The sequence below is a fragment of the Zingiber officinale genome, chromosome 5A (assembly GCF_018446385.1).
Source record: "Zingiber officinale cultivar Zhangliang chromosome 5A, Zo_v1.1, whole genome shotgun sequence".
Classification (NCBI taxonomy): Eukaryota; Viridiplantae; Streptophyta; class Magnoliopsida; order Zingiberales; family Zingiberaceae; genus Zingiber; species Zingiber officinale.
The window spans coordinates 47,974,689-48,046,777 of NC_055994.1; the positions used below are offsets into that span (position 1 = coordinate 47,974,689).

General features: G+C 39.8%; 2 long non-coding RNA genes across 4 annotated transcripts; both read right to left on the reverse strand.

The window, feature by feature from the left end:
* Positions 1-35,768: 35,768 nt before the first annotated feature.
* On the reverse strand, positions 35,769-37,964 carry LOC121982807. Of its 2 annotated transcripts, none has more exons than XR_006112262.1 (3): positions 37,792-37,964; positions 37,405-37,662; positions 35,769-35,806 (listed from the first exon to the last, which is right to left on the reverse strand). It is a non-coding gene; the product is annotated as an uncharacterized LOC121982807 (long non-coding RNA). The 2 variants fall into 2 exon arrangements; XR_006112261.1 differs by lacking the exon at positions 35,769-35,806 and adding an exon at positions 37,033-37,063.
* Positions 37,965-44,437: 6,473 nt separating this feature from the next.
* On the reverse strand, positions 44,438-46,834 carry LOC121982808. 2 transcript variants are annotated; one of them, XR_006112263.1, is made up of 3 exons: positions 46,458-46,834; positions 46,071-46,328; positions 44,438-44,475 (listed from the first exon to the last, which is right to left on the reverse strand). It is a non-coding gene; the product is annotated as an uncharacterized LOC121982808 (long non-coding RNA). The 2 variants fall into 2 exon arrangements; XR_006112264.1 differs by lacking the exon at positions 44,438-44,475 and adding an exon at positions 45,720-45,729.
* Positions 46,835-72,089: the final 25,255 nt, after the last annotated feature.

Genomic DNA, 72,089 nt, shown 5'->3' on the forward strand with positions numbered 1-72,089 from the left:
TGGTCCTAACATATATTTTCCTAGGAAACATCATGATTATTTAAACTTCAGTGAGTATGACATCCAGGTAGAACATCTTTTTTATTCTTATTCTTATTCTGAAATACAGGAAGTGATTTCCAACATCTTAAGATTTTGAGATATTCAACCATATATATCATTTGTTGATAAACACATTACTGTAAGATTAATTATGTGGATTAGCTCCATTTGTTTTGTGTATATAACAGTTTTGAGATGCTTGTGAGGTCACCATGTTTGCTTGGCTTGTGAAATCTGCTCTGTTCCTGACTTTCTACCTTGTAACCTGTGACTCTAACAATATTTAAATGAGAAGATGCTATTGTTAAATGAAATACAAATTATTATTTTGGATTATGGTTTCATCTGACATTCCATATCTGTCATTTTATTAGATTCCATGTTAGATGTAATTTTTGTAGGGTGTTTCTTCTTGTTTATGGAAATTTTATGAGGCCATATGATATTAGATATATTTTTTCCTTATTCTCTTTTAGATTTTACCTAATTATTAAATAGATTTTACCTAATTATATATATGTGTTTCAATTTCTATCTCTAGATCTAATTACTCGTATACTCCACACGCACTGTCATTAATTCTCTGATTAGACACAGATTTTTGGAATATATTACATCCATGGCAATTGTAGCGACTCAAACTTCGCCATTGTGTCCTGCTCCTACTCCGACGATGGCCAGAAGCCGAAGCACTCGTCGTCCAACAATGGCACATCGTTGCTATAGCTTTCGAAATGGTTCTTTGAAAGAACAACATCTCTTTTCACTACTTATAAACAAGAAAGATAAAATAAGAATTTATGGGTCCAAATTATCTGATTGACTTTTCTATATAGCTCATATCAGGAATTACCATATAACTACTAAGTTTTTACAACACAATGGTAAACACATATTTCAGAACAAGTTTTTTCATACATATAATAGTGTATTTCTTTTGATATCAATAGGTTGTTGATCTCCTGGAGCCTTATCAAAGGGGTGGAAAGATTGAACTTTTTGATGGAGCTGATGTGGGGAAGACTAGATTTATTATGAAACTGATGATCAATAATATTGAAAAAGGTTGGTATAAAAGAATCAACAAGTGAGAAAAAAGAGTTCAATGAAATCCTACAAGTTGAAGAGTGTGATGGGACTTGTTCATTAGTTGGCTATTGTTCATTAGTTATAAATGGAACTTATTTATTAATTTTTATTGAGATAAATTTTATTTAAACATGAGACATGTTTCTTCTTTTGTGATTGTAATTCTTGTATAAGTAACATTCTGAATGACATTGATGTGGAGAATATTTTTTCTTTTGTGATTATGATTCTTTATTATATATTTATATTGAAATATGATATATTGGTATTAAAAGATAATAATTTAAAAGACAACAGTTTAAAACCATTGTTGTTGTCTATCACCCTCAAAGACAACGGTTAAAAATCATTGTCATATCCCCAAAACGATTGTATCGGGCAATGTTATTAAACAAATACTCTATACAACAACAGTTTTGAACCGTTGTATTTTCATTCAAAGACAACGACTTAAAATCGTTGCAAAACTGTTGCCTTTTCATTCAAAGACAACGGTTTAAAATCGTTGTCGTAGCCCCCCACTTTTAACAACACTGCCAATTACAACGGTTTTAAAGGGCCTACGACAATGGTTTTTAACCGTCGTCTTTTAATGTTTTTGTTGTAGTGCATTTAGAAGATAAAATTTTGACTTTAAATCCAGAGTCATAAAATTTACATATACTAAGCAAATTATAATAAAAATGTTCAACAAGCAATACTATTTTAATTGATATATTTGATTATAATTGAATTTCACCTGTACCAATTACCTTTAGCTTGTCGTTATTCCCAAAGATAACCGATTCTAGGTTTTTAAACTCAATATTAGTGAATTTGTGTTGATCCCCAGTCATATGTCGAGAGCAGTCGCTGTCCAAAATCCATTTGTCCAGAGCTTTGGATTCCTACGCATAATGTAGGAGTTAAACCAATGTTTTGGTTAATAGAGTTTCAAATGTTTTGAGTTTAGTTATCAAGTTTTAGTTTAAAATTTAAGATTTAGTCTTATTTAAAGTTTATTAGTGATCCTGTCTGAGAAGCTTGACAAGACGGAGAGCCGGGAGAAAGAACCTACCGCCGGTAAAGAATAATACCTACAGAACACCGATTCGAGAAATCCAATGTGGATCGGGAAGAATAGAGTCACCAAATGCCCTCCTTATGAGAAGATCCGATGACGAGAGAGAGATCCAACCAAAGAGAACCCAGATCCTGCGCTTCCAAGGCTTCCTGCGCACAAGAGACCAACCAACACTATCGTCAATGACCTAAGACCGGGGTGGGAATCCCTACCCAGGCCCTCCGACGCTCAAGTTAGTGATCTCTCTTTGTGTGGAAGGAAGAAGAAGAAGAACAGTAATTGGAAGTTAGGGTTATAGGTGCAAGCAGTGATGTGAACTTACCTAGCCAACGGAGAGGATTCCCCCTTTTATACCACTTCATATATCCTCCGTAGTCATGGAGTAGACCCCGGTTTGTTAGAGTTTGTTATGAGATGACGTAAGCTGTGTACTTGTGGTAAATGACTTTTAAGTAATCTTTTTTGTACCCCAGATGTACCTTCTTTGTCGTCTAGTACCTATAAAATAGTCTAAAAACACATTTCCCGCAAAATATATAACACCTGTTATACAATCACATACTGCAAATATCTTCATAGGCTACTTTATTTGAAATATTTACTTCTATCCTGTTCCACAAACCCTTTCCAAGTGTTTTTATCGTTCCTACTTCTCTCTCCTATTTTAACTAGGTTTGACCAATTGTCATTACCTTTCATGAGACTCCTTGGGTAATGCTTGTACATGCCCTTCTGAATTTGTTATCCCAACTGACTCTGAGCTATATTTTATCAGATATGTAATCTTAATCAATATTGGTATATCTTTTCGAGGCACTATTCATCCCGGTCGATATTTGCCTTTCTCCTTGAAAGTATATCTCGATCAATACTAGCCTGCTTATTTGGAAGTATATCCCGGCCGATATTGGCCTACCTGCTTTGAGGTATATGTTGATCGATATTGCCCTTCCTCCTTTGAGGGATATCCTGGCCGATATGGGTCTTCCTCCCTGAAGGTATATCCTAACCGATATTGGCCTACCTATTTGGAAGTATATCCCGGTCGATATTGGCCTACTTCCTTTGAGGCATATCCCGACCGATATTAGCCTACCTCCTTTGAGGTATATCCCGGCCGATATTGACCTACCTATTTGGAAGTATATCCTGGCCGATATTGGCCTACCTCCTTTGAGGTATATGCTGATCGATATTGGCCTTCCTCCTTTGAGGTATATCCCGACCGATATGAGCCTTCCTCCCTGAAGGTATATCCCGACAGATATTGGCCTACCTATTTGGAAGTATATCCCAGCCAATATTGGCCTACTTCCTTTGAGGCATATCCCGGCCGATATTAGTCTATCTCCTTTGAGGTATATCCCGACCGATATTGATCTACCTATTTGGAAGTATATCTTGGCCGATATTGGCCTACCTCCTTTGAGGCATATCCCGGCCGATATTAGCCTACCTCCTTTGAGGTATATCCCGGCCGATATTGATCTTCCTCTCTGGAAATATGTCCTGCTCGATATTGGCCCACCTCTTTTGAGGTATATTCCGTCCAATATTGATCTATCTTTCCCACTTGGTTATCCCCTTTCCCCTCCTTATCGGGGATTCATGAAACCTAACTCATATCACTAGCCTTCTCTTCAAGTCTAGTCGAAGGAGGTGTAGATGACTGACTAGACACAAGTTTGGTTTTGTTTTTTCCCTACCTGTGACTTTGCCACAGGTACTGAAGTGACATTACAAATTTTGTGTACAGCTATCTTGTGGACAGTGATCCTGTGAACCTTAGTATAGTGATTCCTTGGGTCCCTTGGTTCTTTAAATTGGGCTACAACCCTCTCTTCGTTCATCACCCACCTCAGTTCTTTTCCTTCCTTGCTAACTTTCCCTGCTGAGAGTATGGTCTTGGATCCCCCTCATTGGGGGCGATTCTTGTTGGACAAGGCAAGATCTATGTATGAGTTTATTCAAGTTTTTACTTCGGCTAACACTAGGGTTCGAGAAACTCTCCCAAAAAACAACGTTTCTCGAGATTTAGCATCCCCAACCAAAGGCGCAACTGCTCTGGAGACTCAACGAGCTTTAGAGGAATTCTCCTTACTTACGGAGTACAAACAATATAGCCCATGGATGTCGCTATGAACGCGTAGCCCATGTTACCCTTGGGCTAGGATTGGTTGCTCTAGTTGCAGAACTCTAGGGTTAGAACAGGGGAGAGGCTCTTTCAGTCACCTTTGCACCATGGCTGGAATAGATTTGTCCCCTTCCCCTTGCCCTTGAGTCTCTCTCTCTACTTCATAGTTTCCTTCATCCCAGGCAAAATATTACCACTTCTATCGCCCAGGCAAGCTTCTTTCTTGCCAGGTAAAATATTCCCACTTCTGCTCCATGGTAAGTTTGACTCCGGCGAGATTGAGATTTGCTAAGCATCTCGAGAGCTTATGTCTATAATTCTTGTTGGCCTTCCTAGGTTTAATACTTTGGAGAGGAAATGTAATGTTATATATTTGATTAGATTCTAAATGTAAATTCAGACAATCTTTTGTATTGAATCGGGTAACTATATTGAATCTTTCTACTTCATAAAAACAGACGTGATGTTGTGCCCAATATCCACTCATATACCATAAACATTGTTATTTCGACAAATATTCCCTTATTTTATCACAGACAAAGTTATCCTAGTCGACGTTGTACTTATCTATTGTGGCTAAGCACTATACCGACTGATATTTGCTTGTTTATCACAAACAAGGTTATCTCGACCGATATTATACTTATCTGCCGTAGCTAAAGTTATGTCAGCCGATATAAGTAAAAATTATCTCGATCAATGCTAGCTTACACTTTATAATGACATTAACTTAAATAGCTCTCCTTAGTTTTTCTTGTCCTCATCCTGGATTTAGTCAAACTCAATCCCTCTTCCTTTATTATGCCTAGTAAACTACGTTTTCTTTCAAAATTTCCTTGCTTATGATTGGCTTTTCCCCTTGTAAGAAAATGTCGGAATCGTATAACGAGGTGTTACCAACCCCGGCGTGATCCGATCTATCGCGTCCAAAATAAATATTTCTTCATGATTATTTGTCCTTTTTCCTGTAATCCTCAAGTCTATTGAGATAAAAATATTTTGATCTAATGACGGCTATGTGTTTTTCAAAACCTAAACCCTTTGTTTTCTTTTCAAATTTGTCTCTTCCTTCTTTGCCTTAGCGTTCTTTTCTTGCTGCAGTCTTCGATCATACCTCGTGCTCATCGTTTTCCAGCGATCTCTTTTCTTGCTTCCAGTAAGTAACTTGTTGTTTTGCTATCCTTTACTTCTGTCTATGGATGAGGAAGCGATTGCTCCTTGGTATGTCCAAATGTCTTCCTCCTTTGATAAAAGTGCTAGGCTTACCATCCGCCGTCAATATGAAATTCCCAGGGAGTATAGCATCTTAATCCCGAAACCAGATGATCGTCCTCATCGTCCCCCCGATAATTGCGTGACTTTTTTCAAGGATCAGTTGATAGGAGATTTAAGGTTTCCCATTCCTCCTTTCCTAATCGAAATAAGCCAGTATTTTGATATTCCCTTGCAGCAGTTTGCACCTAACGCCTTTCATTATCTATGTGGTGCTTACATGCTATTTCGTCTGCTAGACATCCCTCCTACTCCTCAAAATTTCTTTATGTTTTCTTACCCCAAGTGTTCAGAACCTGGTGTTTTCCTGTTCCAGTCCCAGACTAAAATGATCCTTTTTGAGGATATACCCTAGTCTCTTAAAGCTTGGAAATCTCGTTTCTTCTTCATAATGTTTCCAGCACCCATTCCTAGGTTTCATTCCTGGAAATCCTCCTTACCCCCTTGCCTGACGTCAAGGAGTTTCATCTTCATTCTTCTTTTCCTATTTATTGTGAGAAGTTCTTAAGTCGTCGACTTTCTATCTCCAAGTGGCTGAGAGTCGATCTTCTATACTTATTTGGCCTAAGCCCTGTTAAGCCTACTACACAAGGCTCTTTAGGTAAAATCTTGCTTCCTTCTTGTCAATTTCAACTAACTAAAACATCTTTCTTTTCTATGCAGTGGAGAGTTTTTATTCTGCTTTAATCGATGAAGAACTACGCCTGGAGGAGAACGTAATTCGTGCAAAAGAAAAAGAGCTTCTGGCTGCTATTAATCCGCCGCCTCCAATCGAAGATCCGGCTCCTTTAGCTAAGGTACCCAGCTCTTCGGCGGTTCCTGAGGCTCCCGAAGGTCTTCCCTCAGAAGTCCCTGTTGTTTCTTTACCCGCTGTTGCTTCACCAGTGGCTGCTGCTACCTCATCAGCCGCCCCCCTTCCTATTATTGAACTCACGTCTCCTGGGATTTCTGGTAAATCGATAGCTGAAGTTGCTACCGGTAAACGCCCTGGGCACAAACTCACTAGGGCTCCCCCTCCCAAAAGGAGACTTATCCTTCCTACCGATGAGCCGATCTCAGAAGGTTTTGCTCCTGCCGACCTTCCTTCTTACGAATCTACTTTGGCTGATGTCTATCCTTCTCTAACCTTCACTGCCTCACCTTCTTCCAGCACCAGTGCCCCTGGTGATGCTTCTTTCACCTTCCCCTTGTCTATTCCACAATTCGGATCTTTACCTTCTTCACCCTCTTCTTATTTAGTCTTTGCTCTTCCTTCTATTCCTACTTCCTCTTTCTCCGTGGGTTCTTCTGTCATTCCCATCCTCCCTATATTGCTAGGAGGTTCCTTTGCTAACGCTTGGGATAAAGTTCATCCTATTTTTGAAGAACTTACCACTCCTGAAACAATTGATCATTTTTCCCATAATGAGAATCGAGTATGTTTATTAACATCTACTTTTTATTCATTAGTGATTATGTCATAACCCATTATTATATTTCTAGCGATGGATAGAAAATATAGGCTTGTCTCAGCTAATGAACAATTTATACAACGAGAACAAGAGTCTAAAATCCGAGAACGACAAGCTGAAACAGGAAGTTACCGAGTTATCCTCTGCCACATTTTCCGCTGCCTCCAAGAAACAACTTGAAGTCCAAATTGAAAGTCTCCAAATACAGTTCAAATCAACTACGGATCTTAATCAAGAATTAACTTCCAATCTGGAGAAACGGACAGCTAAGCTTGGCAAGTTAAAGGATGATTATGAATCGGCATTTGCTGAAAAACTTAAGGCCTTGCAGCTGAAGGATGACGAAATAACTTCCCTAAATTCAGCTAAAACCGAGGTCACCACCAAAGAAGCCGAACTGAAGACTTCCCAAGCGGCTTTGGTTGTCTACAAGGCTAACAAAGACACTCGATACAAGGAAAGGGCCATTATCATGATCAAATCTACTGAGTTCAACCGGCCGATCGTGAAGTCGATCCTGGCAGCCTTCATTGCGGGAGCTGAAGGGGCGGTTCAACAATTGCGAGAGGAGACGGGCTACTATCACACGATCCCCCTCCCAACTTCTTGAATCACCGCAAACTTATTGATAACAGACCTCCTGATCTATTTCCTCAGCTGACCCTAGAATGATTTTCTTCCTTGAATCCAAATACTTGTAAAGTGGGTTAGGATTTTGTGATGACAATCTAGTAAACTTATGTAAAGTTGATCCTCCCTTTTCATTGTTAAACCTATTCTTTCTCATGACGATTGTTTGTTTTGTTTAAATATATTGAATGCCACCTGGTTGGCCACCCTAAAACTTCGCTCAACATATTATAATGTTCTTTATTCTAACCGCTCTATCGTGACCGGCCGGTGTATATCAATGCAGACAAGTATCGTCCGATATTTTATAGCAAATTGTGTCCCGTTCGATTTAGTACAGTCCTATCGTAATATTCTCAATATTGGTCGATTTGTTACACTCGATTGATTTATACTTGTATTTATGCATATCACCTTATGTATTATACTTAACCATATTTCATATGGTTTTATCATGGTGGATGTCATCTGACTTACCATTATAAACCTCTGATCGAGATATTAGAATAGTATTTATCTCGGCTGGTCCACTATGCCCGACCGATTCATACTCATATTTACAAATCTCGTCCGGTATTTTCTAACCAAATCCTGTTTGCTGTGCTAATTTCGACATCAATTATTTTACTATACCTGGTTGACTAATGCCTCATACTCAACTTTCCTCCGGTCTATTATGCCCATTTGGGTTTGTTGTTCTATTGAACAAATAATCTGAACTTATAATACCTGACCGATTTTCCTCATATTTGTCGGACTTTCTTTAGAACTAAACTTATATCCAGGGAAACTCAGTCACATTTTTCGAGGAAGATTACTCAACTTAACATCTTTTCCTTGGGATTGCTCTTCTTTTTCAAATTCGATTTTATCCTTTAATGTCATTACCTATTTATAACGGTTGGAATTCCAAGTACTTTCCCTTTTTCTATTCCTCCTGCTGTCTTTATTTGGGGGGTTTGGCATAGGGTCGAGAGGTAAAACAAGGGTTTAATAAGTTCCCTTCCACTTCCAGACTTTCTTCTTGCCTTCCTCGATTCATCTTCCTTCTACTGTTCCACCATGGCTACTTCTTCTCCTGCATGGTTTCTTTCGTGTGCTTCTAACCTCATAGAAATAGAGGAGGTGGATTTAAAAGTGAGTTATGGTTTTCCTTTTTATATAGTTCACCCTTCTCCATTGGATAGTCCACATCTTTCTCCTTTAGGGTGTATATCTATCTTCCGGGATCAAGTTCTACAAGGTTTTCGATTTCCTCTTCCCCCCTTTTTTGCTGATGTTAGTATCTACTTTAGCATTCCCCTTAATCAGTTTATCCCTCAATCTTTCTCTATCCTCATGGGTTTCGTGGGAGTGTCGAAACTGCTAGATTTTCCTCTATCTCCTCGTCTTTTTCACCACTTCTTCATTCCTCGTCAAGTAGATATTGGTGTCTTCAAATTTTAATCTCGTCCTAAGGCCATTTTGTTTAACCGAATTCCTCCTCAAGGAGAATGGTATCACAAGTTTTTCTTTATGCGTCTCCCTTCTCCTCCTCCTTTTCCTATCCAATGGATATGCGATTTACCTCCAGTTCCTAGCACCAGCAATCTCCTCAATGACCCCTCTCTTGCTTTTGCCTTATCTAAACTAAAGGGGGCAAAATTTAGCTTACCGCACTTGATTGTGGAGGGTTTAATGTTCCCTTTTGGGATAAGTAACATTGACACTCCCTTGGATGACTCTTTCGATATGTATAAATATTTCGAGCTACATTTACTGATTGGTATGTCTCCCTTATAATGGTGTCTGATTCTTTGTGTTTCAGCTGATGCTCTTCTTCCGGCTTTTATGTACAAGAATACTACTATGACTAAGTCTTTTGTGAATAATCTTGGAGAAAAATGGCTATGAACTCGTCGAGCTAATCCTAATTCCTCTACCTTGGGTTTGCTGTCTAAAGAAGAGCAACAAGCAGAAGTTGTTGCAACCATGGAAGAAGAAGAGAACCCTTCCTTACCTTAATAAAAAAACCAAAACTTACAGAGGATGCTCCTTTTAGCGGCCTTTTTGGTACTTTTGTGCAAGCTCCTCTCGTCCCGGCGCCTATTTCTTTTGAGAGAGGTAAGGCACCAATGCCCCTACCCATATTATCTCTAATCCTACTCTTAGGATGATGAGACCTGGTCTACTCATCCCCTCTTCTTCTGCTATTGTTTCAGATTCTTCCACTTATGCTTCCGAGATGGCAGTTATCTCCTCTATGTCTCCTCCTCCTCTTGCACTGGCCTTGCTTCCTTTGGCCTCTGGGCCGCGAGCCAAACGAACCCCTTGCCGGAGATCTTCTCCCCGTGCAGGGCCCTCAGCAGTTCGTGTTTCAACGATTGAGTCAACACCCCTTGCATTACCACCTTCCATCCCATCTAGTTCTTCTTCCGCTGCTTTTGTTTCTACTACTTCTTTTCCTTCTATTGCATCTTCTTCCTCCTTACCTCCTTCTTCCTCCATTCCTCCGTCTTTATTCAAACAAGCTGTGGGTTTACTTTCTCAAATGGGATAGACCTCTGATCCGCCTTGTTATGGCTCCCAACAACTACAAGGCCTATTGGCTGAATCTTGGCTACATGGACAAGAACAACTAAGGGGCATTAGTCTTTCAAATCGGGCCGACCACCACAGTCATCAAGCAGTTGTTGTAAGTATTCTTAGTTACATGCTATTAACTTCTTTTCACTATCTCTAATTGTATCATTATTTTATTTAGTTCCTTGCCTCAAGTCTTCACATAGACCAGCTACTTATGGCTTGGGACCGGGAGAACAATAAGTTGAAAGCTCAACTAGAGACATTGAAAGCTAATCTACCTCCTTCTCATGATGACCTGACTCAGTTGCAAGAGAAAGTGGTTTTAACGCCCAAAAATTCTCACATAAATTTTAGAAATATTCTATTATTTTTCTGGAATTCTAAAATATTTTTATGGAATTTTTGAACTAGCAGAAGTAGCAAAATTAAATAAAAACGTAAAACAGCCTAAACGGGAATTGAACCTGCGACCTATGGACTCTATGTCTTATAGGGTGACTTAGTAACCAAGGGGCCCCAGCAGGGGTGTGCTGAAAGAAGAGGAGAGGAATTATATTTATGATTGGATTGGGGCACATAAATCACTTAATATAAATAAGGAATTTAAGTGGGGATTTATTCTTATCGACAACTTCTCTTATCCCTCAAACTCTCACCGTCGCCCCTCTCTCTTCCTCACCCTCTCGGCGTACAAACCCCAAGAGACCTGGGGTTCCTTCCCTAGGGTCGTAGGAGCACCTTCCGGCAACAACTCTGATACGAGGACGCTTCCCTCCGCGAGAAGAATGCGTAGACGTAAGAGGATCACCGAAGAGATCTTCTTCTCGGGAAACCTAGCGATCGGAATTGTAAGAAATCTAGTGCAGGAAGTAAGTAACCCCTCACCTACAGTATAAGTAATTAATCGCATGTTTTTACACCTTTAGTTCATCCATATGCAGATTCTTCGACACGTAGGGTGTATTTGACTCTCCTTGCAAGTTTAGGGTCTATGTGAGCACCTCTAGATGGGCCGGACCTATTTCCCCCTTAAGTTTTGGGATTTTGGGACATTGTCGGGTGCCTAGAGGTGGCCCCCTAATAGAGAGGAGAGTTAGAGAACACCAAATTCTCGATAAATGACCCTTACAGCTACAAGATACAGTAGACATTTTTACAGCTCAATAAATGTCATAGAAGCTTTTTAAATAGCATGCTTAATCTTGTTTCAGTTTATAAGGGACTACGATCCAATGGGTGGGCTCCCATAGTCGCCTCTAGGTTTAGATAACCAAGCTCTAGGTTCAGATAACCTAGTAAGAGCATGATAAGATAGATCAGTTTATGAACAGTATTTTACTTTTATCAGTGGCACTGTACTGGACTCTCAGTTGTCCTTGGGTTGGGCTCCCATAGTCGTCCCTAGGTTCAGATAACCTATTAAACCTATTAGATTCGGGACTAGCTACCTCGAGTCTAATTAGGGATGCACGCATAGCAAGTACAGATGCCGAGCCCATCAGCAACATGATTATTATTTTAATCTATTTATGAAAATAGTTTTCAAACTTCACAAACTAGAAATGTGAATACAGCTCAGCTTCAGTTTAGTTTTCTTATTGATATAACAATAGCTTTATGTTCAGTCTTTGATTGCCATGATTTGTCTGCCTATATGCCATGTGTTAGTATTTTTCAGCATGATCATCAGCATGTATTGCAATTAGCATTCTTTAAAAGCATGATTTCATCGATTGCATGTTTTGTGAGGTAGATGGTTATTACTAAGCTCCCAAGCTTATAGTTTCCTTTTTCCTTATACTGCAGATAAAGGTAAAGGGAAGATGGATTAGCGGAGGCTGGAGTTCAATGCATCCAGATGTGTGTGAGAAGGAACTTTGAATAAAGACCGTTGGGGATTATTCCATTGAAAGACTTAGTGTTTCTGCTTTGGTTACTTTTCTGCACTTTTAGGGTATTTTAGAATCATGAATTGTGAAGGTATACACGATGTCATGCTTAGACTTCTTGTTGTCTTGATATTAGATAGTAAACTGTATGTAATGTCATGCATAGTAGTATTTTTGTGCTTGTAGTTGATTCATGTGAGTTGTGAATGAGTTTCGGGTGGAATTTCTAGAAAATCAGAAACTCAGTCGATCAGCTGATCGATTGAGGAGTCCTCAATCGATCAGCTGATCGATTGGGAAGCACTCCCCCGCGTACAGAGAGTTGATGAATCGATCAGGTGATCAATTGGCCATGGATCGATCAGCCGATCAATCAGAAGGTGAGTTCTTACGAACAGAAGCCTGCTGGATCGACCATTGGATCAATCAGCCAGGCTGGATCGATCAGCCGATCGATCCAGAATTGACCTCCGTGCACAGTAGCACGTTGAATCGATCAGTGGATCGATCAAATAACTCCAATCGATCCGTCGATCGATTGGAAAGTCTGATTTCAGCTCTTGATCAGTATTGTGAACATGGAATTCCAGATTTTATAGCACATAGCAGATTTTTTTTTTTTAATTAGATCAGCTTTCCGCACTTTATAGTTCAGTTTATCACAAAGTAAGTAACCCCCGGCCTCACAGCCTAGTCAGTAGGAGGCGGGTCGTTACAGAGTGGTATCAGAGCAAGTTCCATACTTCCTCCACACACACATCAGCATTGAAGCTGCAGCTTCCAAGTAAGAATACCTCTCACTTTATTATGTTCTTTCTTTCATGTTTATAGATAACTAAAGCATGCTTATATATATATGATAGCATCTAACATGATAATAGTAGTCATGTAAATATGATTGTATTAGTTATGTATGTCCTCTATTTTTCTAGAAAATGGTACGAGGACGCCCAGCAAAAAGGACACCAGCTACTGAGCCCCAGCATGAGGCAGACAGCTCAGTGCCTCCCCCAGACCTTACAGAGGTAGTGGCTCAGTTACAGAAGCAACTAGCTGAACAGCAACAAGAGATAGCCACCCTAAGGGCTAATCAGCAGAACACTCCCACTGCCACCCCGGAAACCAACTTAGCAACCCCAGTGGTGATAGAGGTTCTACCAGTCCAATCTATAGCACCAGTAGCCCCAGCATCAGCAGCAGGGGTAAGGAGAGAAGCCTATCTGATCTTGTGGCAGAAAATTAAGCCAGTGAACTTCTCAGGCACCGGTGAACCATGGGATGCCCAAGCCTAGTTCAAAACACTGGAGAGTACGATGGAGCTTTTGGACTGGCCAGAGTATGAAAAGGTGAAATGCGCCACCTTCTGCCTGGTAGGAGACACACGTATATGGTGGGAGAGAATTAAAGTGAAGCGCTCGGTGAACCAGATGACATGGGCCGACTTCGAGAGAGAATTCTTTGAGGAGTTCTTTCACATGCGGGTCACAAACCGCCACTACGACGAGTTCACTGAATTTCGTCAGGGCAACCTTTCAGTTGAGGAGGCCATGAAAAATTCAACAGACTGGCTCGTCTATGCCTTGAACTAGTCAGCACTGAAAGAGAACGAGTCCAGTTGATGCTCAAAATGCTAAGGCCGGAAATAGCACTGAACGTGGCCAGCAGCATCCGTAGGCCGCAAACCACTGAAGAACTAGTAAGTAGTGCTCTGATCACCGAGCATTACCAGAACAACATCAAGCAGCAGAAGTAAGCCTTCTCTGTAATACCCACTAAGCTTGTAAGATAAATATATGAATGTGGGATTTTTCCTTAGAAAAATAATAGGAAGTGAGTTGAAGCAAAAAGAAATAAAATGAAATAAAAAAAAAAGTGAAGGTCAAGGATTGAACCTTGAACCTCTTATATTATAATTCCTAGAATTAATTAGTAGAAACCAATTGGGATAGAGAGAAGATATTGATAGCAAAGGAGGGAAACTCATGATAAAGGAAAGAGTAAAAGCTAGCCAAAAGAAAACAAGAAAAGAGCAAGAGAAAGGCAACTTGCCTTCCTCCCTTTCTCTCCCTCTTCCTCTTTGATTTTGCCGAAAACTTAAAGAGGAATAAGGGGATTCATTCCCCCTTATTTTATCATGAATGGTGAGAATAAATAGAAAATAAAATAAGTGTAAGAAAAATAGAAAATGGGTTAAGGGAGAAGGAAAGCAAAAACTAAGTTTGCTACCTCTTCCCCCTTAACATAAAAGCGAGCAAGAAAAGAGAAAACTATTTTTCTCTCATTTTCTCTCATTCATCCTCTCCCTCACCGAGAACACCACAGTCCCCTCTCCTCCATCTTCGGCCCCAAAGCCAAGTTTTTCCCTAAGAAAGCCTAAGATACAAGGAGGACTTAGCAAAGGAATCAAGGGAAAGGAGCTAGAAGAAGAGGCTACTTCTTTTTCACCATACCTTAGATCCACAAGCGAAAAGGATGTAAGCTTCCCCTCACCTGTGGTACAAGGATTTTTATGTGATTTTCGGATTTTATAAGGATTAGAAAACCTAGAAAAGAATTTACGAAAATTCGGCTAAGAAAGGGTTTTCAAATCTAGGATGGTTTAAACAAGTCCTTATTTCATGATATTCTTTCTATGCTATGTAGGAAGGATTTTCTTCATGTTTTTATACTTAAATGATGCTTTGTCAGAGGAGTACCTAACCCTAGAATTTCGGCCAAAAATATGTTAAGGAGGTTAGGGAAAAATATTGTTTAACTAAACTAGTACAAAATTTCTCCCATGAACTACTAAGGGTTTTTGTTGGTTTTCTTACTTGAAGGTTACTTGGAACCAAAGAAATCCATTTATATGTTTCGGCCAAGAAAAGGGCTTAGGGTTAGGAAGACCTTTAAATTTAAATAACCATGTTTGTATGATAGAATATAGAGTTCTCTTAAAGAATTGCATGTTTTACATTACTAGAAATTCATGAACTCTTATTTTAGATTTTTGGCTATGATAAGATGGATAGTTTAGAAAAGCTTGAAAAAAATTCTAATATGCTCAAGACCTCTGTGATATTATGATATGAAAGTTGTTTAATGCTCTTATGTTTAAATTGAGTATAGAAAATTAGTTACATGATATATGACATGTAAGATCACAAGGGTCCTAGCTTGTTTATGAACCAACTTTGTATATGATGTTCTTAGTAATTTTTGCCATGAAACTTACTTAGTTTTTCCATGCTTTAGGCCACTTAAAACCTAGTTTAGAGATTGGTAGGTTTCGGCCATGAGGAAAAATAAAAGAAAAAGGGAAAGAAACCTTGGAAGCCTAAGACACAATTCACATGTATGTTTATTATGCTTGTCTTTATACATGCTATGAAACTTGCATAATTTCTCATGCTTTTAGGCTATTTGAAGCAAGTTTATATTCTGTGAGTTTCGGCCAAGTAGGGTTTAAAAGACCTAGAGGCCTTAGAAATGAAACCAAATGTGTTAAAAGTGCTTCTTATGAAAATATGATAATGTGTTGATTGTGTCACATATTTGTATAATTTTTTTCCATGACCTAAATGAACTATTGTATGTTCGGCCATGAAGGAATAGATGCCCTAGAAACCCTAGAACAAGAATTAAATATGCTTATGTCACTTTACATGGAATATGATAAGTAGAAAGACAAAGTTCCCATGCTATATGTTGTTTAATGACCTAATTGTGGCTAGGGTAAGTTTCGGCCATACATATTGTATAATGTCTTGTTATGAATTTATACATGATGTTAGTTCAAGTTCACATGCTTGTATGTTTGTTTTTAACCCTAATGAACACTTGTTAAAAGTTTGACCATGACATATGTTAAGGGCTTGAAGGACTTAGGAACTAGCTGAATATGCTTACTATGTTACTTGAAAAAAATGCTATAAATATGGTTTAAGGTTTCCATGCTTTCATGACATTTGGGACCTTGTTTATAAACTGATAGGGTTTTGCCACATGAGTTTAAGGACTTGGAGAACTTAGAAACCAAGTTAATCATGCTTATAATGCTTCCTATGAAATTTATGTGATGATGATTTAGGTTTCACATGCTTGGAGGTTGTTTTTACCTAAATTGAGACCTAAGGGGGTTCGGCCATGATAGGAACCCAAGGGTTTAGGAAGCTTAGAACCTAAGTTAACTATGTTACTATGTTTCTTATGATAGTATAATCACATGATATACCCTTATGCTTAACCATGTATGCTTGTGATTTATACCTTTTTATGATATGATATGTGGATAGAGATATGCATGTTTTAATGATATGTTATGTACTAGAAATATGCAAGCTTTAATGATATGCTATGGGCTTAGAATATGCATGCTCTTATGATATGCTATGTGAGTAGAAATATGCATGCTTTAATGATATGCTATGTGCTTAGAATATGCATGTTTTTATGATATGCTATGTATTTAAAATATGCCTGCTTTTATGACATGATGTATGCCTAAGTGATGCATACTTTTTATGATATGATGTATGCCTAAGTGATGCATACTTTTTATGATATGATGTATGCCTAAGTGATGCATACTTTTTATGATATGAGGTATGCCTAAGTGATGCATACTTTTATGACATAATGTATGCCTAAGTGATGCATACTTTTATGCTATGCTATGTGACTAAATGATGCATTTTTATACATGCTATTTTATTTTGTAAGGCTTGTACCAAGGTTGGACTCCTAATTAGTCCCTAGGCCTTGCTTTGTGATCTGGGCTAAGCCTTGCTTTGTGATCTAGGCTAATAAGGGATGGGCTCCTTAGTACACCCCTAGGCCTTGCTTTGTGATCTAGGCTAAGCCTTGCTTTGTGATCTAGGCTAATAAGGGATGGACTCTTCAAGTACGCCCCTAGGCCATGCTTTGTGATCTTGACCTAGTTCCTAGTATGATTCAAGACTTGCTACCTTGGATATACTTAGGACGCGCGCATCTATGTTATGTATGTATGGTACAAGCCGGGGCCCTAAATATGTTGATATTATGTTCAAGTATATATATGTAAGAAGAAAATGGTTTTAAAAGATCATGAGACATACACATGTTTTTCGGATACATGTTTTTAAAATCATGATGCATAAAATCTATGATTATGTTGTGTTGAGGCTATGATTTAAGATATGCCATGATATGATTATGTTATATTTCATGCTATGTTTTAAGAGATGATATGCCATGATATGATTATGTTATGTTTCATGCTATGCTTTAAGAGGTGATATGACATGACTAGTTATAATGTTTGTTATGTTGCATGATATGCTTAAAGAGTATGATATGTTATGCCATGACTAGTTGAGATCATGTTAAGTTGAGACATTATTTGATTATGTGCTGATTGTTGGTTTTAGTGAGTAGGAAAGGAACTTACTGAGCCATGAGTGCTCATAGCTTACTTTCCTTGTACCACAGATAAAGGAAAAAGCTGGATGAGTTAAAGGAGCAGCAGGAGGGGCAACGAAGATGTGTGTGGCGGTGGCTAGGCAACTAATTAAGAACCTGCTTTAAAACCTTTAAGAACTATGCTTTGGTTTTGTGAAATGTAATACAATATGGGTGACTTGATGTTAAGTTTTTATTTATTTTGCTACCATGTTATGAAACCATGTTAGTTTAGTTCGGTTTTAATTAAGTTAAGAAAAATAATTTTAAGTCTTCCGCATTAATACGTACGTAGAGTATCGTAGCCCCGTCCCTTGTTGTTAGCAGGGAGGGTGGGCGTTACATTCTCAGTGTCCAAAGGCCAAGGAGGCTCAGGTACTCAGAAGCACCAGAGCCACAGCTCTAACTGGAAAGGGAACTCTAGTCACAAATGTAAACCAGGGAGTTACCCAAAAGGAGGACCAGCTAGTAAACAGCCTAGTTATCCAAGTGTTCTACTTGTGGGATATTCCACCCCGGAGTTTGTCGCAAGGGCACGCGAGGATGCTTCGAATGTGGCCAGGAAGGGCATATGGCTAAGCAATGCCCGAACAAGACCAGTTTTCCTCCACCACAGTCGATTCAATACGGTGACAAACCAGCACAATTACACTAGATGCAGGCTGCTATAGATGGTCCACACATCAGCCAGGGCAGACTAGAAGTCCCCTCAACCACGACGAATGCGAGAATCTACTCACTTATCAGAGAGGATGTAGCGAATGCCTCGACAGTTGTTATAGGTCAGATTAGTATTTTACAGCAAAGTGCAACTGTCTTATTCGATACTGGGGCAACCCATTCTTATATATCCAGGGCATTTGCCGATAAGTTAACAATATCTCCAGAGGTACTCAGTGGTCAGTTTTTGACAACACTACCTTCAGGAGAAATCATGGCATCCACGCACTGGCTCCGAGCAGTGCCAGTCATTATAGCAGATAGAGAGCTTTTTGGTGATCTTATAGTGCTATATATGACTGACTATGATGTCATCTTGGGAATGGACTTTCTGATCAAGTACGGTGCCTCCATAGAGTGTCGTAAACAAAAAGTTATATTCCAACCTGAAGCAGGAGTGCAGTTTGGTTACATCAGAGAACGAAAGAGAAAATCCAAGAAGTTTCTCTCAGCTTTGAAAGCACAGAAACTACTGGATTCAGGGTGTACGGGATTCCTAGCACATGTGGTCAGTACCAGTCAGGATGAGAACCAGAAGCTAGAAGAGGTCCGAGTGGTATGTGACTATCCAGCAGTCTTCCCTGAGGAGTTACCAGGTTTAGCACCAGACAAGGAGATTGAATTTGAGATGGAACTCGTTCCCGATACAAATCCCATCTCCAAAGCACCCTATCGCATGGCTCCAGCAGAACTGAAGGAACTTCAGGAGCAACTGTTAGAGTGTATACTAAAAGCCTAGCTTTTGGTATAAACATTTATCTAGAAATAAGAATCACATTGGTCAAATGTCTACATTTGTGATAAATGTAGTTGTTCAATTAATTTATATTGTAGATAACATGGTGTGTGGTGTCACACACAGAGGATCATGTTATCAGTACCTTATAAATTATAAACAGTAGCTCACGACCAAAATGGAAAGGAACAAACCATTAGAAGGTCGTAGTGTAATTAGGTATCAGTTTATCTTGACTGTATAATTACACTAGTACACTTAGAGTGTATTGAGTAGGACCATTTGAGGTCGTTTCTTTTATACTGATTTTATAAAGAAACAAAGACCTCGGTTATTATGGAAGTGTGTGCTCTTAATCCTAATATAATAACAAGCACATATATTTGATATTTATTTCTTTAATTTATCAATGGGTGAGATTTAGTTCGATGAATCAATAAGCCCGATAAGTTGGGAAATGGTATCACTTATAGTGTGTGTTGTTGATTATAGAAGGAAAATGTGTCCTAGAGATACTAGGTTGATAATGTCCTCAAGAGGAGCTCATAAGGATTGTCATGTTAAACCCTGCAGGTGGACCTAGTCCGACATGATGATAAGGTTGAGTGGTACTATTCTTGGACTAAGATATTAATTAAGTGAGTTGTCAGTAACTTACTTAATTAGTGGACATTTGTTATCTTAAACAGGAGACTAACACACTCATAATAAGAAGGAGCCCAAAATGTAATTTGGGATTAGTGCGTAGTTCAATAATAGTTCTCTAGTGGAATGAATTATTATTGATAAAATTAAGTTGTGTGTGGGGCGAACAGGGATTAATTTTATCGGGAGACCAAAACCAATTCCTCCTCTCGGTCCCTATCGTAGCCTCTAGTATATAGAGATTTATACCCACATACCCACCTTCTTACCCATCCAATGGGGCCGGCCAAGCTAGCTTGGAACCCAAGCTAGGGCCGGCCAAGACCAAGTGGATGAGCCATGTAGGTGGCCGGCCAAAGCTTGGGTCCCAAGCTTAGGTGGCCGGCCACTAGAATATTAAAAAGGATTTTTATTAAAATTATTTCTTATGTGGATATCATGATTTTAAAAGAGAGTTTAAAAATTAAAAATTTCCTTTTATAACTTTCTACAAAAGATTAAGAGAAGAGATTAATCTCTTTCCTTATTTGTAGTTTAAAAGGATGGTTTTAATTTTTGGTAAAAACTTTCCTTATTTGTAAATCATCTACATGTTTAAAAGAGAGTTTAAAATTTGAAATCTTTCCTTATTTGTTGATTAAAGGAGGATTTTAAATTTTAAGAAAACTTTCCTTTTTAACCATGTTCATGATTTAAAAGAGAGTTTAAAATTAAATATTCTCTTTTATAAGTTTCTACAAAAGATTAAGAAAAGATTTGATATCTTTCCTTATTTGTAGATTAAAAGAGATTTTAATTTTAGAGATAACTTTCTTTTTATCCACATGTTTAAAAGAAAAATTTTAATTTATAAAATTTCCTTTTATTAACCAATCATGAAGGGATAAAATTATTGGAGAAATTTTTATAAATTTCTAGAAACAAATTAGGAAGTTTTAATTTTGTTTTAATTAAAACTTTCCTTGATTTTAGATTGAATGCCAAATAAGTTGTAAAAGGAAATTAATTTTAATTAATTAATTTTTCTTTTCATGGCAAAAGAATTAAGGAAGTTTTAATTAAATTTCCTTATTTGCCAAGACCAAGGATTATAAAAGAGGGGTAGAGGAGGCTTCAAGGCTAATGACTCTATTCTATTTTCTCCCTCTTTTCCTTGGTGGTGTGCCCTTCCTTCTTCTCTTCTTCTTCTCTTTGTGGCCGAACCTCTTCATGCTCATGGAGTTTTAATTGGTGGCCGGATCTAGCTTGAGGAAGAAGGAGAGAAAGGTTATATCCCTTGGAGCTTGGTTGGTGGAAAAGATCTTCATCTTTTGGAAGCTTTGTGCTTGGCCGAAATTTGAAGAAAGGAGAAGGTGCTTTGGTGGTTTCTCATCTCGGAAGATCGTTGCCCACACAACGTCCGAGGTTAGAAGAGGAATACGGTAGAAGATCAAGAGGTCTTTCTAAAAGGTATAACTAGTAATTTTTCTTTCCGCATCATACTAGTTATTTTTGGAAATAATACCAAATACAAGAGGCATGCGATTCTAGTATTTCGAATATGTTTTTCGATGTTGTGTTCTTTTGTTTTGTTTTTTTTTCCTTGTGATTTGATTGTTCTTTTCGGTTAACCTAAAGTTATTTTAGGAAATTAAATATTAGCTTTCCATAAAAGGTTTTGTCTAGTCGGTGGTGGTTGCTCCCATATCCAAGAAGGCCATGTGCCTCGCCACGTCAGTACTGGGAACCAATTATGGAAATTAATATTTAATGGAATTAATAACTTAAGGTGATTTGGGTCGAACGTGTTAAGTTCCGCAGGAGACCCAAGTCAAAACCTAAAAGAACGAATAGATTAAGTTTTGGATCAAACGTGTTAAGTTCCGCAGGCGATCCAAAATTTAATTTAAAAGAACACATGGTAGCTAGGAAAAGGTTCAGACCTTTGTACAAAATTTTGTACAGTGGAACCTCTAGGTTTTCCGAGTAGCAACCAACAATTGGTATCAGAGCTAGGGTTTTGCCTCTGTGTATTTGGTATTAGTTTAATTATGCACATGTCATACATAATTTAGGCAGGTTAATAGTAGGATGTGCTAACTCTGTGGATGCAGGATCCAACTATTATGGCTTTTAGTTATTATGTGTGTGATTGGACCCTTGGACATGTCAAGGGCATTTATATGTGTGTGCATGATTGTATTAAAATACAGCAGGAGCTGTATTTAGATTTATTAGGATTTTATTTTTGATCTAGATACATGTACATTCCTTTTATGGAATATAGGATCAAAATGTAAAATTCTATTTATGTCGCGGATCGAATCTTGCAAAGCGTGGAACCTTCTAAGGACCAGAGGCGCAGCGGAACTAGGAGCAAGATGCTAGACCCGGTGGCGGTGGCCAAATATGGCAGCAGCTTGGGATGACAACACACGGAGGACAACTAGAGATAAAAGCCATAATAGTTGAAAATTAGATTTTCTATTTATTGCTTTTATATTGTGCTGTGTGTGCATGTTAGTTTACAAGTTTAGTAGGCTAGCATAGTTAAAATTCCTCATTTATAAATAACTAAGTGGGAGAGGGATTTTAAGTAAATCCCATGGTCTCCATTACTGGTTTGTAAGTGATGCAAACAAGCTTGCGCGTTGGCTCTGAGTGCCTTCCTCCATAACGGATGAGCTTGTTTGTGGATCACTAGAACAGACTTCCATTTTTGGATGACTATAGGAAGTTAATTAAGAGCGTGTGATCTTCCCCAGCGGAAGGGCATAATCTTATTAATGGACTTAGTGTCAAGTAATGGTATACACTTAGACACATCTAATAGTATCCTCCCCATCGGAGTCACTGCTATTATTTGTGTGACCAAATGAAACCAACTATTAATTTGTCATAAAACTAGGTTGACAAGATAATAAAATTAAAGGGTTAAAACCCCTCTTACAAATGATTGATTTTGTATACGTCCACATTAACGTGGCATACAAAATTAACGGTGTTTGAGATAATTTTATTTGTCATAAAGTTACGTTGACAAGATAATTAATGGGTAAAACTCTCCTCTTACAAATGTTGATTTTGTATACGTCCACACTAACGTGGCATGCAAAATTCACGGTGTTTTGAGGTGTTGGTAAATTTAAATAGTATTGTTAGAGGAATCAATATTATTTTAAATTTAGAGTCTTGACCAAATATTTGATTAAAGATAGACCAACTATTAATTTTATTCGTCATAAAGTAAAGTTGACGAGATAATAAAATTAATGAAATCTCCTCTTCAATTTTGTATACGCAAAATTTATGGAGATTTTAAGAAGTTGATCTTGACCAAATATTCTTGTGATTCTTAGGAAGTTAGTCAATCCCTAGTAGTCATACTATAGAAAAAGACTTAGTAGTCCCAATTGTAATAGAACTTGGACATTAAGGTAGACTGTCTTCTTAGAACTAAGAACAATTTAGGTGTATTTAATTCATTAGTTGAAACATGTCTAGTGGTGTTATCTACCAGAACCTGGAGTGTAGATACAAGATGCCATTAATCATGTCTGCAATTCATTGCAGGGTTCCAGGAAACCCGACAACTAAATGAAAGGTAAATCACCGTCCACATGGGCACTACTGTAAAAGTGGTAGCTATTGCAGTGGGAGATGTTTATCCTTTGATAAGAATAAAATATGGATTTTAAGTAATTGTCTTTACGTACCAAGTTTAGAAAGAACGTTTCTAAACTATTATAGATATTGTGTCTATTTTGATAACAAAGTTGTTATCAAGAAAAATAGGGAAGTTATCTATTCTGGTATGATGGTTGACAATTTATAATCCAATAACTCCCACGATGCAACAAATGGAAATTAGTAACACATCTTCTAATTTTAAGAGAAAGCAACCTTCGGAAATGAACCAATTATATCTTTGACATCTAAAAGCTAGGTTATACTTGAGTAGGATTCATTGGTAGCTGATGAACTTTTGGGTTCATTAGTAGTGGAAATCTTTCCAACCTGCGAGTCTTACTTGGAAGGAAAATAACCAAGGAGCTTTTAAGTCTAAGGGGTATGGAGCCAAAGATATATAGGAATTGGTTCATTCTGATTTGTGTGATCCTATGAGCATCCAGGCAAGAGGTTGTTTCAAATATTTTATCTATTTTATAGACAACTATTTGAGATACGGATATATTTACTTGATGTGCCGCAAGTCTAAGTGCTTTGATTAGTTCAAAGAGTACGAGGCTGATGTGGAGAAACGACAAAGTAAAAATATCAAGACACTACGGTAAGATCGTAGTGGCAAGTACCTCTTGGGAGAATTTAGGAGTCATTTATCAGAAGTAGGGATTCAATCCCAACTAACTGCATCTGGTACACTCCAACAGAATGGTGTAGTAGAAAGAAGGTAAAGGACTCTTATGGAATAATTAGATAGATGATGAGTTATTCAGAAAATTACCAAATTTGTTTTAAGGATAAACTCTGAAAACGAAAGTGAACATAGTACCTTCCAAGTTAGAACTCTCTACTCATATAGAATTGCTGAATAGGTGAAAACCTATTTTGAAGCATATTCGGATTCGGGTAATCCAGCACATATGAGAGACAATGACAAGTTGGATAGGAGTTCACTTGTTTGTAAGTTATCCTAGATAAACAAAAGTAGGTTTATAGCCTTAAAAATCAGAAAGTCATTGTTAGCATCAATGACTGATTTTTAGAAAAGGACTATATAATGAACCACGTGCTCATAAGTAAATTTGTTCTTAAGGAAATAATAAAGGACATGTCTAACCTAGTACCAACTGTATAAGATAAGATACCACAAGAAAACTGTAACACGTATCACAAATGATACACAATTGCAGAAAGTGCCTTGTCGTAGTGGGAGGGTTGTTAGGCAACCTAAATAGGTCATGTTTTGGGAGAGTTTTTGGACTCGATCCCTGAAGGACATAAACCTGATCTCCGGACATATGACGAAGCACTCCAAGATAAATATGCAGCATCTTGGCAAAGAGTAATAAATAATAGAATTAGAATATATGAATTCTAATAAAATCTGGAAGCTTGTAGAACCACCAAGTGGTGTAAAATCCTTTGGGTGTAAAAGGTCTATAATAGGAAAAGAGGGATAGACAGGAAGGTAGAAACCTTCAAAGCAAGGCTAGATGAAAAAGGAAACTTTTTCACTGGTAGCCATGCTTAAGTCTATTCGGATTCTTTTATCTATTTGGCAAGTGGATGTCAAGACAGCATTCCTTAATGGAAGTCTTGAAGAAAACATCTATATAAAGCAACCAGAAGGGTTCATTGCAAAGGGCTAAGAGCATCTTGTGTGCAAGCTCAATCAGTCTATGGACTGAGGCAAAGTTTCAAGGTCTTGGAACATCCGGTTTATCAAAGTAATCCAGATCTATGGATTTAGTAACCGGATAAGTCTTGTGTATACAAAAGATGTGATGGAAACGTGGTGATATTTCTTGTACTATACTTAGATAACATTTTTGGTAGTTGGAAACAATATCAAAATGTTGTCAGAAGTAAGGGTATGGTTGTCCAAACAATTCAATATAAAGGACTTGGGAGAATGTATATATTCTTGAGATCAAAGTAATAAGGGATCGCAAGAAAAGAATATTTTACTTATCCCAAGCTTCATACATCGGAAAAATCCTTGCTCGTTTTAAAGCATACAAAACTCCAAGAAAGGTTTCTTACCTTTTCAGGATGGAGTAACTTTATCTAAAGATATGTCTCTGTAGACATCAAAGGGGATAAAGGAAATTAAGACAGTTAAGCCTAATGTATGCTATGCAAGATTAGAAATCTGTTTGAGGCATAGTTAGCGATATCAAAGTAAGCTGGACAAGGACGGAAAGCATATATTGTAGTACCTTAGAGGCACTAGAGATTATATGCTAGCTTACAAGGCAGTTAATTTAGTCCTTGTGGGTTGCATGGATTTTGACTTCCAATCGGATAGGGACAATAATAAGTCAACCTCGGGGTTTTGTGTTTACTTTAGGAGGTAAAGTCATAACTATGGAAGAGTGATAAGCATAGGTGTTTTTCTGAACTCCACCATAGAAGCTTAGTATATGGCAAGCCTCTGAGGTAGCCATAAAAGCTGAATGACTCAATAACCTCAAGATAGACTTAGATATGATTTCTGGTTTGTCCAAAAATTATTACAATTTATTGTAATAATGTTGGTGCAGTAGCAAACTCGAAGAAACCATAAGTCTATAAGGCAAGTAAACACAATAGAGCGCAAGTACCACCCAATACGAGGAATCGTATAAATGAGGAGAAGTTGTTGCCGCCTAGATTGCATCAGGTGATGACCTATAGATCCTTTCACTAAGGTCCTTAAGGCAAGAGCTTTTGATGGGCATGTTGAAGGGATGGGAATCAGATGTATGGCAGCAGATATGGCAGCTTAGTCTTTTAGTATAAGTGGGAGATTGTTAGAGTGTATACTAAAAGCCTAGCTTTTGGTATAAACATTTATCTAGAAATAAGAATCACATTGGTCAAATGTCTACATTTGTGATAAATGTAGTTGTTCAATTAATTTATATTGTAGATAACATGGTGTGTGGTGTCACACACAGAGGATCATGTTATCAGTACCTTATAAATTATAAACAGTAGCTCACGACCAAAATGGAAAGGAACAAACCATTAGAAGGTCGTAGTGTAATTAGGTATCAGTTTATCTTGACTGTATAATTACACTAGTACACTTAGAGTGTATTGAGTAGGACCATTTGAGGTCGTTTCTTTTATACTGATTTTATAAAGAAACAAAGACCTCGGTCATTATGGAAGTGTGTGCTCTTAATCCTAATATAATAACAAGCACATATATTTGATATTTATTTCTTTAATTTATCAATGGGTGAGATTTAGTTCGATGAATCAATAAGCCCGATAAGTTGGGAAATGGTATCACTTATAGTGTGTGTTGTTGATTATAGAAGGAAACTGTGTCCTAGAGATACTAGGTTGATAATGTCCTCAAGAGGAGCTCATAAGGATTGTCATGTTAAACCCTGCAGGTGGACCTAGTCCGACATGATGATAAGGTTGAGTAGTACTATTCTTGGACTAAGATATTAATTAAGTGAGTTGTCAGTAACTTACTTAATTAGTGGACATTTGTTATCTTAAACACAGGGAGACTAACACACTCATAATAAGAAGGAGCCCAAAATGTAATTTGGGATTAGTGCGGTAGTTCAATAATAGTTCTCTAGTGGAATGAATTATTATTGATAAAATTAAGTTGTGTGTTCGGGGCGAACACGGGATGCTTAATTTTATCGGGAGACCAAAACCAATTCCTCCTCTCGGTCCCTATCGTAGCCTCTAGTATATAGAGATTTATACCCACCGCATACCCACCTTCTTACCCATCTAATGGGGCCGGCCAAGCTAGCTTGGAACCCAAGCTAGGCCGCCAAGACCAAGTGGATGAGCCAGAGGTGCAAAGCTTGGGTCCCAAGCTTTGGTGGCCGGCCACTAGAATATTAAAAAAGATTTTTATTAAAATTATTTCTTATGTCGATATCATGATTTTAAAAGAGAGTTTAAAAATTAAAAATTTCCTTTTATAGCTTTCTACAAAAGATTAAGAGAAGAGATTAATCTCTTTCCTTATTTGTAGTTTAAAAGGATGGTTTTAATTTTTGGTAAAAACTTTCCTTATTTGTAAATCATCTACATGTTTAAAAGAGAGTTTAAAATTTGAAATCTTTCCTTATTTGTTGATTAAAGGTGGATTTTAAATTTTAAGAAAACTTTCCTTTTTAACCATGTTCATGATTTAAAAGAGAGTTTAAAATTAAATATTCTCTTTTATAAGTTTCTACAAAAGATTAAGAAAAGATTTGATATCTTTCCTTATTTGTAGATTAAAAGAGATTTTAATTTATAGAGATAACTTTCTTTTTATCCACATGTTTAAAAGAAAGATTTTAATTTATTAAATTTCCTTTTTATAAACCAATCATGAAGGGATAAAATTATTGGAGAAATTTTTATAAATTTCCGGAAACAAATTAGGAAGTTTTAATTCTTGTTTAATTAAAACTTTCCTTGATTAGGAAAGTGGCGTAAATAAAAGGAAATTAATTTTAATTAATTAATTTTTCTTTTCATGGCAAAAGAATTAAGGAAGTTTTTAATTAAATTTCCTTATTTGCCAAGACCAAGGATTATAAAAGAGGGGGTAGAGGAGGCTTCAAGGCTAATGACTCTATTCTATTTTTCTCCCTCTTTTCCTTGGTGGTGTGGCCGGCCCTTCCTTCTTCTCTTCTTCTTCTCTTTGTGGCCGAACCTCTTCATCCTCATGGAGTTTTAATTGGTGGCCGGATCTAGCTTGAGGAAGAAGGAGAGAAAAGCTTATATCCCTAGGAGCTTGGTTGGTGGAAAAGATCTTCATCTTTTGGAAGCTTTGTGCTTGGCCGAAATTTGAAGAAAGGAGAAGGTGCTTTGGTGGTTTCTCATCTCGGAAGATCGTTGCCCACACAACGTCCGAGGTTAGAAGAGGAATACGGTAGAAGATCAAGAGGTCTTTCTAAAAGGTATAACTAGTAATTTTTCTTTCCGCATCATACTAGTTATTTTTGGAAATAATACCAAATACAAGAGGCATGTGATTCTAGTATTTCGAATATGTTTTTCGATGTTGTGTTCTTTTGTTTTTTTTTTTTCCTTGTGATTTGATTGTTCTTTTCGGTTAACCTAAAGTTATTTTAGGAAATTAAATATTAGCTTTCCATAAAAGGTTTTGTCTAGTCGGTGGTGGTTGCTCCCATATCCAAGAAGGCCATGTGCCTCGCCACGTCAGTACTGGAAACCAATTATGGAAATTAATATTTAATGGAATTAATAACTTAAGGTGATTTGGGTCGAACGTGTTAAGTTCCGCAGGAGACCCAAGTCAAAACCTAAAAGAACGAATAGATTAAGTTTTGGATCAAACGTGTTAAGTTCCGCAGGCGATCCAAAATTTAATTTAAAAGAACACATGGTAGCTAGGAAAAGGTTCAGACCTTTGTACAAAATTTTGTACAGTGGAACCTCTAGGTTTTCCGAGTAGCAACCAACAGCAACTACAGGAGCTGCTTGACAAGGGCTTCATACGCTCAAGTCACTCACCATGGGGAGCGCCTGTATTGTTCGTGAAGAAGAAGGACGGGAGCATGCGCCTGTGTATAGACTATCGAGCACTAAATCAGGTCACGATTAAGAACAAGTATCCTCTTCCCAAGATAGATGACCTGTTTGATCAACTAAAGGGAGCAGCAGTGTTCTCTAAAATAGACCTCAGATCGGGATATCACCAGGTTAGAGTTAAAGAAGGTGATATACCCAAGACAGCTTTCAGTACCAGATACGGACATTATGAGTTCGTAGTCATGCCCTTTGGTGTGACGAATGCTCCAGCTACTTTCATGGACCTCCTGAACAGAGTATTCAAAGAATACTTAGATAAGTTTATTATCGTGTTCATCGACGACATCCTTATCTATTCCGGAACTCAGGAGGAACACGCAGAGTACCTGAAGATAGTACTGCAGACTCTCCAGCAGAACCAGTTGTATGCCAAGTTCATGAAATGTGAATTTTGGCTCGATTAAGTATCCTTTTTGGGTCACATCTTCTCCAAATATGGTATCATGGTAGACCCCAGTAAGATAGAGGCTGTGAGTAACTGGAAAAGACCTATGAACGCTAGTGAAATCAGAAGCTTTCTGGGACTAGTAGGCTATTACAGAAAATTTGTAAAGGATTTCTCCAGGATAGCCTCCCCACTGACAGCTCTCACCAGGAAGAACAGAAAATTTTAGTGGACAGAGGACTACAACTTCATCGAGCTAAAAAGAAGATTGACCAATGCTTCCATTCTGACTCTGCCAGAAGACACAGACAGCTTTGATATTTACAGTGATGCCTCTAAATTGGGACTAAGAGCAGTACTGATGCAAAATGGCAAGGTGATCACCTATGCCTCCAGACAACTCAAGGACTATGAGAGGAACTGTCCTACTCATGACCTTGAGTTTGTAGCAGTTGTCTTCGCCCTCAAAATTTGGAGAGATTACTTGTATGGAGCTCAGTGCAGAGTGTATACAGATCATCAGAGTTTGAAGTACTTCTTCACTTAGAAGGATCTGAATATGCGATAGCACAGATGGCTCGAGCTGGTCAAAGACTATAATATAGACATCCTCTACCACCCAAGAAAGGCCAATAAGGTGGCAGACGCACTTAGCAAGAAGTCCAGTGCCACCTTACTATCCTTAGCAGCCAAGTCACCGCCCCTACAGAAGGAAATTACAGATTTCGGTCTCGAACTTATAGTTGGACAGCTCTCTACTATGACCTTAGCATCTACCCTGCTTGGTGACATCCAGACAGCTCAAGATCAGGACCCTGAAATTTAGAAAATCAAGCAAGGGTTAGCAGAATCAGAAAGTAAAGAGTTCAGAGTATCCGATAGTGGGGTATTGTACTTTGGTGACAGACTATTCATTCCGGATAAGGAGGAACTACAGGGGAAAATATTAGATGAGGCTCACAGGACTCCTTACGCGATGTATCCTGGTTCCACCAAGATGTACCAAGACCTAAAGAAGCGTTTTTGGTGGCCTAGGATGAAAAGAGACATCGCTAGATATGTCAGTACCTGTCTGACCTGCCAGAGGGTCAAGGCAGAACACCAGAGACCAGAAGGAGTTCTGCAGCCTATTCATATTCCAGAATGGAAGTGAGAAGATATTTCCATGGATTTCATAGTGGGACTACCCAGAACAACGAATGGTTTTGATGCCATCTGGGTTGCAACAACCCAAATTTTCTCATTTCGAGTCCCAAAAATATTTTATAAATACTTCAGAAATATTCTAGAGATTTTTATAAATTTTTAGAGTATTTTTATGTAATTTTTGGAGGTCGTTTGGTATTTTTACTAAAAAATATTCAAGACGAGATTCGAACCGTGGACCTCGGACCTGAACCGAGCCTTAACCAAATGCAGCCAACCAAGTGTCCCAGCGGGTGATATTGTTCAAATAAGGGACGATATATATTTAAAGGGGAGTGGATAATAGAAATAGTTAGTTATTAAAGGGAGAACTTAGGGATTATTTTCCCTAAACCTAAATTTTCCTCCCCCTTCTATACCCGACGGCGCCGTTCCTATTCTCGGACGAAATCGCAGCTGGAGGCTAGGGCACCTCTGGCGGTCGGCGAGCACCTTTCTCCGTGAGGTCTTCACATCTCCGTGATCCTTTCGTCAAGAGGAAACCGTGAGCACGAGGAAGGGTCGGAGCTTACAAGTTCCGGAAACCCTAGAAGCAGTAGAAGTCTTCCTCTTCGGTTGTAAGTCCAAGAACACGAAGGTAAGTGCTCTCACCTGCAGTAAGAGTAGTTCCTTCGATTGGTTTTTGACTGGTTTTGTTCTCGATTGGTTTTCCTTGCAAGTTGTTACCGGTTGACCTTACCTCTGGGGAGTTGTGTTTTAGTTTAAAGTCACGATCGAAGATATTGCCTGGGTAGCAAATGCTTTTGGGGGTTTTGGCAGTGACTTCAGTTTTGTATGAAATTCCAAATTTCCTCATTATGTTTTTATGGACGTTTCGTTTGGTATTTGAGGGTTGGGATCAAGATTGAACTGTGAGTATTCCGTGACGAATGAAGTTTAGTGCACGGTGTGTAAGCTGAATGTTTCCTGTTTGTTTTAATGTCTGACTGAGATGCCTGTGTGATTTGAGCTTTGTATGAAGTGGTGGATTCGGTTTGAGGACTTCCGTGAGGATTTGGAGACCATTTTGTGATTTTTGTGGGTTTTGGATTTCTGGGAATTCATAGCTTGAATTTGATGAAGTCTTTCGTATTGGCAGATTTCCATATTCCCTTTATATGTAAAGAATTATGGATTTAATTGGGTCACACATTTGTGAGAAGTTGAGGATTGGGTCACACATTTGTGAGAAGTTGAGGATTGGGTCACACATTTGTAAAGAATTACAAAGGAAGAAAATAAAAGTATAAGCTTAGAACCAATAAAAATAAGATCTACATAGGCACGTTTTGGATCTATATCAGTTATAGACCTTTTGTTGAATTATTAGAGTATGAAATGTTGTAGAATTATAGCTCTTACTATTTTTCTCCTTGCTGCAATAAAAAGAATAGCCCTTGAAGTTAGCATACCAAACTTAGATTTCTTTGTTATTGGACAGCATGTACAGTTAGATGAAATTTCTTATTTTCACAACAAGTCTTAATGAATTGAACTCATTCTATGTAACTCTAGAATTTATATGTACATATAGTGTTCTATTAAATCCTTTTAGGGATTTATGAGAAGTTATAAGTAAGAAAAGACCAAGGTCTTGATAGGATCCCTAAATTTTAAGTATTGGGATCAGTAGCACACCAAGTGCTCAAAGAAATGCCAAGGCATTATATTATAAGAACTTAAAAAGATAATAAGTATTTTATTTTAAATAAAGGCTAGTACCCGACTTCCAAGGTTGTCTTTAAACAAATCCAGGTGACCAATTTCAAGGTCTTGGCCCTGGTAAGACCAAGGTCTTTACCCTCGTAGGAATTGTGACTAGTGTTGGATCGAGACGCGCTAGAGGGGGGGGGGTGAATAGCGCTCGCGGCTATTTGTTCGATTATCGGAATCGTAAAATGTTCGTTGAGTAATTAACGCAGCGGAAAGAAACAAACACACAGAAAGACAAGGGAATTTACTTCGTTCGGAGACTGTGACGACTCCTACTTGAAGGCCCGCGATCCTTGATCGCTTTCCGTGGGCAACAACTATAAGCTCGACAAGAGTACAAGTATTACAGTTAAGTATAATGAAAAAGTACAGTTATACCGACGACAATATCGTAATCTGAAGATTTCGGAGCTCCGGGTCGTCGGTGTCTCGTAGCAGCACTTCGGGATCGTCTCGTGAGCAACTTGTAGCAGAAAGATCACTTGGAAGAAGTTGTAGAGAGTTGCTGGTCGAGACCCCTTATAAAGAGGGTTCAAGGCGCCTTATACTGTTCATAAAGGCACCTTGAACGAGCCAAGTCACCCGCGTGGATTAGCACTGACCTGGTCGAACTCTATCTGGTTCAAGGCGCCTTCAGCCTATCCAAGGCGCCTTCAACCTCCGGTCCAAGGCGCCTTGAACTCCATTCAAGGCGCCTCCAGTCTGCTTTTGTACCCGAGGCGCCTCCAAGCTCCATGGAGGCGCCTCGGACACTGTTCATCCGAGTTGTAACTTGCTCCTTTGTTCCTGCAAAATGTGTTAGTCCCAAACACATACCCTGCAAAACAAAGTTAGCACAGAAACATAATGAATAAAAGCTCTGACAGCATTCGAACTGTCCGGGTCTGACTTCCAACCAGAAACCCTAGGTCGACCCGACGCCTACTGTTCCTCTACGGGGAACGCGCCCTCACCTACTCCCCTCAGGAGAGATTACCTCTTTTGCTCGACACTCGATGCTTCCGGACTTTCTGCTGAACATCCGCTTCACCGGCCAGTCCAGACTTTCACCTGGTTCGCGACACCAGGACTTTCCACCTAGGGTTACCACCCCCTAGGACTTTTGCCTGAAGCCATCGACCTACCAAGACTTTCCGCATAGGGTTACCACCCCTATGACCTAGGTCTACTACCCCCTAGGGTTTTACCTTGCCTAACCGCAGTTAGGACTTTCCTGAAACACTCAGCAACAACTGTCAGATAACAAAGCACCTTAACTTTGAATCCTTTGCCATTATCAAAACTTAGGTTCGATCGTCGGATGCTTCCCGCACCAACAATCTCCCCCTTTTTGATTATGGCAACACGTAATTCAAAGTTAAGAAAAACAACATATGTAATAACTGTATAAAGTTAACCAAGCTTAAGTAAATAAACTTCAAATGCAATAACAGTTAAGCTGGAAACTTTTAACTTTGTAATATAAGACTCCCCCTTAATAAAAGCCCTCCTTTTATTAAATACTTGAATTTAACTTTACTTTACCTACTCTCTGCTTTGAATTTTCCTTTAACTTTAATTTACCTACTCTCCCCCTTTGCCATATATCAAAAATAAACCAGTTTGAAAGTAGATTTGCATTTTTCGGAATGAAAATTTTCAAAAGAGGGAAAAAGAACAATTTTCTTCTTAGCAAAAACGACTTAGCTTTTTGAGTTTTGGAATTTGCCAAATTTGAAAATACTTAGCTATATACTCAGCTTCGAAATGATTGTATTGAAAAAATATTTTGCCAAGTAACTAAGTTTAGAGTACAATCTAACTAAGTCTAGTTAAAATAGTCTTAAAACTAACTTTGAAAATATGAAGAAACTTTGATATTAAAGTAAAATATTTAGTTTTAGGACAGAGGGAGTAGCAGTAGTTTGTTTTCTAGTCCAAGCATGAGTCAAATTAAGTTATTGAGTTTAATTTGATTAAGTATCAGAGCCTTAAAATAATCAGGTAAGGTAATTTGATTAGAACCTTAAAGTACAATTATGCTTAAAAAAAATTGAAACACACTTTTCCCAATTGTCTAACCTTTAGCTACTTGCTGATTGCCTAGAGGGCAGTAGCTTTCACATGGTTAGTCAAATTAAGTCCATTTGGTCCAGTTAGAGTTGGCTAGAGCTGGAAGACTTGACTTGATTATTATTTATGATGTGTTTAACGCCCAGACTCATATTGATGCACAAATATAAGCATTCCTGAGTCCAGGCTGTACCCTATGCATCTCACGCCATTCTAAGTTTTTTAAAACACAAGCAAGGTAGACCTAGGTGTTTGTGAGATGCTCTGGCTTAAAGCTAGAGGAACATGTTTTCTAGGGGGAAAACCTAGGCTTAATCCGAATTTTTTTTTGAAACTTCTAAGAAATTGGAATTTTGAAATAAGGATTTTCCTAGAATTTTAAAAGAAAATGATAAACCAATTTAAAAAACATTGTCTATTCTACCCAACACATTCCTATTTGTCTTCTAAGTGAGCTGAACTCAAGTTCAGGTAAGGGTTTTGTGAAGATTCAGCTAGATTTGATTTTGACTCAACATAGTTGAGTATAATATCACCCTTAGCTACATGATCCCTTACAAAATGGTGCTTCACTTCTATATGTTTAGTCCTTGAGTGATGAATTGGGTTTTTTGTTAAATTTATGGAACTTATATTATCAATTGAGATTTTTGTGTTATGATAGTTCAGTTGATAGTCTTTAAGAGTGTGCATCATCCAAAGCAATTGAGATGTGCATTCACCTAAGGCTATATATTCAGCTTCAGTGGTAGATAAAGCAACACAATGTTGCTTTCTACTTGACCAACTTACTAGGCATTGTCCTAGAAATTGACAACTACCACTTGTGCTTTTTCTATCTAACTTGCATCCGGCGTAATCTGAGTCAGAATAGCCAAGAAGGTCAAAGGTGCAAGTTCTAGGGTACCAGAGTCCTATATTTAGAGTACCTTTAATGTACCTAAGTATTCTTTTAACATAGGTTAAATGTGACTCTTTTGCACAAGATTGGTATCTTGCGCACATACCAACCGCAAATAATATGTCGGGTCGGCTTGCAGTTAGGTAAAGCAAGCTTCCTATGGCACTCCTATAGTACTTTGGATCTACTGGTTTTCCTTCAGGGTCAGAGTCTATGTTAATGTTTGTCACGCCCCAGGTAGTCCCTGTCCGAAGAAATTTCGGCAGCATCTCCCCTGTACGGCGGACAATATGAAGCTCAGTATACATATATCTCTATACCTCGGCCACACACGGCCGGAATAATACAATACAAATAAGAAACAAACCACGCAGTTTATATCAACATTCCACACAGATATAATATATGATCAATCCACGCAGTTTAATAAAGAAAGACGATATAGAACCTCGAAGATATATGTAAACAGCCTACTCCACTACAACGAAGAAACAAATCCACGAAGTAATGGAAATACAACCGCAGCGGAAAACAAAAGTAGCAAACCCAAAGGTTCGACATAAAGTCCACATTACAAACCCACAATACAAGTATATAAGATGCAAAAGCAAAATATAATCCGACAAAGGAAATCCTCGCGATAATGGGGCTAGCGACTGGAATCTCTCCTGACGGCCTCAACCTGAAAAAATAGTAACAACGGGGTGAGTTCAAAGAACTCAGCAGGTAATCCAATAGATATGTACAGCAACATATAACTACCAGTAATATCCTAAGGTACAGTCTCCTAACAATATAACAGGTATGCATAGCTGAATAAACTGTAATGAGTAACCAGAAGCATGTAATACAGTTTACAGCAAGAATAATAAGAAATGCATAACTGAAATAAACTGTACTCACCTGCGAGGCTTGGGCGAATGACTGTGGACATACACAGATAAAGATAGTCAGAACAAATACGCATGTATCCTGTATGCATGTCAATCATATGCAGTCACCCAAGTGCATCATCCAATATGCAACAATCACAATAAATGCAATCTGTGCATATGATGCGATATGACATGGTCACCCCTGACGCTAGTCAGCCGTCTCACACGCGATGGCGAGACCGAGTAGGTAGGGCTGTGACACCGTGCACTCTGTCGTCACTACCCCTGATGAGTGACCGAGTGGACGGGATGCTGTCGGAGTACACCTATCCTCCTACCTCAAACATAGTGAGGGAGCGTAACGCTCTCAACTCCCGGTACGCAATGACGGGGAGGGATCCCTGTCCGCTACCACGCTGCAGTCACACTACCCATGAGCGGACCAGCGGAGCGCTACAGAGCAACTGCCATACACACCCTGGGTGCTGTGCCACTACCCATGCAGTGGTCACGTTGTGTGCAGGCCCATGTAGCCGGCCGACGAGCTCAACAATAATGGAGTCGTCAATCGCCCAGCATGCAATCATGCAGGATGGTGCATGATGCTACAGTATGTCATACCTGAACATAGCCTCCTCCATATATGCGGGTGCCCAAAAGGTAAACGCATATATATAACCATGATATAAACAGCATAAACTCAAAGATATCACATATAACAATGATGTAAGTATCATGAATCCAAGAGCATGTATCCCACATGTAAAGCAACTAATCCGGTAGAGTAGAGCACTATAGACATGCATCTCTATGAACATATATATACATGGCAAGAGGTAAATATCCAATCCTGAAGTAAGGCAACTAACAGATGAAGCATGTGATAGGTATCAACTAGCTAAGACCAGGGAAGAAATAAATCTACCACCTATCACTAGCAACTATATATAAACTATACATATCATAAGACAGTATCAAAAGATAAGTCAAAGGGTACCCGCCTCGAATAGAAGGTACAATCCGGTCCTAATCCAATATCGAGATGCTCGTCTCGAATCAGAGTCCTGTGTAAATACATTTACCTTTTATTTAGCTAGAATACTAACAAATAGCTAAATAAAGCTTAAGTAGAAATTTAGGAACAACCCTAAACCATATCCCACAACCTTTCTAACGGTTGACTAAGGATAGTTTCCTAATCCCTAATCAACCACTAGATTAGCAAATCAAACCTAAATCCATATAACCTAATTAATCTACACAACCTAATGATAATTAATTATCAATAGGTATCAAGATCATACCTAATCATCTAACACATAATCTATAACATGTTCCAACCACAATTCATTTCAAACCTAACCCTAAATCAACACTACACATGTATCAAAATCCCTACACATACCTCAATTCCCAGCTGAACTAGGTGCTGTATCAAGTACACTGAGGTATGGATGACTGCCGATCCAAACTGAGCTGGCTGGATGAGGTGTCTGCCGAAGCCAAAAACACCACAGCAAGAACCAAAACAGATCTTCACCTTGCTGGATCAGAAAACTCACAGCAACCTCTGCTGGAGTTCTTTCCCAATTCACCCGAGACCTCAATCAGCAGCGACACAGAGGGAATCCAAGATCGCCTTCACAGAACAGGACCTCGCCTCCTGATCGGATCAAGAAGGGTTCAATCAATGGAGATCACGGATCACACAACACCAGAATAGAGCGCTAACCCATGAATCAACAAGAACCCAACCATGAATCAAGAGGAAAGAAGAGTTTCGATGGCTTACCTTTGAAGCCCTAATTGCTCTTCCACGCCGGCGATCGGGCGGCACGACTCAATCCAGTGATGTCGATCGGGGAAGAAAAGGATCGGCAGACTCGGCTGAGAAGAAAGAAATCGGAGATTGAAGGAAACCAGAGGAGGAGAGAATCGGAACCCTTATGCTCCGAGCTCCGATCTGCGCCGACGACACCGAGAGAAGATCAGCGCTCTCACCTAGGGCTGGAGAAAATCACCCACGTCCGGATCTGCGCTAGCGACTGCTCCCCTGGGTCGAGATCGACGATCGCCGGAGCTGGACCCTTGCTCCCGTCGCCGTCGCTTGTCCGCGAGAGAGAACCGAGAAGGAAGGGAGGTTCGCGTCGGCAGAGAGGGGAAAGGTCGGGTCGGGATCGGCGATTTGGGGGAGGAAATAAAGGGAAAAGGATTTATATATTAAAAACATTTTCTCACTTAAATTGGTATCCCAAACAGGCTTTATCCGAACTTATCGATCTATCCCCTCAAAATCCTCCGTACAAGCTCCGAAAAATTTCCAGAAAATTTCTAAAAATTCCGGAAAAATTCTATAAGGCTATTTCTGAAATAACCCTATTTATTTAAATTTTCCGAGATCTCACATCCTCCCCTACTAATAAAAAATTTGGTCCCCAAATTTTGCTATAACCAACAGCAAACACTAGAATATAACCAAACGGTATAAATACTGAAAGGAACTCTAACCCACATACCTCAAGCAAAAAGATGAGGGTATCGAGCTCGGATCGTATCCTCGTGCTCCCATGTAGCCTCCTCGTCAGAATGATGCTGTCATCCGACTTTAACCAGTCGGACAGTCTTGTTCCGTAGCTGACGCTCCCTGTGGTCCAGAATCCGCACCGGAACCTCCTCGTAAGTAACATCAGGCTGAATAGGAACAGATACATCTGACAGAACATGTGCTGGATCGGATACGTATCTCCTCAGCATAGATACATGGAATACATCATGAATGCCAGCTAGAGATGGTGGTAGCGCCAGACGGTAAGCCACTGCTCCAATCCTCTCCAAGATCTGGAATGGTCCAATATATCGGGGGGCTAGCTTACCTCGGAGACCAAATCTCTTCACCCCTTTCGTGGGTGAAACTCTAAGAAATACATGATCACCAATGGAGAACTCCAGGGGTCTCCGTCTCTGATCAGCATAACTTTTCTGACGGTCCTGGGCCTCTGACATCCTCCGTCTGATAGTGCGAACTAACTCTGCATCCTGCTGAGCTCTCTGAGGTCCTATCAGCTGGGCCTCCCCAACCTCTTCCCAGAGGACGGGTGTCCGACAGGGCCTACCATACAATGCCTCAAACGGTGCCATCTGGATAGCCGAATGATAGCTGTTGTTGTAGGCGAACTCCACTAATGGCAGGTGGTCCTCCCAACTGCCTCCGAAGTCCATGACACAAGATCTCAGCAAGTCCTCCAATGTCTGAATAGTCCGCTCTGACTGCCCATCTGTCTGCGGATGGAATGCCGTACTGAAACGAAGTTGTGTGCCCAAGGCCTGCTGCAGACTCTGCCAGAATCGGGACGTGAACCGTGGGTCTCTATCTGATATGATGCTCAACGGAACTCCATGCAATCTGATAATCTCTCGACAGTACAACTCAGCTAATCGATCCAGAGAATCAGTCTTCCGGATCGCTAAAAAGTGTGCGGATTTGGTTAATCGGTCAACGATTACCCAAATCGCATCATGACCTCGTCGAGTCCTAGGCAATCCTACCACAAAATCCATAGTGATATGCTCCCACTTCCACTCTGGAATAGGGATCCTCTGAAGTAAACCAGCAGGTCTCTGGTGCTCAGCCTTCACCTGCTGACAAACAAGACATCTAGCTACAAAATCTGCGATGTCTTTCTTCATGCCGTTCCACCAATAGGAACGTCTCAAATCGCGATACATACGAGTCCCACCTGGGTGGATAGTAAATCTAGAACGATGAGCCTCCTGAAGTAACTCCTCCATGACCGGGTGAGACTGAGGTACACATAATCTGCCTCGGAAATAAATAATACCCTCATCATCTCGTGTAAACTCGGTCTGCTGTCCGGAAGCTATCTGGCTGCCAATGAACTGTAAATGCTGATCTCCGGCCTGGGCCTCTCGAATCCTCATCCTGATCGACGACTGAGCAATCATGGTAACAAGAATACCCTGCTCTGTCCGTCCCTGCTCCTCAAGGCCCAACTCGGAGAATCCCTGAATCAAGTCCGTGACTGTAACTCGGTGACAAGCTAAAGTCCCTCTGGACTTCCTGCTCAGTGCATCAGCAACCACATTAGCTTTACCCGGATGGTAGCTAATAATACAATCATAATCCTTCAGGAACTCCATCCATCTCCTCTGTCGGAGATTGAGTTCCTTCTGTGTGAAAATATATTTGAGACTCTTATAATCAGTAAGAATCTCAAAAGTAATACCATAAAGATGATGTCGCCAAATCTTCAAAGCAAAGATAATAGCGGCTAGCTCTAAATCATGTACTGGGTAGTTCTTCTCATGCTCCTTCAACTGACGAGAAGCATAGGAGACTACCCTACCATGCTGCATCAAAACAGCGCCCAAGCCCTGAAGGGATGCATCTGTGTAAAGTACGAACCCGTCATCACCAGAAGGTAAAACCAAAACTGGTGCTGATACTAATCTCCGCTTCAGCTCCTGGAAGCTGGTCTCACAAGCCTCTGACCACGTGAACTTCACGCCTTTCCTAGTCAGACGTGTCAACGGCATAGCAATGCTAGAGAAACCCTCAACGAATCGTCGGTAATATCCAGCCAAGCCCAAGAAACTATGGATCTCCTGGACTGACTTCGGCTGCTCCCAGCTAGTGATAGCCTCGATCTTCTGAGGATCTACTGAAATACCTCGGCTAGAAACCACATGTCCTAGAAAACCAACTGAGGAAAGCCAAAATGCACACTTGCTGAACTTCGCATACAGAGTCTCCAAGACTATGCGAAGGTGCTGCGCATGTTCCTCCTCGGAACGTGAATAGATCAATATGTCATCGATAAATACAATCACAAACTGATCCAGATACTCCAAAAAGATACGGTTCATCAAATCCATAAATACTGCTGGAGCATTGGTAAGCCCAAATGGCATTACCAAAAACTCGTAATGTCCGTATCTGGTGCGGAAAGCTGTCTTCTGAATATCAGAATCTCTAACTCTCAGCTGATGATATCCTGACCGCAGATCAATCTTAGAATACACTGATGTATCTCTGAGCTGATCAAATAAATCCTCAATCCGTGGCAAGGGGTACTTATTTCTGATAGTCACTGCATTCAGCTGCCTATAATCGATGCACAACCTCAGAGTACCATCCTTCTTCTTGACGAATAGTACTGGAGACCCCCACGGAGATACACTAGGACGAATAAACCCCCTATCCAATAACTCCTGGAGTTGGACTTTTAATTCGTCCAACTCTTTCGGTGTCATCCGATAAGGAGCTTTCGATGTTGGTGCAGTCCCTGGAATCAGCTCAATAGCAAACTCCACTTGCCTTCGGGGAGGCAAACCTGGTAACTCGTCTGGGAAAACGTCTGGATACTCTCGGACCACTGGAACGTCTGAGAGCTGAGGGCTACTGATGTCATCAGTAGTAATCAACGATAATAGAAATCCCTGACATCCATGTGATAGCAGTTTCTGCGCCTGTATCGCAGAAATGGTCGATATCCCATCGTCTCTGATGCCAGTGAAATCCCAAGAGGGTTGGTTCGGAGGTCGAAAAGTAACCACCCTCTTCTGGCAATCAACTGTGGCATGGTATGCAGACAACCAATCCATGCCAAGGATAATATCGAACTCGACCATTTCCAATACTAACAAATCTACCGTGAGTATAATGCTACCAAAATCTAACGGGCAACCTCTGACCTCCTGAGTGACATCCAAAGTATCACCAGATGGTAAGGAGACGGTCAGTCGTCGCGGTCTACAAGAAGGTAGTCTACCAATCTCTCTCATAAATGCACAAGATATAAAAGAATGTGAACTACCTGTATCAATTAGCATATCAGCAGAAAATGCATAAAGTAAAACCGTACCGCGGAAAACGGATCCATCGGCCCGCTGTGCGTCCTCTCTGGTGACCGCGTGTACTCGTCCAGCATCGGACGGTGGTAGAGGCAGTAGCACTGCCAAAGGCTGCTGCGTCGAAGTCTGAGCCTGCCACTGAGTCTGTACTGGATACTGAGTCAGAGATGGGACTATAGGCTGCAATACGTACTGAATCGGTGGCTGGGGCTGTAACTGATACTGCGCCAATGGCTGAGGCTGCAATTGATACTGCTCCTGAGTCAGATACTGAGGTCCCGAAATAGAACTCTGGGACTCCATAAGGACGCCAGAACGCTCCTGACCCTGAATGCCATAAGCAGCTGCTGTAGTGGGAGCTGTCCTCTACTGATGACGCGAAGATTGGGCTTTCGACCCTCCTCGCTGAGTCCCAGACTGACCAAGTGGTCCTCCAGACACAGAAACTCCGGAAGCTACATGCTGGGCCTTCAGCGAACACTCTCGGCTCAAGTGCCCAGGCAGCTTGCAATAATAGCAAACTGACAGTCCCAAGGCGCACGCAGAGGTGATGTGATCTCGGGCTCCGCATCTGGTGCAGTAAGAGTCACCCGTGGACTGTTTCCGCTTCTGCTGAGCAGAGCGGGAACGTCCTGATCGCCCTGACTTCTGGCGTCGGCCAGATGACCCAGAAGTGCTCTGACCCGTCTGAGTGCGACTGCTCTGCTGCTGTCCAGTAGTATGTGGCTGCTGAATCTGTCCCGCAGTCCGATCAGTCTGCTTCCTCTTCTTGTCTGCGTTCACTCTCTGATGAGTAGACTCAATCATGAGAGCTCTATCCAGTGTCTCGGTGTATGATGAACAACCAAAACCAGACATCTTCAGCTGAAGATGCCCGTCCAGTCCCTGGACAAACTGAAGCATACGAGATCTGTCATCGGCAACTAACTCAGGACAGAATCTGGCCAGCCGATTAAATTCAGCATTATACTCCATCACTGAGCGGTTATTCTGTCGAAGACTCAGGAAATCCTGTCGACGTGTCATCTGATATGCTCGGGGGAAATACTGACTCTCGAATGCCTCCCTAAATCTCATCCAGGTAATATGCTGCTCGCCTATAATCGAGCGCTGTGTGTCCCACCAGATCTCTGCCCCGTCTCGTAAGTGGTAAGCAGCCAGCTCAGCCTTCTCCCACTCGGAGCAGGCCATGTAAAAGAATGTCCGCTCCATAGTCTCAATCCAGGACTGAGCTATGCTCGGATCAGTCTCCCCGCGGAATAATGTGAATCGACTCTTCATCGACTCGGCTAAGGCTGGGATCCGTGCTCGTGCCGCAACTAGGTCAGTAGGAATCGCTGCGGAACTAGGTAGAACCACTGGAGCTGGTCCTATGGGTGGTACTGAGGGATAAGACGGAAGAGGTACCACTGGTGCTGCCGTATAACCTGGGGTGGGTACCGTCGGTGGAACTGCTGAGTAGGCATAAGTAGGGGCGACTGGAGGTACGGTGGGTGGTACCGGATAAGGAGTAACCGGTACTGCCGGTGCGGGTGCCGGGTGTGCAGGAACCGGTACTGCTGGTGCGGGTGCCGATATGTAGTAATCGGACATGTGTCTGCGGTGCCGAGTACGTGGTAGCAGGGGGTACTACTGCTGGGGGAGGTGCTGAATATGCCGACGGTGGTACCACTGGTGGTACAGTCGAGGTAGGTACCTCTGACGTCGGAACTATCGGGATCTGATACGCAGACGTACCCACAATGACCGGAGGAGTCTGCCCCTGACGGGCAGGCTCAGCCCTAGCAGACCTCTCTGAAGACTCTGCCTCAGGAGAATCTAACGGCCTCTTACGTGGCCGCCCACGTCTCGGTGCCGGTACACGTGTAGGTGGCATATCTGTAAAGAAATGTTACCCAGATATCACTACAGGTATAAGAACTGCAAAATTACCTAATGTACCTATTTGCCGTCTGGAGATATCCTGTCGCTGCTTAGCCCCAAATAGAACCAATAAAACCGCGTCAAAATACCTCGGAATTCCGAAACGATAAAATCGACGAAAATCCGTATAATCCGAAATACCGAGAAATGCTTACGAAAGTAAGCCTCGTAAATCCGAAACCCGACAAGTAGGTATCGCAAAACTTTGCTCTGATACCAAAAATTGTCACGCCCCAGGTAGTCCCTGTCCGAAGAAATTTCGGCAGCATCTCCCCTGTACGGCGGACAATATGAAGCTCAGTATACATATATCTCTATACCTCGGCCACACACGGCCGGAATAATACAATACAAATAAGAAACAAACCACGCAGTTTATATCAACATTCCACACAGATATAATATATGATCAATCCACGCAGTTTAATAAAGAAAGACGATATAGAACCTCGAAGATATATGTAAACAGCCTACTCCACTACAACGAAGAAACAAATCCACGAAGTAATGGAAATACAACCGCAGCGGAAAACAAAAGTAGCAAACCCAAAGGTTCGACATAAAGTCCACATTACAAACCCACAATACAAGTATATAAGATGCAAAAGCAAAATATAATCCGACAAAGGAAATCCTCGCGATAATGGGGCTAGCGACTGGAATCTCTCCTGACGGCCTCAACCTGAAAAAATAGTAACAACGGGGTGAGTTCAAAGAACTCAGCAGGTAATCCAATAGATATGTACAGCAACATATAACTACCAGTAATATCCTAAGGTACAGTCTCCTAACAATATAACAGGTATGCATAGCTGAATAAACTGTAATGAGTAACCAGAAGCATGTAATACAGTTTACAGCAAGAATAATAAGAAATGCATAACTGAAATAAACTGTACTCACCTGCGAGGCTTGGGCGAATGACTGTGGACATACACAGATAAAGATAGTCAGAACAAATACGCATGTATCCTGTATGCATGTCAATCATATGCAGTCACCCAAGTGCATCATCCAATATGCAACAATCACAATAAATGCAATCTGTGCATATGATGCGATATGACATGGTCACCCCTGACGCTAGTCAGCCGTCTCACACGCGATGGCGAGACCGAGTAGGTAGGGCTGTGACACCGTGCACTCTGTCGTCACTACCCCTGATGAGTGACCGAGTGGACGGGATGCTGTCGGAGTACACCTATCCTCCTACCTCAAACATAGTGAGGGAGCGTAACGCTCTCAACTCCCGGTACGCAATGACGGGGAGGGATCCCTGTCCGCTACCACGCTGCAGTCACACTACCCATGAGCGGACCAGCGGAGCACTACAGAGCAACTGCCATACACACCCTGGGTGCTGTGCCACTACCCATGCAGTGGTCACGTTGTGTGCAGGCCCGTGTAGCCGGCCGACGAGCTCAACAATAATGGAGTCGTCAATCGCCCAGCATGCAATCATGCAGGATGGTGCATGATGCTACAGTATGTCATACCTGAACATAGCCTCCTCCATATATGCGGGTGCCCAAAAGGTAAACGCATATATATAACCATGATATAAACAGCATAAACTCAAAGATATCACATATAACAATGATGTAAGTATCATGAATCCAAGAGCATGTATCCCACATGTAAAGCAACTAATCCTGTAGAGTAGAGCACTATAGACATGCATCTCTATGAACATATATATACATGGCAAGAGGTAAATATCCAATCCTGAAGTAAGGCAACTAACAGATGAAGCATGTGATAGGTATCAACTAGCTAAGACCAGGGAAGAAATAAATCTACCACCTATCACTAGCAACTATATATAAACTATACATATCATAAGACAGTATCAAAAGATAAGTCAAAGGGTACCCGCCTCAAATAGAAGGTACGATCAAGCAATCCAAGGTCGAGACGCCTGTCTCTAATCAGAGTCCTGTGTCAATACATTTACCTTTTATTTAGCTAGAATACTAACAAATAGCTAAATAAAGCTTAAGTAGAAATTTAGGAACAACCCTAAACCATATCCCACAACCTTTCTAACGGTTGACTAAGGATAGTTTCCTAATCCCTAATCAACCACTAGATTAGCAAATCAAACCTAAATCCATATAACCTAATTAATCTACACAACCTAATGATAATTAATTATCAATAGGTATCAAGATCATACCTAATCATCTAACACATAATCTATAACATGTTCCAACCACAATTCATTTCAAACCTAACCCTAAATCAACACTACACATGTATCAAAATCCCTACACATACCTCAATTCCCAGCTGAACTAGGTGCTGTATCAAGTACACTGAGGTATGGATGACTGCCGATCCAAACTGAGCTGGCTGGATGAGGTGTCTGCCGAAGCCAAAAACACCACAGCAAGAACCAAAACAGATCTTCACCTTGCTGGATCAGAAAACTCACAGCAACCTCTGCTGGAGTTCTTTCCCAATTCACCCGAGACCTCAATCAGCAGCGACACAGAGGGAATCCAAGATCGCCTTCACAGAACAGGACCTCGCCTCCTGATCGGATCAAGAAGGGTTCAATCAATGGAGATCACGGATCACACAACACCAGAATAGAGCGCTAACCCATGAATCAACAAGAACCCAACCATGAATCAAGAGGAAAGAAGAGTTTCGATGGCTTACCTTTGAAGCCCTAATTGCTCTTCCACGCCGGCGATCGGGCGGCACGACTCAATCCAGTGATGTCGATCGGGGAAGAAAAGGATCGGCAGACTCGGCTGAGAAGAAAGAAATCGGAGATTGAAGGAAACCAGAGGAGGAGAGAATCGGAACCCTTATGCTCCGAGCTCCGATCTGCGCCGACGACGCCGAGAGAAGATCAGCGCTCTCACCTAGGGCTGGAGAAAATCACCCACGTCCGGATCTGCGCTAGCGACTGCTCCCCTGGGTCGAGATCGACGATCGCCGGAGCTGGACCCTTGCTCCCGTCGCCGTCGCTTGTCCGCGAGAGAGAACCGAGAAGGAAGGGAGGTTCGCGTCGGCAGAGAGGGGAAAGGTCGGGTCGGGATCGGCGATTTGGGGGAGGAAATAAAGGGAAAAGGATTTATATAATAAAAACATTTTCTCACTTAAATTGGTATCCCAAACAGGCTTTATCCGAACTTATCGATCTATCCCCTCAAAATCCTCCGTACAAGCTCCGAAAAATTTCCAGAAAATTTCTAAAAATTCCGGAAAAATTCTATAAGGCTATTTCTGAAATAACCCTATTTATTTAAATTTTCCGAGATCTCACAATGTTGGTGGCCATTGGAGTATTTATTATTTTTGAATTTTTCATGCAGAATTTTTTAATTAATTCCTTTGCATATTTAGTTTGATAAATGTATATTCCATCTTTAGTTTGTTTTATTTGTAAACCTAAGAAAAAATTAAGTTCACCAACCATACTCATTTCAAATTCATTTTCCATTAATCTAATCAATTCTTTTAAAAATTTAGAGTTATTTGATCCAAAAATTATATCATCAACATAGATTTGAGCTATGAAGATGTCTTTTTCTACAGTTTTTACAAATAGAGTTGGATCTATTTAACCTTGGTTGAAACCTTTGGATATTAAGTGATTTGATAATCGTTCATACCATGCCCTAGGGGCTTGTTTAAGTCCGTACAAGGCCTTTTTTAACTTAAATACATGATTAGGATATCCTAAGTCCTCAAATCCTGGGGGTTGGCTTACATAAACTTCCTCCTTAATAAATCCATTTAAGAATGCTGACTTGACATCCATTTGGTATAGTTTAAATCCTTTGTTTGCTGCATAGGCTAACAACATTCTAATGGATTCGAGCCTAGCTACTGGGGCATAGGTTGTTGGTTGCTACTCGGAAAACCTATAGGTTCCACTGTACAAAAATTTTGTACAAAGGTCTGAACCTTTTCCTAGCTACCATGTGTTCTTTTAAATTAAATTTTGGATCGCCTGCGGAACTTAACACGTTTGATCCAAAACTTAATCTATTTGTTCTTTTAGGTTTTGACTTGGATCTCCTGCGGAACTTAACACGTTCGACCCAAGTCTCCTTAAGTTATTAATTCCATTAAATATTAATTTCCATAAAAGGTTCCCAGTACTGACGTGGCGAGGCACATGGCCTTCATGGATATGGGAGCAACCACCACCGACTAGACAAAACCTTTAATAGAAAGCTAATATTTAATTTCCTAAAATAACTTTAGGTTAACCAAAGAGAGCAATAAAATCACAAGGAAAAGAAAGAAACAAAAGAACACAACTTCGAAAAAACATATTCGAAATTCTAGAACGTAAGCCTCTTATATTTGGTATTATTTCCATAAATAACTAGCATGATGCGGAAATAGAAATTACTAGTTATACCTTATAGAAAAACCTCTTGATCTTCTACCGTATTCCTCTTCTAACCTCAGACGTTGTGTGGGCAACGATCTTCCGAGACGAGAAACCACCAACCACCTTCTTCTCCTCCAAGCAAGGTTCGGCCACAAAGGAAGAACTTTACCAAAGAAGAAAATCAAAATACTAACCAAGCTCCAAGAGATGCTAGCTTTCTCTCCTTCTTCTTCTTCTTCTCCAAGTAGTATCCGGCCACCACAAGAACTCCAAGAAAGATGAAGTATTCGGCCACCACAAGAGGAAGAGAGGGAGAGGGTAATGGCTGGCCACAACACCAAGGAAAAAGGGAGAGAAAACAATAGAGGTTGTGTCTCATGAAGGCACCCCTACCCCTTCTTTTATATTCCTTGGCCTAGGCAAATTAGGAAATTTATTTACAATAAAATTTCCTTAATTTCCTTGACATGATTTATTTGAGAAAAATAAAATAAAATTTCCCAAATAAACTCTAATGGTCGGCCACATCAAGAGGAAGCAAATTGGACAAGTTTCAATCAACAATTAAAACTTTCCTTATTTGTTTCGGAAATTTTAAAATAAAATTTCTCTTTAAAAATCTCTTCATGGTTAATAAAAGGAAATATCTATAATTTTAATTTTATTAACATGTGAATAATTTTAAAGAGAAAATAAAATCTCTCCAATCTATAAATAAGGAAAGAGATCTAATCTCTTTCTTTAATCTTTTGTAAATCTTTTACAAGAGAGATATTTTAATTTTAATTCTCTTTAAATTATATCTACCACATAATAAAAAATTAAAATTAAATTTCTTTTTAATTTATTTTGGCCGGCCCTAATAGCTTGGGTTCAAGCTAGGGCCGGCCACCCAATTTCATACCTAGGCCGTCCCTAGCTTGATCCCAAGCTAGCTTGGCCGGCCCCTATTGGGTGGGTATAGAAGGTGGGTATAGATGGGTATAGAACTCTATAAATAAGAGGCTACGATAGAGACCGAGAGGAGGAATTGGTTTTGGTCTCCTGATAAAATTAAGCATCTCGAACACACAACTTAATTTTATCAATGATAATTCATTCCACTAGAGAACTATCATTGAACTACCGCACCAATCCCAAATTACATTTTTGGGCTCCTTCTCATTATGAGTGTGTTAGTCTCCCTGTGTTTAAGATATCGAATGTCCACTAATTAAGTGAGTTACTGACAGCTCATTTAATTAATATCTAAGTCCAAGAGTAGTACCACTCAACCTTATTATCATGTCGGACTAAGTCCACCTGCAGGGTTTAACATGACAATCTTTATGAGCTCCTCTTGAGGACATTATCAACCTAGTATCTCTAGGACACAGTTTCCTTCTATAATCAACAACACACACTATAAGTGATACCATTTCCCAACTTATCGAGTTTATTGATTCATCGAACCAAATCTCACCCATTGATAAATTAAAGAAATAAATATCAAACATATGTGCTTGTTATTATATTAGGATTAAGAGCACACACTTCCATAATAACTGAGGTCTTTGTTCCTTTATAAAGTCAGTATAAAAGAAACGACCTCTAATGGTCCTACTCAATACACTCTGAGTGTACTAGTGTAATTGTATAGTCAAGATAAACTAATACCTAATTACACTACGATCTTCTAATGGTTTGTTCCTTTCTATTTTAGTCGTGAACTACTGTTTATAATTTATAAGGTACTGATAACATCATCTTCTGTATGTGACACCACATACTATGTTATCTACAATATAAATTAAATGAACAACTACAAACAAATGTAGACAATTAGACCAAATGTGATTCTTTATTCATAATGAATGTTTACAAAGCTTAGGCTTTCAGTATACACTCCAACATAGGTTTCATCATAGTCCAAACCTTCAACTTGGCTAAATCCTTTAGCTACAAGCCTAGCCTTATTTCTAATTATTTCGCCTTGATCATCTAGCTTGTTTCTAAATACCCATTTTGTATCGATTATTGATTTATTTGAGGGTTTAGATACAAGTTCCCAGACTTGATTTCTCTCAAATTGGGCTAACTCTTCCTGCATAGCTATGATCCAGTCCGGGTCAGGTAGTGCTTCTTCTATTGTTTTTGGTTCGATTTTAGAAATTAAGGCAATCTGACTGTGGATTCTATAGGAGGATCTAGTTCTGACTCCTAGATTTGGATCACCCAAAATTTGATCAGATGGGCGAGAGGTGCTGGCCCTAGTTGGTCTTATAAGTGGGTCAGGGGCTGGTTCCTCTGGTTTATTAAGATTTGGTTGAATTTCATCATCTTCTATATTTCTTGGATCAATATCAACATTCTCATTTATATTTGGTAGATTATTTTCTTCATCAAATATTATATTAGTTGTTTCTTCAACTTTTAGGGTGTTTTGATTGTAGACTCTATAGGTTCGACTGTTTGAGGAGTATCCTAAAAATATTCCTTTGTTAGATTTGGGTGTGAATTTTCTTAAATAATCTTTAGTATTTAAAATGTGAACTTTACATCCAAATACTTTTAAATAATTTAAGTTAGGAATTTTATGATAATATAGTTCATAAGGGGTTTTCTTGTGAAATTTGTTGATCAAAATTCGGTTTTGAATATGATTTGCAGTATTTATTGCTTCTGCCCAGAATTGGTGATTTAAATTATATTCATTTAACATGGTTCTAGCGGCTTCTTGTAGAGTTCTATTTTTACGTTCCACCAGACCATTTTGTTGGGGGGTTCTAGGACATGAAAATTCATGTTGATATCCATTTATCTTACAAAATTGGGTAAATTTATGATTTTAAAATTCCCCTCCATGATCACTTCTTATTCTTTTAATTTTAGTATCTTTTTCATTTTCTATTAATTTACAAAAGTTACTAAATATTTCATAGGTTTCATCTTTAGTTTTTAGGAATTTTACCCATGAAAATCTAGAGTAGTCATCAATTATTACTAAGCAATACTGGTTCTTGCTTAGTGACTTAGCTCCATGTGAATCAAATAAGTCAAGGTGAAGGAGCTCAAGTAAGGAGCTGGTTCTTTCAAGATTTGTTGATTTGTGTGTTGACTTAGTTTGTTTTCCCTGTTGACAAGCATTACAGATAGAATTTTCAATGAATTTTAGTTTTGGTAAACCTTTAACTAGACCATTATGACTCATTTTTGAAATGAGTCTAGTGTGAGTGTGACACAATCTTCTGTGCCACAAATCAGTTTCCTCTTCTTGTGTTAGAAAACACTTTGTTGAGGATGTCGGTAGATTAATTGAATACATATTATTTATCCTAAGTCCCTTAAGTAAGATTTCAGGATTTTCAATGTTTTTAACTAAACACCTGGTTTTGTCAAAAGTTACTAAGTATCCGCTATCACACAATTGACTTATACTTAGTAGATTAAACTTGAAATTTTCAACTAAAAGGACTTTTCGAATAATAAAATCGGAGTTGAGTTCGATATTACCTCTTCCGATTACCTTAAGTTGACCTTCGTTACCGAATGCAACTGATCCTAAGTTCTTGTACGTGAGTTTAGTAAACTTCAATTTATCTCCAGTCATGTGTCTGGAGCAGCCACTATCCAACATCCATTGATCCAATTCCTACATAGGAAGTGGTTGAGTTTTAAAATAATTTTGAAATTGAGTTTTTAAAATAATTTTAAAGTTGAGTTTTAAAATAATTTTGAAATTGAGTTTTAAAATAATTTTGAAATTGAGTTTTAAAATAATTTTGAAATTGAGTTTTAAAATAATTTTGAAATTGAGTTAAAAATAATTTTGAAATTGAGTTTTAAAATAATTTTGAAGTTAAGTTTTAAAATAATTTTGAAATTGAGTTTTAAAATAATTTTGAAATTGAGTTTTAAAATAATTTTGAAGTTAAGTTTTAAAATAATTTTGAAATTGAGTTTTAAAATAATTTTGAAATTGAGTTTTAAAATCATTTTTAAATTGAGTTTTCAAATAAATTTGAAATTGAGTTTTAAAATAATTTTGAAATTGAGTTTTAAAATAATTTTGAAGTTAAGTTTTAAAATAATTTTGAAATTGAGTTTTAAAATAATTTTTAAATTGAGTTTTAAAATAATTTTGAAATTGAGTTTTAAAATAATTTTGAAATTGAGTTTTAAAATAATTTTGAAGTTAAGTTTTAAAATAATTTTGAAATTGAGTTTTAAAATAATTTTGAAATTAAGTTTTAAAATAATTTTGAAATTGAGTTTTAAAATAATTTTGAAATTGAGTTTTAAAAATAATTTTGAAATTGAGTTTTAAAAATAATTTTGAAATTGAGTTTTAAAATATTTTTTAAAACTTAGTCATCTCACCCGATCTAAATTTTCAGTCAGAGAATCCTATGATTGATGTGAGATGATTTATTGTTGAATTCAGGAGTTTTGGTTTAACTTTGTGTTAGATTCAGATTTGGCTTTGGGTTCAACAAGTAAGCATTCTTTGGATAAACTTCTGAGTTATGGTGAGTCACAAGGAGCCCATTAAAGTAACCATGCCTTTGAGGTTTTCCAAATAGTCCTACCCATTGAACTTAATACCAATCCTTGGTCTAACTAGTCAGGATCCATTTAAGGGTAGCTTCGGTCAGTTCCACTTGGCCAAATGCACCAGGTCGAAGCCATATCTTCCTAGTCATGCGATGCCCAAGCTTCCCTAACGTACTATCATCCAAAAACTTCACCAGTACTGTGGTTCAAGTTAACCTTAGTCCGTTTTAATCTAACCTTAATTACCCTGCCGGGTAATCTACTCTTGTTTTACCCATTTCGGGTAGATTAGGTTCAGTTACCCTGCCGGGTAGTTTAGTTGGGGGTGCCAGCGAGTCTGGAACCTCCATCTTTATTTTGAGTTTTAATTTATGATTTTATTTTGACTTTCAATTTCGAATTTTGAATTTAACTTTAATTTTTAATTTCAATTTTGAATTTTGAATTTTAATTTTAATTTTTAATTTTTAATTTCGAATTTTGAATTTTAATTTTAATTTTTAATTTCAATTTCGAATTTTGAATTTAACTTTAATTTCAATTTCGAATTTAATTTTTAATTTTTAATTTAAATTTTGTATTTAGAATTTTAAATTTTAATTTTTAACTTCAATTTCGAATTTTGAATTTTAACTTAATTTTGAAGTTTATTTTATTTTTGAGTTTTGAATTCATAATTTAATTTCAATTTCGAATCTTGAATTTAACTTTAATTTCAATTTCGAATTTAATTTTTAATTTCAAATTTTGAATTTCAATTTCGAATTTAATTTTTAATTTTTAATTTAAATTTTGAATTTAGAATTTTAAATTTTTAGGATTGTTTTTCTTTTTGCTCCCCCTGGATCATGGCCTCGATATGGTCTTTCGAGGTAGTATATTTGATCCTTCGGAACCCAGTTTTGGCCAAGTCCAACTTGATTGACCAAGTTAGACTTGGAGACCCATGCTTGGACTGATTTAATACTTTGTTTGTTTATTAGTGATAAATAAGATCTATATTTACTTTTGTATCCCAACCCAGTTCTGTTGTAGACGGCTCTTTGTGTCCCAAGAATCAAGTCCAGATTCTTGGAGCCCAAAGTAAACCGTTCTAAGGTATTTTCTAAATCTTTAACCTTATTTGTTAAACTTGAATTTTCTTCCTCAAGTTTTTGAACTTGAGTCGGAAATTCAGTCTGACTCTGGTCAGGTATGGGTTTGGTGTTAGCCTCTTCTTTAAGGACACTTACTTCCTTTAGAAGTACCTTAACTTTCAGGTTTGACTTAGCTAATTTGCGCAATAAATAGCTAACTAAAATGTTCAACCGGGAGATACTTACAGCGGGGTCTGGTCCTTCGGAAACGGATACGGATCCGTGGCTTTGCTCGGACTCTGCCTCAGACTCGCTCTCGCATCCGTATTCGACGACTTGGTCCCGGGCCATTAATGCGAGTAGACTCGTTTGTTCGAGCTCGTCGTCGTCGTCCTCTGATGAAGATTCGTCCCATGTTGCCTTAAGGACCTTTTTCCTTCTTTGCTTTTTGACCTCCTTCAGGTTAGGGCAGTTGGATTTGATGTGCCCTCTTTGGTTACACCCGTAGCATGTAACTTCAAACTTCATCTTTGTATTTTGTGGGCCTTCCTTTGATTTTACTGCCTTCTTTAGATCCCTTTTGTCGAATCCTTTCGTCTTGTAGAGCTTCTTCACGAGATTTACCAGCTCGGTTGTAATGTCACCTTCTTCATCATCAGAGTCTGGTTCAGCTTCCGATGCTGGTTCGGTTCTCCGTCGTGGTCTCGGTTCCCGGGTTCGGCTTGTACCTGCAACCAACGCAATACCTTTCTCGGTAGGCTGTGCATTAGTCTGCTCATGAAGTTCAAATTCACTAAAAAGTTCATCTAGTTTTAAAGAAGATAAGTCCTTGGAAACTTTGTAGGCATCTACCATTGATGCCCACAATGTATTCCTTGGAAACGAGTTTAGGGCATACCTTATTACGTCCCGATTTTCTATCTTCTGGCCAATTCCGTGAAGAGAGTTAAGGATGTCTTGTATTCTTGCGTGAAGAGAACTCGCCGTTTCGCCTTCCTGTATTTTTAGATTATATAATTTATTAAGTAAAAGATCTCTTTTACTTACCTTGGTGTCGTCAGTGCCTTCGTGGAGTTCGATTAGCTTTTCCCAGAGTTCCTTTGTAGAGGAGAACGGGCCAACTCTGTTGAGTTCTTCCTTGGTAAGACCACACTGGAGGGTGCAGGTAGCTTTGGCGTCGGCTTCCACCTTTTTTATTAGAGAGGCGTCCCACTTCTCGCAGGGTGTAGTTTTGCCGTCGTCATCGACTGGCAGTTTCAGTCTCGTCTTTATGATCATCCACGTTTCGAATTGTATCTTTAGATACATTTCCATTCTTCCCTTCCAGTAGCCAAAATCCTCTCCGGAGAATAGCGGGGGGCGTACAGTGCTGAAACCCTCTTGTTGGGCCATTTATAATATGTAACAAAAGAAAACAACAGAATATGTTCCAAGACTAAGTCTTGGATTAGTAGTGCTGGAATAAAGAATAATAAAAACGAGCTCGAGTGGTGTTGCACCTACTTCGAGCAAAAGTCGATTCGAGGGAAACAGAAATTAGAATATAGCTATAAGGCTAAATTCTAATTCGACTCCGAAAACGAAAAAAAACTGCGAAAAATTTGTTTTGAAAGGTGGTTGCACCAATTTAAAACGACCCCGCTCTGATACTAATTGTTGGATCGAGACGCGCTAGAGGGGGGGGGGTGAATAGCGCTCGCGGCTATTTGTTCGATTATCGGAATCGTAAAATGTTCGTAGAGTAATTAACGCAGCGGAAAGAAACAAACACACAGAAAGACAAGGGAATTTACTTCGTTCGGAGCCTGTGACGACTCCTACTCGAAGGCCCGCGATCCTTGATCGCTTTCCGTGGGCAACAACTATAAGCTCGACAAGAGTACAAGTATTACAGTTAAGTATAATGAAAAAGTACAGTTATACCGACGACAATATCGTAATCTGAAGATTTCGGAGCTCCGGGTCATCGGTGTCTCGTAGCAGCACTTCGGGATCATCTCGTGAGCAGCTTGTAGCAGAAAGATCGCTTGGAAGAAGTTGTAGAGAGCTGCTGGTCGAGACCCCTTATAAAGAGGGTTCAAGGCGCCTTATATTGTTCATAAAGGTGCCTTGAACGAGCCGAGTCACCCGCGTGGATCAGCACTGACCTAGTCGAACTCTATCTGGTTCAAGGCGCCTTCAGCCTATCCAAGGCGCCTTCAACCTCCGGTCCAAGGCACCTTGAACTCCATTCAAGGTGTCTCCAGTCTGCTGCGCTGGCCTTTTCCTGGCTCGCACCCGAGGTGCCTCCAAGCTCCATGGAGGCGCCTCGGACACTGTTCATCCGAGTTGTAACTTGCTCCTTTGTTCCTGCAAAATGTGTTAGTCCCAAACACATACCCTGCAAAACAAAGTTAGCACAGAAACATAATGAATAAAAGATTTGACAGCATTCGAACTGTCCGGGTCTGACTTCGGGTTTCCAACCGAAAACCCTAGGTCGACCCGACGCCTACTGTTCCCTCTACGGGGAACGCGTCCTCACCTACTCCACTCAGGAGATTTACCTGTTGCCAGTACGATCCTCCAGATCGACTGGACTTTTGCTCGGCACTCGATGCTTCCGGACTTTCTGCTGAACATCCGCTTCACCGGCCAGTCCAGACTTTCACCTGGTTCGCGACACCAGGACTTTCCACCTAGGGTTACCACCCCCTAGGACTTTTGCCTGAAGCCATCGACCTACCAAGACTTTCCGCATAGGGTTACCACCCCCTATGACCTAGGGCTACTACCCCCTAGGGTTTTACCTTGCCTAACCGCAATTAGGACTTTCCTGAAACACTCAGCAACAGCTGTCAGATAACAAAGCACCTTAACTTTGAATCCTTTGCCATTATCAAAACTTAGGTTCGATCGTCGGATGCTTCCCGCACCAACAACTAGCTACCACAGTATCTATTAGGAAATGCGCTTTGGTACTATGCCTCGACCCAAGAGAAGTTGATTATTATTTTAAAGTAATAAAGTATAAGATTTGAAACAAATGAAACAAGCTTCACTTATGTTTAGAGTCAGCAAGTTTAGTTTCTTCTAATTCGAAACATGCAGTATTAGTTTTGTTTGTTTCCTGATTAGTTATTTAGCATGATTAGCTTTATCTTCCAGCATGCAGTTTTATCATTGTATAGCATGATTAGCTATTAGAATTACATGAGTAGATTCCTTAGCTTTTCTTTACTATTAGATTTAACATGAGCAGCTATGTTTATGCTTTATTTTCTTTTAGAGCATACAGTTTCTAGTTCTTCTTGTATACATGCATATTCGTGTTTTTGTGAGTTTGATAGCGCTTACTAAGCAAATTTTGCTTATAGATTGCATTTCCTCTTACTGCAGATAAAGGAAAGGAAAAGATTTAGCAAGGAAGGCGACAAGGTGGTGCGGATGGTGTGTGATGCCAGGACTGTGGGAGAGAACTGGGAAGTTTTGAGTTTTCGTGTCTAGTGGATAAGAAGTAATTGAGTTGTACTTTATGGTTGATGTCATGTGAGATTGTATTTTATATTTCATGTTTTATTGAGTTTATTCACGTTTTAGATTGCATGTTGTGATGAGGTTCTATGTAATAAGTAGATATTATAGTTTTTTACTCTTATTAAACTGCATGGGTGTTTGATACATGTTCCAGCCGCCTTTGGCTAAAGTATATATTTATGTATTGATGATTATGGTCACCGGTACAGGGGAGATTCTGCCTAAATTTTTCGGTAAGGGCTCCTCGCGGTTTCAATCATACCGGTTAAGTAAAGTTAGTAGTTAAGTAACGGTCATCCTTAGAGAGTAGTATAGTATAGTAAGAAGAGTGGTCGTTACAGTTGGTATCAGAGCAGTTCCCATTCTCCAGTATCACACACACATCCGCATTATCCTTGCCGTCTTCAAGTAAGAAAGTATTTAAGTTTTTCCTTTTATCCTTTCTTTATTATTTGCAGTATAGAGTAATTGCTTATATGCGCTTTAGTAAGATAGAAGTTTTGTTTCTCTTTTATCTATAAATATAAGTTTGTTTAGAAAGGATAGAGAATATATCAGGTCTTTCTTTTTCTTTGCATAACTAGATGTCAAGAAGAGGGCGTCCCCGTACCGCTCGTACTGAGGACCGAGCACCGGGGAACGAGGAGCCCAGAGCAGTTGAACCAAATCTTTCTTAAGTTGTTGCTCAACTCCAGAGACAAGTATCAGAGTAGCAACAAGTGATCGTCAATCTGATGACGAATCTGCAGCCAGTCCCTCCCACTCCTCCAACAATCAATGTGGAGACTCCAGTGGTGACTGAGGTTCCACCAGCCGCCTTAGAAGTCCCCACAGCACCTAGAAGACAAGAAGCATACCTGATACAATGGCTGAAACTAAAGCCAGAGAGTTTCTCGGGCACGACTGAGCCCTGGGATGCTCAGGCTTGGTTCAAGACACTAGAGAGCACCATGGATCTTCTTGACTGGCCAGAAGTCGAGAAGGTCAAGTGTGCTTCATTCTGCCTATCTAGAGATGCTCGTATGTGGTGGGAGAGAGTTAAAAGCAAGAGAGCAGTCAATCAGATGAGCTGGGCTGACTTTGAAGCAGAGTTTTATGAAGAATTCTTCCGCCAGCGGATCACCAATAAGCATTATGAGGAGTTCATAGAATTTAGACAAGGTGACCTGTCAGTGGAAGAAGCAGTAAAGAAATTCAATAGGCTAGCTCGTCTTCTGCCCAGAGCTAGTAGCATGGAGAAGGAACAAGTCAGACTGATGCTCAGGATGCTAAGGCCAGTGATAGTACTTAATGTGAGTAGTGGAACTCACCAGCCCTAAACTGGCGAAGAGCTGGTCAGCAGAGCATTAGTTGCTGAGCACTATCTGGACAGCATCAGGGCACAATGAGCACAGCATAAGCCAGTCAAGATCAAAGACAAGACAGCTGGAAGTCAGAAATCTCAGGCAAATAAGCAGCACTGGAAGGGCAAAGATAATTAGAGAATGTAGTGGAACTCAGGAGGTAACTAGAAAGGAAGACCAGCAAATTAGCAGACCAAGTTCCCTCCCTGTCCTAAATGTGGGAGAACACATCCAAGAGCCTGTCTTTTGCGTAAGACTGGATGTTATTCATGTGGGCAGGAAGGACACATGTCTAAAGAATGTCCTAACAAGTTCAAAGCACCTCAGCCACAGCCAATACAATATGGAGGCAAACCTCAGCTACATTATATGTCTGCAACTCTGGAAGGACCTCAGCTCAATCAAGGAAGGTTGGAAGCCCCACCAGTTCTAGCTAGTGCCAGAGTATTCTCCCTTACTAAAGAAGAAGCTGCTAGTGCCTCCACGGTCGTAACAGGTCAAGTAGTTATTTTTTAGCATTTAGCTACTGCACTATTTGATACTGGAGTGACCCATTCTTTTGTATCAGTACCCTTTGCCAAAGAATTACAGGTACCTACAGAAAGCATGAACTCCAAGTTCCTGACGACCCTACCTTCTGGGGAAGTCATGGAATCCAGCCAGTGGCTTCGGTCTGTACAAGCAGAATTGCAGACTGAGAGCTATATGTTAATCTGGTAGTCCTCGCCATGCAGGATTTCGATATCATTTTGGGTATGGAATTCCTCAGCAAGTACAGTGCCTCTGTGGGCTGCCGTAGAAGAAAAGTGATCTTTAGTCCAGAGGGTGAACCAATCTTTGAATTCACAGGAGTGCCAAGGAGGAGGACCCAGAAGCTTCTTTCTTCTCTGACAGCTCACCAGATGTTAGCCAAAGGGTGTGCTAGTTTTCTTGCATACATTGTGAGTACAGAAGAACAAGAAAGACCCAAGCAGGAGGAAGTTCAAGTAGTCTGTGAGTATCCAGAGGTATTCCCAGAAGAGCTACCTAGACTACCTCCCAACAGAGAAGTGGAGTTTGAGATTGAATTGGTTCCTGGTAACGGTCCAATTTCAAAATCTCCATACCGTATGTCTCCAGCAGAGTTGAAAGAGTTACAAGAGCAACTTCAGGAGCTGCTTGACAAAGGCTTCATCTGTCCTAGTCATTCACCATGGTGAGCTCCTCTGTTGTTTGTCAAGAAGAAGGATGGATCTATGCGGATGTGCATAGATTATAGAGCTCTGAATCAAGTGACAATCAAGAACAAGTACCCCCTTCCCAGGATCGACGACTTATTTAATCAGTTGAGAGGGGCAACAGTGTTCTCAAAGATAGACCCGCGCTCTGGGTACCATCAGTTGAAAGTGAAGGAAAGTGATATAACCAGAACAGCTTTCAGGACCAGATATGGACACTATGAGTTTGTAGTCATACCTTTTGGTGTGACTAATGCACCTGCAGTCTTCATGGACCTGATGAACAGAGTGTTCAGAGAATATCTTGACAAATTTGTCATCGTGGTCATCGACGACATTCTAGTCTATTCCAGAACCCCAGAGGAGCATGATACGCACTTGAGGATAGTACTGCAGACCCTTCAACAAAAGCAGCTTTATGCTAAATTCTCAAAGTGTGAGTTTTGGTTAAATCAGGTGGCGTTTCTAGGTCACATCATTTCTAAAGAAAGCATTCAGGTGGATCCTGCCAAAATAGAAGCGGTCAACAACTGGACTAGACCCAAGAATGCCAGGGAGATCAGAAGCTTCCTTGGTTTAGCTGGGTACTACAGGAAATTCGTGGAGGACTTTTCCAGGATAGCCTCTCCACTAACGGCCTTAACCAGGAAGAATAAGAAGTTTGAATGGTCAGATATATGTGAGCAGAGTTTCCAAGAGCTAAAGAAGAGACTGACCAGTGCTCCTATCCTGACTGTTCCAGAGAGTGACAAGAGTTTTGACATCTACAGTGATGCTTCCAAGATGGGCCTAGGAGTTGTACTCATGCAAGAAGGAAAATTTATAGCTTATGCTTCCAGGCAACTCAAAGACTACGAGAAGAACTACCCCACTCATGATCTTGAGCTGGCAGCTGTAGTCTTTGCACTGAAACTCTGGCGACACTACCTGTATGGAGTCCAGTGCAGAATCTTCAAAGACCATCAGAGTTTAAAGTATTTCTTCACCCAGAAAGATTTAAACATGAGACAGCGCAAGTGGCTAGAGTTGGTCAAGGACTATAACTGTGAAATCCTCTACCACCCAGGCAAAGCTAATAAAGTGGCAGATGCACTAAACAGAAAATCCAGTGCATCCCTGATGTCTTTGTCATCATTAGCCCTACCACTACAGAAGGAGTTGTCAGACTTTGGAATGGAAATTATTTATGGGCAACTCTCTGCATTGACCTTAGAGTCTACCTTGCTTAAGGATATACAGAGAAAGCAAAGTGAAGATCCAGATATCCGGAAGATCAAGCAGGGGATACAGAAAGAAGAAAATTCGGAGTTTCGAGTATCAGACAGTGGAAATCTTTATTTGGGGAGTCGCCTTTATGTCCCCAATGATGAAGAGCTGAGAAAGAAAATTTTAGAGGAAGCTCATAGTACACCTTACTCCATGCATCCTGGTTCTACCATGATGTACTAAGACATGAAACAGAGGTTCTGGTGGTCTGGATTCAAAAGAGATGTAGCTAAATATGTCAGTACCTGCCTGACATGTCAGAGAGTCAAAGTAGAGCACTAGAGACCAGGAGGAGTTCTACAGCCTCTTCCTATACCAGAGTGGAAGTGGGAAGACATATCCATGGACTTCATAACTGGTCTCCCAAGAACCACAAATGGATATGATGCGATATGGGTGATAGTGGACAGATTGACAAAGTTTGCTCATTTTCTAGCCATCAAGGTGTCCGATAGAGCAGTTGGCACAGTTATATGTTAAGGAGGAGATCAGACTTCACGGAGTTCCTAAATCTATTGTTTCTGATAGAGATGGACGCTTCACCTCACACTTTTGGGAGTGCGTTCAGAATGCACTAGGCACCAAACTCAAGTTCAGCACAGCCTTCCATCCTCAGACTGATGGACAGACAGAGCGTGTAAATCAGATTCTAGAAGATATGCTCAGAGCTTGTGCACTAGATTTCAAGGGATGTTGGTGCAAGTATCTATGCTTAGCTGAGTTTGCCTGCAACAATAGCTATCAGGTCACCATCAAGATGGCACCTTTTGAGACATTGTATGGTAGGAAGTGCAGATCACCCATTTGCTGGCAAGAAGCAGGTGAAAGAAGAGAAATGGACGTAGAGCTGGGCATTCAGACTGAGATGATAGAAGAAACCACTCAGGCTATCCAGAAGATCAGACAGAGGATTGAGACTGCCCAGAGTAGACAGAAGAGTTATGCTGACACACGCCGTAGGCCACTTAAATTCCAGGTAGGGGATTCAGTCTTTCTCAAGGTTGCTCCTATGAAGGGAGTGATGAGATTTGGCAAGAAGGGCAAATTAAGTCCTCGTTATGTAGGACCTTACCTGATCACAGAAAGGATTGGGAATGTAGCATACAAGCTGGACTTACCACAGGACATTTCGGCAATACATAATGTATTTCATGTCTCCATGCTAAAGAAGTGTCTCCACGACCCTAGTCAAGTGATTCAGCCTCAGTCAGTACAGATCTAGGAGGATCTTAGTTATGAGAGCAGACCTACACAGATAGTGGACAAAGAAGTTAAGAGGCTAAGGAACAAAGAAGTGCCACTAGTGAAGGTCATCTGGCAAAATCAGAGGCACGAGGAAGTTACCTGGAAGCGTGAGGACAGTATGAGACAGAAATATCCAGAGTTATTCTAAGTTTCAGGACGAACATTTTATAAGGTATGGGGAATTGTAACAATCAAAATTTTCTCATTTCGAGTCCCAAAAATAATTTAAAAATATTTAGAAATACTTTAGAAATATTATAGAGATATTTAGAAATTTTTAGAGTATTTTTATGCAATTTTTGGAGGTCATTTGGTAATTTTACTAAACGAAGGAAGTTTCGACAAAAAAATGTCCAAGTCAAGATTCGAACCGTGGACCTCGGACCTGAACCGAGCCTTAACCGAATGCAGCCAACCAAGTGTGCCAGCGGGTGATGTTGTTCAAATAAGGGACGATATATATTTAAAGGGGAGTGGATAAAAGAAATAGTTAGTTATTAAAGGGAGAACTTTGGGATTATTTTCCCTAAACCTAAACTTTTCCTCCCCCTTCTCTCCTGACGGCGCCGTTCCTCTTCTCGGACGAAATTGCAGCTGGAGGCTAGGGCACCTCCGGCGGCCAGCGAGCACCTTTCTCCGTGAGGTCTTCACATCTCCGTGATCCTTTCGTCAAGAGGAAACCGTGAGCACGAGGAAGGGTCAGAGCTTGCAAGTTTCGGAAACCCTAGAAGCAGTAGAAGTCTTCCTCTTCGGTTGTAAATCCAAGAACATGAAGGTAAGTACTCTCACCTGCAGTAAGAGTAGTTCCTTCGATTGGTTTTCGACTAGTTTTGTTCTCGATTGGTTTTCCTTGCAAGTTGTTACCGGTTGGCCTTACCTCTGGGGAGTTGTGTTTTAGTTTAAAGTCACGATTGAAGATATTGCCTGGGTAGCAAATGCTTTTGGGGGTTTTGGCAGTGACTTCAGTTTTGTATGAAATTCTGAATTTCCTCATTATGTTTTTATGGAGGTTTCGTTTGGTATTTGAGGGTTGGGATCAAGATTGAACTGTGAGTATTCCGTGCCGGATGAAGTTTAGTGCACGGTGTGTAAGCTGAGTGTTTCCTGTTTGTTTTAATGTCTGACCGAGATGCCTATGTGATTTGAGCTTTGTATGAAGTTGTGAATTTGGTTTGAGGACTTCCGTGAGGATTTGGAGACCATTTTGTGATTTCTGTGGGTTTTGGATTTCTGGGAATTCATAGCTTGAATTTGATGAAGTCTTTCGTAAAGTATTATGGATTTAATTGGGTCACACATTTGTGAGAAGTTGAGGATTGTTTCTTTAAACTTGCTGTCGTGAATTACAAAGGAAGAAAATAAAAGTATAAGCTTAGAACTAATAAAAATAAGATCTACATAGGCACATTTTGGATCTATATTAGTTATAGACCTTTTGTTGAATTATTAGAGTATAAAATGCTGTAGATTTATAGCTCTTACTGTTTTTCTCCTTGCTGCAATGAAAAGGACAGCCCTTGAAATTAGCATACCAAACTTAGATTTCTTTGTTATTGGACAGCATGTACAGTTAGATGAAATTTCTTATTTTCACAACAAGTCTTAACGAATTGAACTCGTTCTATGTAACTCTAGAATTTATATGTACATATAGTGTTCTATTAAATCCTTTTAGAGATTTATGGAAGTTATAAGTAAGAAAAGGCCAAGGTCTTGATAGGATCCCTAAATTTTAAGTATTGGGATCAGTAGCACACCAAGTGCTCAAAGAAATGCCAAGGCATTATATTATAAGAACATAAAAAGATAATAAGTATTTTATTTTAAAGAAAGTCTAGTACCCGACTTCTAAGGTTATCGTTAAACAAATTCATGTGACCAATTCCAAGGTCTTGGCCCTGGTAAGACCAAGGTCTTTACCCTCGTAGGACTTGTGACTAGCTACCACAGTGTCTATTAGGGAGCGCGCTTTGGTACTATGCTTGGGCCCAAGAGAAGTTGATTATTATTTTAAAGTAATAAAGTATAAGATTTGAAACAAATGAAACAAGCTTCACTTATGTTTAGAGTCAGCAAGTTTAGTTTCTTTTAATTCGAAGCATGGAATATTAGTTTTGTTTGTTTCCTGATTAGTTATTTAGCATGATTAGCTTTATCTTCCAGCATGCAGTTTTATCCTTGTATATCATGATTAGCTATTAGAATTACATGAGTATATTCCTTAGCTTTTCTTTGCTATTAGATTTAACATGAGAAGCTATGTTTATGCTTTATTTTCTTTTAGAGCATACAATTTCTAGTTCTTCTTGTATACATGCATATTCGTGTTTTTGTGAGTTAGGTAGCACTTACTAAGCAAATTTTGATTATAGATTGCATTTCCTCTTACTGCAGATAAAGGAAAGGAAAAGATTTAGCAAGGAAGGCGACAAGGTGGTGCGGATGGTGTGTGATGCCAAGACTGTGGGAGAGAACTGGGAAGTTTTGAGTTTTCGTGTCTAATGGATAAGAAGTAATTGAGTTGTACTTTATGGTTGATGTCATGTGAGATTGTATTTTATATTCCATGTTTTATTGAGTTTATTCACGTTTTAGATTGCATGCTGTGATGAGGTTCTATGTAATAAGTTGATATTATAGTTTTTTACTCTTATTAAACTGCATGGGTGTTTGATACATGTTCCAGCCGCCTGTGACTGAAGTATATATTTATGTATTGATGATTATGGTCACCGGTACATGGGAGAATCCGCCGAAATTTTTCGTTAAGGACTCCTCGTAGATTCGATCATACCGGTTAAGTAGAGTTAGTAGTTAAGTAACAGTCATCCTTAGAGAGTAGAATAGTATAGTAAGAAGGGTGGTCGTTACATGGGTAATAGTCGACAGATTGACTAAATCAGCCCACTTCTTAGCTATCAGGATATCCTACTCCATGGAGCATCTAGCTCAGTTATATCTCAAGGAGATTGTCAGACTGCATGGAGTCCCACAGACCATCATTTCAGATAAAGACAGTAGATTCACGTCACACTTCTGGGAGTGTGTACAGTCAGTATTGGGCACCAGGTTAAATTTTAGCACAGCTTTCCACCCTCAAATAGATGGTCAGACGGAACGAGTAAATCAGGTACTCGAAGATATGCTCCAAGCGTGTGCTCTAGACTTCAAGGGAAGTTGGTGCAAATATCTGTGTTTAGCAGAATTTGCATACAACAATAGTTATCAGGCCACTATCAGCATGGCACCCTACGAGGCTCTCTACGGGCGGAGGTGTAGATCTCCAATCTGCTGGTATGAAAGTGATGAACAGAAAGAGCTAGAACTTTAGACAGATTTAGTAGCAGATACCACAGCAGCTATACAGCAGATCCGCTAGAGGATAGAGACAGCTCAGAGCCGCCAGAAAAGCTATGCTGATACACGGCGTCGACCCTTAGAGTTTTCAGTTGGGGATACATTATTCCTCCGAGTGGCTCCTATGAAGGGAGTGATGCATTTTGGGAAGAAGGGCAAATTAAGTCCCAGATATGTGGGACCATACTTTATCACCAGAAGAGTTGGAAGGTAGCATATGAGCAAGAGCTACCCTAGGAGATGTCAGCTATCCATAACGTATTTCATGTCTCTATGCTGAAGAAGCATATCCCAGATGCCACCCAGGTGATTGAGTCTCAGTCGGTACAAATTCGCGAAGACCTCAGGAATGACAGTCGGCCTATTCAGATAGTAGACCGAGCAGTTAAGAAATTGCGAAACAAGGAGGTGCCATTAGTAAAAGTCATTTGGCAAAATCACACAGCAGAAGAGGCAACTTGGGAGACAGAAGCTAGTTTGAGACAGAAGTACCCAGAGTTATTTTAAGTTCGAGGACAAACTTTTTATAAGGTATGGGGAATTGTAACCCGAAAATTATCACATAAATTTTAGAAATATTCTATTATTTTTCAGGAATTCTATAATATTTTTAGGGAATTTTTGAAGTAGCAAAAGTAGCAAAATTAAATAAAAACGTAAAATAACCTAAACAGGAATTGAACCCGCGACCTATGAACTCTATGACTTATAGGGTGACTTAGTAACCAAGGGGCCCCAGCAGGGGTGTGCTGAAAGAAGAGGAGAGGAATTATATTTATGATTGGGTTGGGGCACATAAATCACTTAATATAAATAAGGAATTTAAGTGGAGAATTATTTTTATCGACAACTTCTCTTATCCCTCAAACCCTCACCGTCGCCCCTCTCTCTTCCTCACCCTCTCGGCGCACAAACCCCAAGAGACCTAGGGTTCCATCCCTATGGTCGTAGGAGCACCTTCAGGCGACAACTCCGATACGAGGACGCTTCCCTCCGCGAGAAGAACCCGTAGACGTAAGAGGATCGCCGTAGAGATCTTCTTCTCCGGAAACCTAGCGATCGGAATTGTAAGAAATCTAGTGCAGGAAGTAAGTAACTCCTCACCTGTAGTATAAGTAGTTAATCGTATGTTTTTACGCCTTTAGTTTAGCCATATGCAGATTCTTCGACACGTAGGGTGTATTTGACCCTCCTCGCAAGTTTAGGGTCTATGTGAGCACCTCTAGATGGGCCGGACCAATTTCCCCCTTCAGTTTTGGGCTTTGGGACATTGTCGGGTGCCTAGAGGTGGTCCCCTAATAGAGAGGAGAGTTAGAGCACACCAAGTTCTCGATAAAATGAACCTTACAGCTACAAGATACAGTAGGCGTTTTTACAGCCCAGTAAATGCCATAGAAGCTTTTTAAATAGCATGCTTAATCTTGTTTCAGTTTATATGGGACTACGGTCCAATGGGTGGGCTCCCATAGTGGCCTCTAGGTTCAGATAACCTAGCTCTAGGTTCAGATAACCTAGTAAGAGCAAGATAAGATAGATCAATTTATGAACAGTATTTTACTTTTATCAGTGGCACTGTACTGTACTCTCAGTTGTCCTTGGGTTGAGCTCCCATAGTCGTCCCTAGGTTCAGATAACCTAGTAAACCCTATTAGATTCAGGACTAGCTACCTCGGTTCTAATTACGGATGCGCGCATAGCAAGTACAGATGCCGAGCCCATCAGCAGCATGATTATTATTTTTATCTATTTATGAAAATAGTTTTCAAACTTCACAAACCATAAATGTGAATACAGCTCAGCTTCAGTTTAGTTTTCTTATTGATATAACAATAGCTTTATGTTCAGTCTTTGATTGCCATGATTTGTTTGCCTATATGCCATGTATTAGTATTTTTCAGCTTGATCATCAGCATGTATTGCAATTAGCATTCTTTAAAGCATGATTTCATCGATTACATGTTTTGTGAGGTAGATGGTTCTTACTAAGCTCCCAATCTTATAGTTTCCTTTTTCCTTATACTGCAGATAAAGGTAAAGGGAAGATGGATTAACAGAGGCTAGAGTTCAATGCAACCAAATGTGTGTGAGAAGGAACTTGGAATAAAGACCTTGGGGATTAGTCCATTGAAAGACTTAGTGTTTCTGCTTTGGTTACTTTACTACACATTTAGGGTATTTTAGAATCATGAATTGTGAAGGTATACACGATGCCATGCTTAGACTTCTTGTTGTCTTGATATTAGATACTAAACTGTACGTAATGTCATGCCTAGTAGTATTTTTGTGCTTGTAGTTGATTCATGTGAGTTGTGAATGAGTTTCGGGTGGAATTTCTGGAAAATCAGAAACCCAGTCGATCAGCTGATCGATTGAGGAGTCCTCAATCGATCAGTCGATCGATTGAGAAGCACTCCCCCGCGTACAGAGAGCTGATGAATCGATCAGCTGATCGATTGGCCATGGATCGATCAGCCGATCGATCAGAAGGTGAGTTCCCACGAACAGAAGTCTGCTGAATCGACCATTGGATCGATTGGACAGGCTGGATCGATCAGCCAATCGATCTAGAATTAACCTCCGTGCACAGTAGCACGTTGAATCGATCAGTGGATCGATCAAATAACTCCAATAGATCCGCCGATCGATTGGAAAGTCTGATTTTGGCTCTTGATCAGTATTGTGAACATGGAATTTCGGATTTTATAGCACATAGTAGAATTTTTTTTAATTAGATCAGCTTTCCGCACTTTATAGTTCAGTTTAGAACAAAGTAAGTAACCTCGGCCTCACAGCTTAGTCAGTAGGAGGTGGGCCGTTGCAGTGGTTTTGCAAGATCAACAACTAAGGGTATTGAGACAGGAATTACAGGAATCGCAACAATTATTGAAAGATAAAGAGCTTGCAAGGAGAACTTCGGAGCTACAGGTGGACCGATTATATTCTGGCCTTCGGCTGGAAATTGCTTTGAAAGAAAAGGCTCTTTTAGATGTTTCTCATAAAAGCTTTGTTTTAGAGAAAGTAGAGAGGCTTCATAATGTCTGTCTTTCTGAACAAGCTCAAGACCTAGCCTCTCATGATTTTGCCATCCTACAGGAACAAGAGCAAAGAAAGGCTCAAGATGCTGAGCTGTCCCTGCTCCAAAAGGAACTGGATCAACTCAAATTGGAGAAAGATGCTTTAAAAGATCAAAATACTAAACTACAATCTAATTTTCAGAGTTATAAGGAGTAGGAGAAGAACCGATGGGAAGAGTGGTGACTAGATTATCTGAAATCTCCGGCATTTGTTAAATAATATGTCCATCGAATGGTAGGAGCTTTAAATCACTCTGTGTCGGGAATTCTTCAACAACTGAGAGAGGGTGGTTATCTACCTAGGGAACCCCCTTCTTCATTCATAAGCCGTCGTAAACTCAACAAAGAATTACCCGAAGATTTAACAAGTCATTTTAAGTAAGCATATCTATGTATTCAAAAAGATTGGCAATGAAAGAACTTACAATGGAGAAACTTGTAATGAAAGGAACTGTAACCGAAAACTTTGTAATTAAGTGATTGCGATATATGGGAAAGTTTTGATACTTACCTGTTTCTCTTTTGTGTTAGTTTGAGAGTGCCTCCATTGAAATGCTTCCGGATATTGAGTATAAGTTTTAGTCAAGAATTCCTTGCTTAAGTTTTGAAGTTAAACCTTGTTTTAATAAACACCTTTGCAGATAATATCTTTCATGACCATATAACTTTAATCAGTAGAATTTCCATAATCATCCTGTGTTTCACTCAGATAGGAATGTGCCGAGTATGCTTTATATTTTAAAAGAATGAATAATTCTGAGCGATTTCATATAAGGAACTTTATAAAACTTCTGAGCTTCGAGCTAGGTATAATATTCTGGGCGATTTTAAATAAAGAGCTCCATGTAAACGGGCCTCCAGATAGGAAATGTAACGTATGTATATATGTATAGAATCCCCTTCTAACCTTGGCTTTTGATTCAGCGTAGGATGTCAAATGATTTTTGTGAAGAAATCTGTATAACTTTGAATTTGCCTCGACAATATAATCCTGGTCGATTAGGCTTTATGATAGTTTAAAGTCTTCGGTTCCTCCCATGAAGACCCGTCCGAGTTACTTCATGAGATTTCCCGATCGACTATGCTCTGTGATAGTTTAAAGTCTCCGGTTCCTCCCATAAAGACCCGTCCGAGTTACTTCATGAGACTTCCCGATCGACTATGTTCTGTGATAGTTTAAAGTCTCCGGTTCCTCTCATGAAGACCCGTCCGAGTTACATCATGAGACTTCCCGATCGACTATGCTCTGTGATAATTTAAAGTCTCCGGTTTCTCCCATAAAGACTCGTCCGAGTTACTTCATGAGACTTCCCGATTGACTATGTTATGTGATAGTTTAAAGTCTCCGGTTCCTCCCATGATGACCCGTCCGAGTGACTTCATGAGATTTTCCTATCGACTATGTTCTCTGATAGTTTAAAGTCTTCGGTTCCTCCCATGAAGACCCGTCCGAGTTACTTCATGAGATTTCCCGATTGACTATGTTCTGTGATAGTTTAAAGTCTCTGGTTCCTCCCAAGAAGACCCGTCCGAGTTACTTCATGAGATTTCCCGATCAACTATGCTCTGTGATAGTTTAAAGTCTCTGGTTCCTCCCATGAAGACCCGTCCAAGTTACTTCATAAGATTTCCCGATCGACTATGTTCTGTGATAGTTTAAAGTCTCCGGTTCCTCCCATGAAGACCCGTTCGAGTTACTTCATGAGATTTCCCGATCGACTATGCTCTGTGATAGTTTAAAGTCTCCGGTTCCTCCCATGAAGACCCGCCCGAGTTACTTCATGAAATTTCCCGATCGACTATGCTCTGTGATAGTTTAAAGTCTCTGGTTCCTCCCATGAAGACTCGTCCGAGTTAGTTCATGAGATTTCCCGATCGACTATGCACTGTGATAGTTTAAAGTCTCCGGTTTCTCCCATGAAGACCCGTCCAAGTTACTTCATGAGATTTCCCGATCGACTATGTTCTGTGATAGTTTAAAGTCTTTGGTTCCTCCCATGAAGACCCGTCAGAGTTACTTCATGAGATTTCCCGATCGACTATGTTCTAAGATAGTTTAAAGTCTCCGGTTCCTCCCATGAAGACCCATCCGAGTTATTTCATGAGACTTTCCGATCGACTATTTTCTATGATAGTTTAAAGTCTCCTGTTCCTCCCATGAAGACCTGTCTGAGTTACTTCATGAGATTTCCCGATCGACCATGTTCTGTGATGGTTTAAAGTCTCCGGTTCCTCCCATGAAGATCCGTTCGAGTTACTTCATGAGACTTACCGATCGACTATGTTCTATGATAGTTTAAAGTCTCCGGTTCCTCCCATGATGACCCGTCCGAGTTACTTCATGAGATTTCCCGATCGACTATGCTCCGTGATAGTTTAAAGTCTTCGGTTCCTCCCATAAAGACCCGTCCGAGTTACTTCATGAGACTTCCCGATCGACTATGCTTAGATGCAAAAAAGCTATAATGCTTGCACTGACCTTGTAATGGTTTAATGCTTCCGAGTTTTTTTTAAGGAAAATGGGTAGGTCTCTCCTCAGGGTTCCCAATTGTTGACCGCTTGAAAAGATTATAAAAGTTTAACCAAAGATTATCAAACTGTTTGAACCACATTTATTTCTCGGGTGACACTTGTCTTGCATTATGTCCACTGAAGGGAATAAAATACATAAACATTAAGCATCATTGTTCTTATTTTGCTGAGAACTGGTTTCAAATCATTTATATTTGTTCTTTCAGATGTACTCTTGACTGATATGATCTGGTTAGGTTCGGTAAGGCTATAAGTGATTTACACTCCAGGGACGCTCGAGAATTCTTCCTTCAGTATCCTGGAGATAATACGAAACCGATACGAGTTTTTTTACTACTTTGTAAGGTCCTCCCCATTGTGGTGCTAACTTACTGACATCCCCAACGGGTTTTACACGTTTCCATACCAAATCTCCTACTTGGAAAAGTCTCGGGATAACTCTTTTGTTATAATTTTGCCTCATCCATTGTCGATATGAGGTGAGTCGAGCTGCAGCCTTGTCTCTAATTTCTTCTATCAAGTCCAGCTCCATGAGCCGTCGACCAGCATTGTCTTCATCATATAGTCATTTTCTATCAGATTCTACTCCCACTTCGATGGGAATTATAGCTTCTCCACCCTAAACTAATTGAAAAGGAGTAATTTCGGTTGCTTCTCAAGGTGTAGTACGATAGGCCCAAAGAACGCTGGGTAATTCATCTACCCAGCTACCTCCGATACGATCTAGTTTGGTTTTTAAACCCCTTATAATTTCTTTGTTGGTTACTTCCGCTTAACCAT